Source organism: Lolium perenne, chromosome 4 (assembly GCF_019359855.2).
Source record: "Lolium perenne isolate Kyuss_39 chromosome 4, Kyuss_2.0, whole genome shotgun sequence".
NCBI classification, from domain to species: Eukaryota; Viridiplantae; Streptophyta; class Magnoliopsida; order Poales; family Poaceae; genus Lolium; species Lolium perenne.
The window spans coordinates 177,606,362-177,678,450 of record NC_067247.2 but is presented as its reverse complement, the minus strand read 5'-3'; the positions used below and the strand labels follow the sequence as shown (position 1 = coordinate 177,678,450).

Genomic DNA, 72,089 nt, shown 5'->3' with positions numbered 1-72,089 from the left:
TTGGCTTGACTAAATAGAGCAATGATCAAAGCTTTGGTCAAAGTGGTCAACACGAAAAATGTTCATCTTGATGAGATCTTGGATGAGGTGCAAAGAGTTGGCAAGGTTTGGTTTGAAAATTCCTAAATAGAAGGGCTCAAAGTGGGAAAGATATTAAAAAGGTCAAAAGTGACCATTATCACATGCCACATGCAATTTTCATTTCTTTGATTTTTGATTTGATTTTTCTTGACCCAATTGATGTTGTTGAATGTTGAAATGGTATAGAGGAGTGATCCAACCATTCCCACAAGTTTTAGGGTCAAGATCCTCAAATTCACAAATTTATTATTTATTCTCATATGCCTCTATGGCATTTTTATTTTCTTTTTATTTTCTTTTGTTTCACCTTGGATTTGATGTAATAAGTACTAGGTAAGGTTTATTAAGGTTTTCCAATTCTCTAAACACAGTAGAAAGGCTTAGGGTAAAGTTTCACAAAAATAGCCATAGGCACATAGGCCTTTTTCTTATTTAAATTCTTTTTAATTTGTTTTTAGCTTGGATGGTCAAAAGAGGGGGTGAGGTTTTGGGTTTAAGATCATTTCAAAATACTTTAACAAGCAATCATGGCAAAAGCACAAGAATTAAGAAAGATCACTATGTATCAAACCTAATTTAATAAAAGTTTTTGTTGGTTCCAAAATTTGGAAAAAGGGAAATTCATTGTCTTTGTTTTGAAATTTTTGGGATGTTACAACCCAACTGTTGTCAATTTCCATAAGCTTAGTAATGGTTTTTGGCTTCATTCGACCAAGTTCTTCGATATAGGATTCTCGTCGGATGCCATCACTGAAGGCATCAATTGCTCTGTCCACGGAAACATCTCCGGTGGCGTTAAGGAGCTTAGTAGAGCGCTCAATGTACGTGCGCATTGAGTCCTTCGGCTTCTGCTGATAGTGATGTAGTTCTTCGATTCCGATCGGCTTCTTGTATGTGGAAAAAATGTTTTTGACGAAGGCGTCGACCAAATCTTCCCAGGATCTGATAGATCCTTTCGGCAGGCCTCTCAACCATGCTCATGCCGAATATTTCAGGTAAAGCTGCAGACATTACATCACTACTATTTGATTTCCCTTGTGTAATATCATAGTTTGTAAGTAATCATCTATCCAAGACCTCGGCTCTTGCTGTCCGTCATATTTAGCAGCATCAGTGGGAGTAGGCTTAAATCTCTTTGGTGGCATCGTCTCCCGAATCTTGTAAATTAAGCAATCGGCTCCTCAAAGTTCGCCATCATATTCCTGGGTTTCCTCGGAATCGTCGCTATCATATCCTTCTCTTGCAGCACGCCGACGTCGAGCTTTTTCGATTCTGCTCTGTGTAATATCATCGCGAGCGTCTTTCGAACGATGCTTGGATCCACTGCCCTGATGAGTAGTTTTATCCTTCCTAGGGGAGAGCTTGTCTCCAAGGATCGCGAGACTTTCCAACGCACCTCGATGTGCTTGCGCCATGGGCACATTGGGTGTCGGCTGGTGATGATCAAGTAGACTGTGAGGTTAGCAGTTGCTCCTTCGACAGTTTTCGGCCTGAGCATGCCTGCGGTGGCCATGGTCATAAAGGAGTTGGACAAGTTTGAAGTTATCTCCCTTGCATCATCTTCCGAAAGTCGAGGCATCCTCGGTCGATATCTTCCTGAACCTTGATTGCTACGGGATGCACTTCCATGTGATGCTCTACGTCGCTCACTGGATTGATCGGCTGCGTGTCAGTGTCGATCGAGACCTTCTTGCTCGTTTGACAATCGCACTCGATTCCTTTTAAAGATAGTATGATATACATTAAGGGTCCCTGCCGAAGCTCCAGAAGGGATTCGAGTATTATTGGTTATAGCAGCACGAGCAATTCCCCACTCTTCCTCAGTGATTGTGTAGTCACTATTATCGTTACTCGCGCTATTCTCAATGTTGCGATGCCTATGATTGGCGCACGGGGTGTGTTCTCTTTATTCTCCGTTGACTGGGTTGAGGATAGCGTAGATTTGATGATGCACCACTTTCCAGGTGGCTGCCCTGGCGATACTGTCGATGCTTTCCTCATCCGAAGAATAATTGGCACTGGAGACGAACGGCGTGTCATCCGAACCCAGTCCATGCCTGGTGTCGCAGTTGAGACAATAGTACGATCTCAGATCGGATGACGCATAGTCATCGGATCCAACATACATAGATGACGTCGAACGGCGTGGAGTCGATGACGGCGAAGATGTTGGTGTTGATGCCGATAGTGCCGACCGAGATCGAAGTTGATGCAGTCGATCCTGCTGCCGATGATGATGGAGTCCTTGTTGTGCTAGGGCGAGCGGATCAGGTAGCCGAAGGATGCCCTCGGCGTTGATGCAGTAGAGGACGCTCCCGAACGCCATATCCGGCCCGCCTTGCAGAGGCGAAAAGATCGGACGAGACTAGTCGCTGTGCGGAGTAAACTCGAAGGACCCGAATCGAATCGAGTTCCACGAGCTTTGTGATGAAGGTGCCGACGACAACGTCGGTGATGCTGATGGAGTCGTGGGCAACATAACTGAAGCAGCCGATGACGAGCCTTGTGCCGACAGGGTCCCCACAGAAGGTGCCAATTTGAGAGGGTGCTCCTCGGCAATGCCCACCTTTTGGGGCTTAGGGTTGACGGAATCCTGCAGGCTGACACGAGACATCGGATACCAAACAGACAGAGAGAGAGATTTACCCAGGTTCGGGGCCCTCGATGAGGTAAAACCCTTACTTCCTGCTTGTCTGATCTTGATTATCAAATATATCGTGTTACAATGGGGTAGCCGAAGGCTATGACTAAGATCTCGTCGAGAGGCTAAGATTCTAATGACCTAGCTCTAGACTTGCGATGAATCTATCTGTTGTGATTGTGTGTCCCTCGGCAGACCCTCTCCTGGCCCTTATATTGTAGGCTAGGTCTCGAGAGTTCTGTCCGGGTTCGACTAAGTTACCAAGAGTTCTATTTCTAATATTTCCTTGTTTAACGTCTTCTTGCCTTGTTCATCAAGAATCCTTCTTCGGAACCGGCGTATTGGCCCACCTTAGTCGGTAGATGATCTGCATGGGCCCCTGGTTGGACCATAGGAGGTAGCATAATACTAGTTACCCGAAGGGTAATGCCCACATCATGGTATCTCCGCGATATTAATATATGCTCTTTATAAAAAAAAAGGCTTTAGAGCATCTCCAGCCGCGTCCCCCAAAGCGTTTCCCAAATGGCGCCGAATTTATCATTTGGGGGACACATTTTGTTTGCGCCGCGTTTGGGGGACGTCACTCCCCAGCCACATCCCCCAAACAAAATTTGAGATTTTTTTTAATTTAATCGAAAATAGTTGAATTCATTCAAACTTCCTATATATTACATAGATTTGAACGAAATTCGATGAAATTTAAACCTAATCCCTAATAGTACTTGCGGCGGTCAGATGGGTCGTACTACTGGTGGAAGTTGTACATGTCATCGATGACGGCGTCCTGCTTGCCGCGCTCGTCGGGCTCGTTGACGGGCTCGTCCTTCACCGCGCCGCTTGGTCCAGCCTCGCCGTCGTCGTTGAGGTCGACGAGTGGCTTCCCGGTGTCGCGGATGGACATTGCGATCGCTAAGTCAAGGTCGCCCCTCCAGGAGTCCTTGTCGTTCAGCGACGCCGTGAACGTCGCGTGCAACCTTGGACAGTCGTCGGGGTCGTCGCCGCTGGCGATGAGGCGTTGCTAGCGCTCGTACTCCGCCAGCTGCGCCGCATTCGCGGCTTGCTCATCGTCATGCTCATCCTTCACCTCCGGCTTCGGGATGAGAAGGGCGCCGCCGGCACGCCTGTGCTGCTGCGGGCTGACGCTGTTGCCGCCGCGCCTCAGATTGACGGGCGGCGTCGCGAACTCTGGCTCGTCCTTCACCTCACGCTTAGGCACAGTGTAGGGCGTGGCACGGTGCGACGATGGCGCCGACCGCGCCGGCCCTGACGAAAAAGAGTTCGAGGAGGATGAGTACGTCCTTGGCTGCCAGCGTGCTGCGGGCGTAGGAGATGGTGGCGGCGACGGCGGCATCTCTATCTTGGGGGCGCCGTTCTGGATGTCGTCGATGACGTGCTCCAGGGTGCGCCTGGGAACGCCCCAGAAGTGGAGGCGCTCCTCCCTGTTCCAGGTGTTCCTCCGGCCGATGAGGCTGGCGGTGTTGTTCATCTTGGCATCGTGATGCGCCTAGAAGTAGTCCGCCCACCAGTCATCGTTACCGGTGGGCGCTCAGGTCGGATCGGCTCGTTCCTCGGCGGTGAGGCGAGCCCTCCGGGTCCTGATCGCGTCCCTCCCGCGCTCCGTGCCCTGCGGCGGCGGCGGGACGCTGACCCCGTTGACGGCCTTGACCCGCCGCTGCTTGGCAGACGCATATCCGGCAGGAAAGGATACCCCGTGCGGTACAACGCCCACGCCTCCGCCACGGTGAGGCTGCCGCGGCCAAAGCCATTCGCCGCGATGCTTTTGCGGGAGGACGACATTGCAGCGAGATTCGAGCGGCTGGGAGGTGCGGCGAGAGATTGGGTGTGGCGAGATTGGAGCGACGAGATTGGAATGGGGAAGGAGGGAAAGGCGCTCGTATTGTACAGTGGTGGCAGGCGAAGCGGCAGCGGTGTGTTGGCTGCAATAAACGCCGGCGCGGATGGCCACGCGGCCATGCACGACGAGACGCGTCACTGCGTCGCCTGGAAAAGCTTGGCGCCATTAATGTTGCTTGACTAGAGGTAGGCAACAGGGTTTTACACTTCCATGTCGCTGATGCGTCGGACCCGTGTCTCCTCGCCTCGCATTTTGTTGTGTCCGGCGTGCCCGGAGCGCCCTCTATGGATCGGGAATGGGCTCGGGACGCTGGACACCGTATTGAACCGCGCCGGACGGAAAAATCCTTTGGGGCACGCAGCTAGGAACAAAAATTTGTTCGGCGCTCCCCAAATATCTTTGGAGGCGCTTTGCGCGTCCCACACGTTGCGCCCTCTCCAAGCGCATCCTCAAGTTGGAGCGTCTCTTGGGTACCATGGATCCTATGGAGCAAAACTTTGTAAATTATCCATCTCAACTATGAGCAAAAGAAACACCAAATGTTTTTCTTTAAGTACAATTTGAGTTTTTTTTTTTTTGGAGCAACCGGCAGGAGCTCTGCCTATTCATTAAGAAGAGGGAAATTTAGCCGGTTTATAAGGGAAACCGACCGAAAACCGATACAAACTCGACACCCGTGTCCGGTTTATAAGGAAGACCAGACAAAGAAAAACCTACACGGCACAATTTTAAGGAAAACCGGCGAAAACCACACTTGGCCACACGACCTAGCTCAACTAGGTATGGAACGCCGTCGAATGACACCAGCACGACGGCAACGGCAAGCATCACGACTGCCCGGTCCACATCCCTGGAAAGGAAGTCAGAGCCGAAGGGAACGGCTAGGCCTTTCAAGCTTCGCGGGGAGAGGCAGGCCGCAAGAAGCAAGCCAGCGGCACTCGCACACCGACGGTACCCGAAGACCGTGACCCAAACCAGTGGTGCAAGCATCGACAACAAGAGGCTACCAAGACTCCAAAAATTGACGCCTCCAACGAGGTCACGACATCCAAAGACGCCACCGTCATCCAATCCGGCAAGCCGGATTTGGGTATTCACCCTGGAATGATGGGCGGAGGGGTGTCTGGACTCCACGACAACGCCTTCAAGAAGGAAAGCGACGCCCGAAGGCGACGCCGTTGTCGGCACCGACCAGGTCGGGCAAGATTTTCATCCGGAGACCCAAGACAGCCACCTCCACTGGGCTATCGCGAGGACAACCCAAAATGCCGGACGAGCACAGACCACCATCCACAGGGACGCCGCCAACGCCAACGGAAGCATGCCCTGCCGCCCACGCGGCCAGAGGCATAGCAGCAACACCACCTCGCTCCCGGAGCCGTCGCTCCGGCTTCCACGCGCAACAGGCCGACCCCTCGCGTCAACCTACAATTTGAGTTTTAGGAAGCATTCCATTTCTATTTGAACGACCCCAGCGTATTATCTCCATAATCTTGGTCCATTCCATTCGTAAGATAGATTGGCTATTTCTGTTTGGGGTTTTCAAAGTGGTGATGAAGTTGGAGCGTCTCTTGGGTACCATGGATCCTATGGAGCAAAACTTTGTAAATTATCCATCTCAACTATGAGCAAAAGAAACGCCAAATGTTTTTCTTAAAGTACAATTTGAATTTTAGGAAGCATTCCATTTCTATTTGAACGACCCCAACGTGTTATCGCCATAATCTTGGTCCATTCCGTCGTAAGATAGATTGGCTATTTCTGTTTGGGGTTTTCAAAGTGGTGATGCTGTAGTTTTTTACTAGAAGGACCATGCGCGTTTTGCTGCACCGTTTTTGCACAATGTGTTTTCTCTTATTTAGCCTGTCCTTGGCTCCACTCTTCACATGACTTACTTATTTCCAGATCCATGATAGTGTCTGAATTGTAGTGTGATGGTCGGTAGCTGACCATTAAATCTCTATACCTCAACCAGCTTCTGCTCGTGATGTGGTTTCCTACCGGCTAAACAGAGACAACGATAGGATAGCAAGGTAAGAAACAGTACACAAATTCAAAGAACCACTACTGAAGATTGTAACCCCATACTTCAGATGATCTGTGAATAAGTTTAGTTGACACTGTAATAAAACAGATGGGATTTGTCAATGAAATAAAACAGATGGGATTTAATCATAATAATAACATGATGAAACTGCATTGAAAACCACACCACACCAAAAAGCACCACAATATAATTTCCACTGTCGTCTAAGCAATGAATCAACGTAATAATAAGGGATGGATGGAAATCCATTCCACAAAAAATCTCTGCAAACACAACATTAGTGAAGTTCTTGTTCCAGTTAGCCTGCTGCTCTAGTTTCTGCTACATCAAGAGAAAGAATAGCAAAACAATGAATAAAGCAGGTAAACATGTTTGAAATTGGTTCATTGCAAAATTCATTGCACTTTACATGTACACAAACAGAACCAGGCCAATGGTTATGAGCAAAAGAACATGGCCAATGCTCACGAAGTCACTTTAGAATTCTTTTTCTTTATTTGCGTATTCCAAAACCACACGAAAAGGAACATAGTATGATTAAATGTGGGAGTGCATATAATGAATATTCAATAACCCAAAAGGGATAAAATCATATTGAATCTAACACTGAATACAACACACATCGCATCATTTCTTATGAACATTATGAACGCAGCAAAACTTACAACTGTATATGGAAGACATGTCTTTCAAGATTCTCCTTTGTAGTTAGGTGAATGAAATCGTATAATTAAGAAAAACTTATGGCCGCTAGTGTCTCTATTTCAACTCATCTAACCATCCATACTCATTGGGCTGTGAAACTAAATGCTAGCCACATTGTTGGATAATAAAATCTTAGTACATTTGTATAATACATTAATTAATACATACTCTATATTGTACACAATAGCACAATTTATGCCTAATTTCATTGTATCAACATTCAACGCAAGCTATTCACATAGAATGCTGCTACTTGAACAAAAACTGCTCGAATAGTGACCATCCTGTCTCCCTTCAACATACTTTTATGCCTAAGTTCATTGTGTCAACAGTTCAATTTTCAACACAAGCTTTCTTATCTAGCTGAACCTGCCTGACGTGGATCAGTATGTCGCATATGGCGGAACAGGTGGCAACAAGCTTGGCTTTGGCGTTTACGATGGCCTTCCGTAGCTGGGTTAGGCAGTCCACCTTCTTCTTGTATGTCTCGATGCCCATCTGGTGAAGCTTTAGCAACATCATGTCCCTCGTGGCACCGTGATCTTCCGTCCCATATGATCTGAGTACATGCAACCATGAACAATTAGACCGGCAAACCACATGGAATCAGTCCATCGCAGCACAGAGGCAACCACAGTGCAGATGAGGCGAGCGATGCGTGCGCACCTGAGCAATGGCGGACTAACTGACTAAGGGCATCTCCAGCGGCGCGACGTAAACCGACGCTGAGCGAGCGTCCGTTTGCGTGCGCCGAGCCGAAAAATACGTCTGGAACCACCTCCAGTGGCGCGACGCATCGTGACCGGGGCGTCCGCTGCGACGCAACCGGCGCATATTTGCTCTTGGAATGAGTCGCGGCGGACGATGTGCGGACGCGCAAAGTGTCCGCTCGCGCCTCTACCGGGCCCGCCTGGCAGCGAGCCTGTATCGAGGGCATCGCTTCCGCGGTAAGCGCTTCCGGGTCTGCGACGCAGCCTTCGCCATCAATGGCGCGGCTGCCTCTTCTACGCGCGCACTGGCGGGCGGCGACTGGGCTTCTGCGCTGCCTTCAATGGCATCGTATCCCGCGCGCGGCCGGCCTTAAAAGTCCATCTGCCCCGTTCCTCCATCGCCCACAGATCCACTCGCACCACCACTGCCGCAGCACCATGGGAAAGAAGAAGAACGACTTCGAGGCGTCCGGCAGCGGCACGAAGAAGGAGGAGCGGCCTGGCGGGGTGGCGCTGCCCGTCAGCGTCGGGGGGGTTATGCACGCGCACTGGACGCCGTGTGACACCTGGAGGGACGTGCACATGCCTGGCGGCTGGCGGCGCAGCTACCGCCAGGTGCCCATCCCTCCGGTGCGTGCGCGAGAGCCAGATAGGACCGCTGAGATCCGGCGAAGGAGACGGTACCTGCCGCAGGACCTCCGCGCCGATCCGGTGTACGCCATCGACTCTGATAGCTGGCGTACGTATCTCTCGACCGAGAGGGATCGAAGGAGGAGGGCGGGCTTCATGGGTGACAGGGACTTTCCCTTCGACCGTCCACCACCGCCTCATCCTCGAAGACAGCACGCGCCGACGCGTGCGCACCAGGCGTCGACGCGTGCGCAGTACAACGACGACCACGACCACGACGAATACGACGACGACTACATCGAGGCGCTAGCGTACGTACCACAACTAGGAGGTCAAGGACGACAGCGACGACTACGTCGCGGTCATCTTCCAGGAATGGCAGCTGGCCATGGCGGAGGGCCGCAAGTTCGAGTTCCCGGACAACATGACGGACGACGAGATGGCAAAGCTCGGCGTCCTTGTCTCCGAGAACGACCCGCCTGTGCAGCCGCCGCTGCCCCGCTACGCCACCAGCTTCATGCCACCGGGCCTGTCGGAGGATGAAGCCCTACGACTGGCGCTACAGGACTCGGCCGCGCCACAACCTCGCCGTACAACCCCTGGGCTCCTCCATCACCGCCATAGCCACAGCCCTGGGTGCCTCCACCGCAACCACAGTCCTGGGCGCCTCCACCGCAGCCACAGCCCTGGGCGCCTCCACCTCAAGCACCGCCGGCGTGCCCGGCGTACGTTCCGCCGGTATCCAACTGGCCCTGGACGGTACCGGAGCTCATCGTGCTCGACAGTGACGAGGAGCAGCAGTAGGCGCAGGCGTTTAGGGTTATTTTCATGTGTTAAACCTTGTAAATTATGTTTTCATGTTATAAAAAAATGATTCGAGCAAAAAAATGCTTCGAGCCGCTGGAGCCATCCGACGCAAACGGACGCGCGGTCGATTTCGACCATTTCGACCGACGCAAACGGATACGCGCGGATATTTCTTGAGAGCTCGTAGATATAGTATCTCATAAAATATTTCTTGAGTGCACGCAACCCCAGCCTGCAACTGTTTATTCTATATCAAATATTTGCGTAATTTCCCACGACGCAGATGGTTCCATGCTATGTTACAATCCGTGCTACGAACTTAGCTCATGAGCAACTGTCAACAGATAAGCTATTTGTCCTCTTGCACCATCAGAAACATGATACAACAAGAGAGCATCAGCAGATTCAGAAAATATAACCTTCATAAAAGGATTATTCCAAGGACATTTGTTGGACCTCAATCATCTTCCCTAGTTAGAGCATGTGCAAAAACCATCAAAAAATCTCTGGTAATTGGATGCAGATAGAATCTGTACCGCAAGCGCTTACAGTAAAGGATCGAAACATGATATATGATTATGATTATGGTCACCAACCTTGCACCAATAGTTTTAAGCAGACTGCTTTAGTTGGAGTATTTTGTTCCTAAGACCTTTTACTGTAGATTTAATATGAAGTAATAGAAATATCGCAATGGGGTAAATTTGGAAAGCTTGCAAGAGTTCATACATGAATTTTAGATCACGTTTGGAGGCCAAGTAGTCGCTTTAGAGCGGTCCAGATCAGTCTGAAACCAGCTCCAACATTTACAATGAAAATTGTATGCATTGTCTGCACAATTTATGCACGGTTGGTAATCAGAAATGTGAAACACGCCTATATTTTTTCCTATTCAAAAAATCAAGAAAACAAGCACCTTAGTTACCAATTAGACTGCAACTAACCAAAGGAATACAACTAATCAAACCCTACGTATTTTAGCAGCCAACAAAACCCCACAGTGAACTCTTAGTAGCACAAAGGCCATACTTTTAATCATCGATTTGGGATACAGACGAAATATGGTAAAACTGATGCAGAAACACTCAGATCCAAGATTTCAGTTCACAGAATAGGGAAATCACATCTAACAACATAAAATTATTGGAAAGGATAAAATTTCTAACCGCATAGGTCCCAATTCTTGACAGGGACGACGGCGTCTTCTCCCTTCAGTCGAAGCCCTCCGGATGCTCCTCAACCCATAGGGGCGGTACCTCTGCTCGAGGACGTAGCCCCTCATTAGGCAGTGCCCTTAGCCCGAGAGGTAGGCTTCTCAGATTTTTTCGTCTGTGAGATCAAACCACAAGCAGAGTGGCCGGCGAAGGATCTGGTGGCCGCTCATCCCCGCCAGGATACCCGGACCATTTTTTTGCAAATAGGATACCTGCAAAGGGAATTAAATCGAGAGCAATCAAAACATCAGGGCAGCGTCGACTTGCAGGCCCCGGAGGCGCATCACCGTGAATAAAGGAAGATGAGTGCAACCTTGTGTCGGCGGCGAATCGAGAGCTCAACCTATCCCATCTCCCCTAGCTTAGAGCATCTCTAGCGTGGCAAACCCCAAACCCCAAATCTGTGTATCCAGGACACCCCAACACGGATTTGGGGTTCGATAACCACACACGCAGTTCAGAACTTCAGATACGCGATTAATAAACAGCAAATTCAAACATTTGATTTGCGTCATGGATTGTTCATACAAAACGCAGAGAACAAAAGAAGTAAACGCTCACCCTCCCGGAGCTATGTGCCGTGGCGGCGGAGCCGACAGCTCCGCCGGCCTAGTCGCTGTCGAGCTCGATGTAGCACTCGTCCTGCGCCACCTGCTCGCGGCGCCACTCCTGCACCCTGTCGGCGTCGCGCGCGGACTTCTCCTCGACGAGCTTGGTCACCGTGCCGAGGGCCGCCTCGGGGACGAAGTCGCCCGGCTTGAGCGCGGGAGCCTCCATCTCCAGCCTTGCCGCGATTGCGGCGATGTCCTCATCTGCCGCGTAGTCGGCGGGGTTGAACCGCGGCGTTGGGGGCGGCCCGCTCGAGCTTGAGCCCTCGGAGAAGGCGAGGCGGCGCGAGGCCGGGGCGCTGGAGGTCGCGCAGCGCGGCGGAGCCCGTGACCTCGACGCCTCGCGGTCGCGATGGTACTGCAACTCGCGCCGCGCGAAGGCACGTGGCGGCCTGAGCCGCTGGTGCAGCCACCGGTAGGAGCCGCGGATGTGGGCGGCGTCGGAGGTCCGCCGCTACCGCTCATCTCCACGGCAGTGAGCTTGCACTCGCTGGCGGAGCCAACGCTTCCCACCCTCCCTCCCCCGCGTCCTCCCTGACCTCCGCCAGACACCATGCCGCCTGGATTTGTCACCGACGCGCGCGGATTTTTTCGTTGGAGCGGGGCGGATTGCTCGTCGGCGGGAGGCGGAGAGGCCGAGAGGCGGAGGAGCAGATGGGGTTTGGCCCCCATCCGCCTCACCGACCACTATATATGCGAGCGTTTTGGCGATTTGGGCTGCGGCCTGGATCCATTATCCGGGCCAGACCACCGATGCGGGTGGTCTAGCCCAAAAAAACGCCGAAAACCGCATATCGGCCAGGCCGATATGTCGTATCTGCTAGAGATGCTATTAGCAATGCCGAAACCCATAGTCTCCACGCGAACTGACACAACGACGATATCTGACATGCACAAACGGAGGCAAAAAGTCTTGCACGGAAGCACGGCCTCCCAAGTCCACCAGCGGCAAAACGGTAACACACCGCGAGGGCCCAGCCAGATCGCGACGTTCCGAGCAACCACAGGACACCGGAACCTGGGAGCTTAGAGCTCTTAGGGATTGCCATCTGTGGAAAAAACAAACTGTTGGTTGTAGTCATATCCTCTGGTAAGGAAGACGCCGACTGAACAACCCAAACTAAGTGATAAGATAGCGCATAATTTTAATATAGTGTGTAGTTAAAGCACAGAATTTGGGTTTTGACATAACACTTAGAAGCATTGTTTTTTTTCGGTGTGCCAGATTTTATTTCCATTCTTGTTGCAAATTTCAATTGGTATAAAAGATATGTCCCATCTCCGTCACTCTTGGTTAGTCTTATTGTTGTTCGTAAACATATCCACCCTCTCCATGTAGTTTCTTATAATGTATTTTTTTTTTTTTGTTACTGTGTTGATGCAGAGGTTGGGAGTCTTCATTTCCAACCATTTAATAGAGCATTGTAATTTGACCTAAATTTCAATCATTCTAATCTTGTAAAGTATATCTATTTCTATTGTCTAAATAGGGTTGGGTGTGGCAACACACGCTTTAATGGTCTAGTAATATCTAGAGAGAAAACCAACATATAATTATGAACAAAGTTATAAATCATATTTATTTCATATCAAATATTGCTAGGGTTTCTCCATCTCTCTAAGAACAAGGTAAACTAAAAAATCAACAATATCATCATATGCATATGAAATGAATACGAATGTATGGATGAATACAGGTACAAATCCACAATAGCAATTGGAATAACAAAAAAATGAATGTATATTAGAAGAGAATGGTGATGGTGGTGGAGATGCAACGGTAGATGATGGGGAATGATGCCTTGGCCCCCAATGATCCATGTAGAAGCGAGGATGATGTCCTTCTGTAAGTTCTCCCTCCAGATCCCTTCCGGAGGTGAGGTTTATGCGAGTTGTGGTGTCTCTCAATGTCGGATCTTAAATCAGTCTTTGCATGATGAAAATATTTGATGACGCGGAGGCGATGCCACATGGTACGGGTGCGCGGTACGGGAGGACCCTGCTTGTATGGACAGTTGTTAAATGTTCTGGAGTTTCCTCTCGCGTTTCCTTTTCACCCAAGTGCGTGGAAAATCATTTAGATAACTTTTATCACTTTAAAATATCAAATTTATGTCCAGTATGACAAATCCAAATGATATATTCATCAGTACCTTCATAATTTTGGATCATGTGGAAATAAGCATAAAAGGTGTACGCGAGCACTTTAAAACAAACTTCTTATCACTACATATGCAAAAAAAAACGTAAGATAAGTATGTTTCAAAAATGCACTCATCAACTTTCCCAAGGTTAGACTCTTGCTCATCCTCGAGTAATATAGTAGCTTTAATGGACAGGATCATCATCATATTCATGAAGCTCGAGTCATCATAATACATGAGGAATTTGAAGCAACAATTATAATATCAAATATAGAATCATATCATAAGCTCTATCTCACTTCCACATCTCAAATGAATTTAGAGGCTTCCACACCTTTGTACTAATAGTTCATATGAAGATCAATTTGTAAGAGAATACCATGTCCTGGGCCCTTGAGACTTCAGGGATCTTCTCCACTGCGGTGGTGACAAGACATCTAATACGCCAGAGTTCCACCTAAGATCAAGGTGTTTCTCTAGCAGCTCATTTGGGGCGCCTCCCCTCTGGTGAGCAACTCGTTAAGCGCCATGGCCCGTCAAACGGATTATGCTCCTAATGCGGCGACTGGGAGGATCGCAATCATATCTTCTTCTCGTTCCCCATCGCCGGATTGATTTCGGCGGGAGTTAGGGAACTCCTTACTTGCGACTAGAATCTAGCAGGGGTTGGTGAGTTTATCGCGATCGCTTAGGTCTTGTCAACCCCCCCTTTGTAGGTTAGTTTGGCTTAACGTGCGGTCTAATGTTGGAGCCTCTAGAACATGCGTAATAAGCGAGCTATTGAAGGAAAAATGATTGGAAATCTGGCTGATGTCTTTTATCAAATGTCGAGTCATATGCAATGTTGGAGGGTTCTGGTCTGACGGAAGGACACGGAGCTCCTGAATTTGGCGGTGGGAGACATCAGGAGGTTGTATGCGCGGATAAGGACTGAGCGCGCTTGACTACTGTCCACATGTTTTAGATCATCTCCAGCCGCGTCCCCCAAAGATTTGGGGCGCGCCGGACGAAAAATCATTCCCAGCCGCGTGCCCCAAAGCCCCTTTCCGTCCGGCGTGGCCCAATACGGTGTCCGGCGCCCCGAGCCCGTCCCCGCTACATAGGGGACGCTCCGGGCATGCCGGACACAACGAAAAGCGAAGCGAGGAGACACGGGCCCGACGCGTCAGCGGCTCGAAAGCCTAAAACTCCGTCGCCTACCTTTAGTCAAGCGACGTTAATGATGTCCCAGGTTTCCCATGCGACGTAGGGACACGCCTCGTCGTGCATAGGCGCGTGGCCATCCGAGCCGGTGTTTATTGCGTCCAACGCCCCGCTGCCGCTCCGCCTGCCGCCGATGTACATTAAGAGCGTCCCTGCTTCCTTCCCCATACCAATCTCTCGCCGCTCCAACCTGTCGCCGCTCCCAAATCTCCTCCTCCCTCGCCAATGTCGTCCTCGTCATCCCGCAAGATCGCCGCGGCGAACGGCTTCAGCCGCAGCAGCCTCACCCTGGCGGAGGCATGGGCGCTGTACCGCGCGGGATATCCTGTCTCGCCGGACATGCGCCTGCCAAGCAGCCGCGGGTGGAGGATGGAAGTCAACGGCGTAGGCGCCCGCCGTCGCCGGGCATGGAATGCTGGAGGGACGCGATCAGGGCCCGGCGGTCTTGCCTCACCGCCGAGGAGCGGGCCGATCCAACCTGGGCGGCCACTGATATGTCTCAAACATATCTATAATTTTTGATGCTCCATGCTTGTTTTACACCAATTCATATGTGTTTTGTTTACACTTCGTTGCACTTTTACATGATTTTCGGCACTAACCTATTAATAAGATGCCATAGTGTCAGTTCTCTGTTTTCTGCTATTTTTGTATTTCAGAAAAGTTATACAACAAATATACTCAGAATTGGACGAAACAAAAGCTGAAGTCAATATTTTACCGAAACGAAGACGAAGTCCAGAGGGGGGACGAAGAGGCGCACCAGGGCGCCCAGACCACCCCTAGGCGCGGCCTGGACCTGGCCCACGCCTAGGGTAGGTCTGGCCCACCAGGCGCCCAAACGACCTTAATCCTCTGCCTATTTATACATCTTCTCGGTAAAACCCTGGATACCCGAGCCTCCATCCACGAAAAGTTCCGTCGCGGCCGCCATTGCAGAACCCATCTCGGGGGGTTCTGAAGCTCTTCCCAGCACCCTGCCGGAGGGGGAAATCATCGCCGGAGGCATCTACATCGCCATGACCGCCTCCGAAGTGATGCGTGAGTAGTTCATCCCTGAACTCTGGGTCCATAGCAGTAGCTAGAAGGTTTCCTTCTTCACTTTGTGATTCATGTATCGATCTTGTGAGATGCCCTACATGATCAAGATCATCTTTATGTAATCCTCTATGTTTGTTTTGCTGGGATCGGATTAATATTGAATACTATGTTAAGATTGATTATATATTCATGTCATATGTTATTTGTGATCTTGCATGCTCTCCGTTGCTAGTAGAGACTCTGGCCAAGTGGACACTTGCGACTCCAAGAGGGGGTATTTATGCTCGATAGTAGGTTCATGCCTCTAGTTTCTTAGTAGAGTGACTTTATAACTTCTAAGTTTGTAGATGTGCTGTTGCTACTAGGGAGAAAACAACAATGTTTTATCCAAGGGTAATTCTATTGTTTACTTTACACACATTGCTTAATGTGATATTTTGTTGCTTGCAACTTTATACTGGAAGGGGTGCTGTAACACCCCAAATTTCAAAACAAAGCAAAAAGGAATTTACTTTTTCCAAAAATGAGAACCAACAAAAACTTTTCTTATATAAGGTATTAGGCTTATTGCTCCTATCTATTACTTGTGTTCTTGCCTTGATGAGTGTTAGTATGCTTATGTGACCCACCCTAAAACCCTAGAGTGATCAAGTAAAGATCACAAACCAAATAAAAACAAAAAGAGAAAGAAATCAAATAAGAAGAACCCTAAGCCCTAACCTTTTCAAAACTCCTTTGATCTATTTTGAGAAACTCTGAATAAAGGAAAAACTATATGTGGGCCTATAGCCCTAATATGTGAATCTGAAACCCTACCCCTTTTCTTCTGCTAAATAGTGGTGAACCTTTGCAAAAGTTACTAAACCCTCAACCTCACCCCTCATGTCCTCAATCTTGGAAGAATAAAATAAAAAGGAAAAATCTTATTTAAGAAAAGAGGCAGATATGCCTATGGCCCTTTTTGTAAAACTTTCCCTAGGCCTTTCTACTTGATGTAGAGAATTGGAAAACCTTCTTGAACCCTAGTTAGTGCTTTTTCAACGCAATCCAAATGTGGAACCCAAGGTTTTCAAAAAGAGAGTAATAATGCCATAGAGGCATATGAGAGCAAAATATCAAATTAGTGAAATTGAGGATCTTGACCCTAGACTTGAAGTTGAATGGTTGGATCACTCCTATATGCCATTTCAACACCCAAAAACATCTTTGGGTCAAGCCAAGTTCTATTAAAAATCAAATGCCACATATGCATAGAGGCATATGTGACCCCTAGCCATTCTCACAAATTCTTGTCCTATGCACTTCTACCTTTACCAAAATGGTGTGAAACCATCTCTGAACCCAATCTAACCCTAACTTGACCCTCCTCCTTGCTCAAGTAAAGCAAGGGGAGCATCTTACAAAAATAAGAAAATTTGACATGTTCCCTCTCCTGTGTTTTGGCCAATTTTACAAATCTTTGAGCTAGACCTTTTGGAATGGTTTCAATGGTTTGAAAACATTTCTAAACTAATAGGAATCACATTAGAGTCAACAAAGTCAACCCCAAATGGAGAGAAACCCAATAGTGGGATAATTCCATTTTCCTCACACACACATAGGGCCAATTTATCAACTCTTGACCTAGGCACCAACCTTGCCTCAAAATGGTTGGAACCTTGCATCCAACTTCTTCTAGCATCAAACAAACCCCCCTCTGGTCAAATTGAAGCAAAGAAAAATAAAAGAATAAAGGTGGAAAAATCACAAAACCCTCACATATGGCTTATGCCATTTTTCTAAATTTTGACCCTAACCCATTTTGGCCTTCACCATTAGTTGAATAATGTTACTAAACATTTATTACAACTTTTGGAATCAAAGAAACCCAATTCAAATCAAATTCAAACTCAATCTTGGCTCACATGCAATAATGGTCAAATCTGCCATTTATATTCTGGTCACTACTTTGAGCCTCTCTATTTCAAGTTTTTCAAACTAAACTTTTCCAATTCTTTGCACCTCATCCGAGACCACATAAAGGTGAACACTTTTTGTGAAGATCACCATCCCAAAATCTTTCTTGATCATTAGCTATGCTCATCCAAAGTTTCAACTTTTTAACATAATCAACAATCTCCCACTTAGCCATTTTTGCAAATTGTTGAATTCCACCATGCCACCACCACCAAGGTGTGATGTGGATCATCTGAAGCAAGTTCAATCCACCCCTCTCACCATTTTCAAATTTTGATGCACCCTTCAAATTGGATAAAAATTGTGAAATACAATTAGAGAACTATTTGACACTATTCTAAATAGTGACTCTACCCAACCCTAACCTGTCCCTAACTACTCTACCTTGCTCCCTGGTTCCCTCTCTCTCTAACTCCACCACAGAAACCCTAGGTGGAGGCCAAGCCTAGCATGACCATGCCATGCCGGCCATGCATGCACCCACCATGACACCCTAGCCTCCTCACCTTGCTAGCCATGCCAACCTTGTCCCCCAGCACGCCCTGGCCCTACTGGACACGCCTGCACTAGCCATGGTCGCGGAGGAACCCTGCACCGCCGGGAACGCGCCGTGCCCGACGCGCCCAGAACGTGCCAGGACGCGCATCGGCACGCCCTGGACACGACAGAGCGTCGACGCGCCCCGACGACCCAGGCCCCCTCTCGCCCGCTCCCTTCTCCCACGCACTCCCCTGGACGACAGCAGCCCGCCAGACACGCGCCCGTGCCCGCGCGAGCGCCGTAGCCGTCGACCTCATCGCCGTCCGGCCGCCACAGAACTGCGGGGACCCCCACACCTCCTGCACGCCACAGACCCCCATTTACTGCGCCGCCAAGCTCCCTAGCCTCGCCTCGACCTCACCTACCTAGCGCCGCCCACATCTACCCCCATTGCTTACCGGAAACGCCGCGTCGGTGTCGACCTTGCCGCCGCACCTCAGCACCCTCCCTCGCCTATAAAAGGAGGCATCGCCTCGACAAATTCTTCACACCGCCGCACTCCCCTCTCCTTCCTCGACCTCCTAGCCCCCTCGCCGCTCCACATTGCCCACCAGAACTCCCCAATCGCTACCTCACTGCCGCGCCCCACCGCAGAAGATCGCCGGAGTTGGAGGCCATCCCCGGAGTCGCCGTCGGTACCAGCCGCCTCGCCATCGTCCGCAACGTCGACCAGCACCTGCGCCGCCCCTCGTCGGAGTCCAGGGACGCCGCCGACCCCCTACCTCCGCCGCAGCAGCCTGCCCCTCCCCTCGACGGAGACGACGCACCTCCACCGTCGATCGCCCATCTAATCGCACGGCCCGCACCCTCCCGTACCGATTCGGGTGAGTGAAGTCGCTGACAGCTGGACCCCACTGGTCAGGCGGCCCGCTGAGCACTGGAGCGAAGCTGGGCCGGCCCGTTTATTTTTCCCGCGCGGCCTGTTTAGTTCAAATCTAGATTTTCTGTTAGAATTCAAATTACTCACAGATGCTTTGTTCAAATTTAAATAGCTGCAAATCTACTGCACCAATTTCAGCAAACTTTATATTGTTAGAAAGCTATGAAAAAGATCTATCCAATGCCACTGGTCCCATCTCAAATTTATTTGTAGAATTAATGTAGCAAAATAAACAAGACAGGGACTTTTCTGCCTTAGAATAATTCTTAAAAATCAACCCAAAATAGCTATTGAGTAAATTCCAACTCCTTTAGCTCACATTTGACTTACACTAATTGTTTCTGCAATAAAATGGTGTGGTCACTTTGCATGATCATGCCCTAGTTTAAGAAAGGTGCAATATGGCTAGTTTAACTAGTTGATATTGTCCAAAATTATTAAGTAATGCATATGAAGTCTTATGCTTCATTTAAATCTTATCTCAAAGGAATTCATGTGATGTTTGGACCCTGGCCAAACCCACTTATATGAATTACTTAGAGATTTAAATCATTGTAGTGTTATTAAATAGTATGAGGTATTTTACCTCATTTAAATCTATTTCTCAAATAATAATGATGAATGGTTGACTTGGGTAAACATGATTTCATGCATGATTGTTTGAGAAATTAAATCCTAAGAAGATTTCAATAAGAGAGAAGTGTTTTTCCAACCCTAGATGGAAATTATCATTTCCATGTAAGGAGAGGAAATTACCCTTCCAAACCACACAACCAATGCACCCTAATTGTAGTATTTGTGTGAATAGAATAATTGGTATAAGTACAAGCAATGTTAGAATAGCCAATGAATTGTTGAGGATGTGAAATCACCTCAATGGTAGTTGTTAACCTAGTTACAACTATGTGTTAAATCTTATGAGAGGCTTTCCCTCTCATTTAAATCTTGTTCTCAAGTATTTCAACATGAGGTATGGACCATGGTCTATATAATCTTATGTTGAGTATTTGGTGACATTAAATCACTACCAGTTTAGTATTAAATTGTATGAGGTATGAAACCTCATTTAAATCATTTTCTCACATGATGAGTATGAAGAGGTTGACTTTAGTCAACCTAGGTCATATTGTGTTCATAAGAGAAATTAAATCTTAATAAGATAATGAGAGGAAATTATTTCTCGTGAATAAGAGGAACACCTCCACCCACTTAATAGAAAGTGTGATGCTAGTTAAGTTGTAAAGCTTGTGTGTGCTTAGTTAGTATGTAAGTTTGGTGTGATGATTGTGTACCCCGTATTCGTATTTTAGACGCTAGTACCGGAGACCATCAGGAAGAGGAGGACTTCTACGACAAAGACGGGGAAGCGAACTTAGACCCTCACTTCATACCAAGGCAAGCTAAAATACTATGCAAGCTGATATGTCTGCAAGCCAATACCGATGCAAGTTAATCTGTAGCAAGCTGATAGTATTGCAAGCTATTACCAACGCAAGTTAGCACTGATAGAAATTACCTTTGCAAGGTGATATTGTTTGCAAGCTAAGATATGTAGTTTGCAAACTAATATTCTTGCAAGGTGCAACGCCCCTTGGGGCAAGACACCATGAATCTTACCCTTTTCCTACATAGCCTATCCCAAGTTTATACATTACCAGTTTTTACTTGTTTTCTCAACAAGTTGCTTTTATAGTTAACTTTGGTCAAGGTAAAGAAGTTTACTAAAGTAGTACAGTTAGCAAGCTACCACCAATGCAAGCTAGCTTGAGGCAAACCATTTTGGGTTGCACAATAATACTCTTGCAACTTGCTAAGCTCTCTATGAGCAGAGCATTCCCCTATTTTACTTTAGGCTTTTGATCCAATTTTCCAGTTTTTACTTTACAAGCCTTTTTACTTTGGTTTTATCAAAGTACTTTTTGATTCATGATTCACTTGGCTAGTATTGGACTAGTACAAGAGTATCAAACTTAGCCTAGAAGCAAAGCAAAATACTTAGCACCCCTCATATATAGATGCTAGTGCTGATTTGAAAGTGACTCCTCCATTTGGGGAAACTGGGAACTGAAATGAATTCGAAAACCTTGGAATGACGAGTCATTCTATTGAAAGATTTTGAAGGAGTCTTGAAACCTTGGAATGGAGATGCATTCCATTGAATGATTTTTGAAGGTGAATATGACCGGTGAATGACTCGGTGAATTTTACAAAAAACACTGATGGTTGGGTTCGGATGCGATACCATTCCAATTTTACCGTACCCCCACAATACCTGAATCTGGGTAGGGCTTAACTGGAAGTTTGTGTGTCTTAGTATGGGTTCCCTCTAAACAAGCATCATCGGGGTTATGCCGAAAGCTGCCTCTACCACAAAAGAAACGATACGATATGATGCGAAATGAGGTGAATGTCCGGCCCAAGCCCCGTGCGCTTCCCAAAGGTTGACAGTTGGTCTTCACTGGGAGGCCAAGCTCATGGGGAGAGGTGCCTATACTAGGGTATGTAAATGAAAGGTTTTGATTGGTAGTTCGCGTACTGCGTACGATAAATCAGGGCCAGTTACCCCTGACGAGCTATTGCAATTGTTGTGGCACAAGTGTACAACCTCTGCAGAGTTAAACCTATTCGAATAGCCGCGTCCTCGGTTATGGACAGTTGGAAAGGCCATACTGTTCCGTCATCAGAATTTTTCGAAAACTATGAATGCTGAAGGATGACTTATGATTTTGAACTTGAATGGAGACTTTGACTTGGAATCACAACCCGGTTGTGGGAATGACACTAATGTTCCCACTTGAGTTAGTTAGCACATGAAGAGTGGTTTACAAAAATGTTTGTGAAATAAAATTAGCTTTACGCCAAATAAACTAGAGCTTAGCACCCCCACTAGAATTGTTAGCCCTTACATTAGTATTAGTTTGCGAGTACTTTAAAGTACTCACGGCTGTGTCCCTGGCTATTCAAATGGCCAGATTCTCGAAACCAACAACAGTTTGAAGAAGACGACCCACAGGACGCCCACGACAACTAGGGAGCCTTCTGACGTCAGACGTTGGCCTGTGGACTAGAGAGTCCCTTCTACTTTACGCTTCCGCTATGAAACTATGAACTTGGTGAATGTTGATCCCTAGATCAACTCTGTGTGTAATATGGGATCGTGTGATCTCTATTTGTAAGACGACTATGGTATGTAATGAATGATGACTTATGATATTCAACTGTTATGTCTCGCAACAACAATATTCCTGGGATTGCGATGTATGGCATGACAGGCATCTGGACTTAAAAATCCGGGTGTTGACAAGTTGGTATCAGAGCCATTGTTTGACCTTAGGAGACCCTAGTTAGAATGGACGTCTGAAAAACTTAGTTTCAAAAACCAATGAAGTGAATATTTGTGAAAACTTGTTCTTACCCTTATCCTTGAAATCCTTTTTCAAAAAGATGAGAAATCTATACTCTACCTACTTTGCAAGCTTATCTAAAATTTTGCGCACTTGACTACCTCTCTAATTTACTCCTCTTTGCTCCCAGATGACGTACCAATGGGAGTCCTATCAGCTTGGTTCCGAAGGCGACCTCAAGTTCGAAAAAGAGTTGAAGCAACTAGTGGATTATCTAGGACACCCGTACCCCAAGTTCTTCGGACTGCCACTCAAAGCTAAGTCAGGAGAACCACCTCAGTGGGACGTTTCTACTGATCTACGAAGGAAGCTTGATGCCCCGGTATGGGAAACCATTTGGATTGCTGTAACGGGAAACACTTGGAAGGAAGGACTAGCAGAAGCGATGCAAGAAGCAATTTTTCGTCTGTGTGGACAAAATAAGGACAAGATCAAGAACACTCGCTTCATCTACTACCCAAGACATGACCCCTGGGGAGAACCAATGACCATGCCCCCACCGCAACCAAGGATGAACCCCTACGAAGCACCTCAGGACTTCAGGCAGTACAAAACCCGTAGGGACTTGGACAACGCCCTCGCCTCACGCCAAGCACCTCAACCGTGAAGAAGAAGAGTCCACCCGGGAGAATAGTATCACTCCAGCACTTAAGTAGGTGTGATTTGTATCAGGATCCCCTTGTATCGTAGAACGAATGAATGGTTCTTCAAACCAACGGTGTGTTAGGTTTGTAATGTGTGATGTTTGGTATGAATGAAAAAGTGTTGCTGGTTTTTACCCCCTCAACACTCCTCAAGTTTTCAAGTTTTCGATTCTTGAATTTTAACTCAAACAAACCATAGAAGTTTCCCTCTTACCTTATTATCTACTTCGATGATCAGATGGCCCCTCCTACCCGCAACAACTCCCGTGCCCAAGCCAAGCAGATACACCCTGAGCACGCCAGGATGACTGAAGCCATCAGCATCCTTGCAATGGAGCGCAAGGCACTTCGCCACCAACACGCCAAGAAGGACTACCTCATTGCCCGCCTCCGCGTGAAGATAGCATCACTAGAACGGCTCATCCCAATACTCCACCATGCCCCCAGAGCCAAGTCCAATGTGACCTGCTACGCATGTGGTGTTACTGGTCATTACTCTAACAAGTGCCCGATGAAAGCCACCAATAATGCCCCCAGGACGGGAAGCAATGCTGTACCCATCGCACAAACAAGCAAGTCAACGGTAACCTGCTATGAATGTGGAACTGTGGGTCATTTCTCCAATGAATGCCGCAAGAAGCTTGCCAAGCTCGCCGCCAACCCCTCTGCACTGGCACAGCAGCAGCACCATATCGCAACTAGAAGAAAGTTTGCTCCAAACTACCCGAACAACCGCACCGGTCGCTACTACCACCTGAAGACCGCCGAAGCACAAGAAGCATCTCGGAACATGACAAGTATGCTTCCTACTAAATCAAACCGCCCAATCTCTCCTAGGAACCTAACTCCTCTTAAAATCTCGGGACGAGATTTGTTTAAGGGGGAAGGGTTTGTAACACCCCAAATTTCAAAACAAAGCAAAAAGGAATTTACTTTTTCCAAAAATGAGAACCAACAAAAACTTTTCTTATATAAGGTATTAGGCTTATTGCTCCTATCTATTACTTGTGTTCTTGCCTTGATGAGTGTTAGTATGCTTATGTGACCCACCCTAAAACCCTAGAGTGATCAAGTAAAGATCACAAACCAAATAAAAACAAAAAGAGAAAGAAATCAAATAAGAAGAACCCTAAGCCCTAACCTTTTCAAAACTCCTTTGATCTATTTTGAGAAACTCTGAATAAAGGAAAAACTATATGTGGGCCTATAGCCCTAATATGTGAATCTGAAACCCTACCCCTTTTCTTCTGCTAAATAGTGGTGAACCTTTGCAAAAGTTACTAAACCCTCAACCTCACCCCTCATGTCCTCAATCTTGGAAGAATAAAATAAAAAGGAAAAATCTTATTTAAGAAAAGAGGCAGATATGCCTATGGCCCTTTTTGTAAAACTTTCCCTAGGCCTTTCTACTTGATGTAGAGAATTGGAAAACCTTCTTGAACCCTAGTTAGTGCTTTTTCAACGCAATCCAAATGTGGAACCCAAGGTTTTCAAAAAGAGAGTAATAATGCCATAGAGGCATATGAGAGCAAAATATCAAATTAGTGAAATTGAGGATCTTGACCCTAGACTTGAAGTTGAATGGTTGGATCACTCCTATATGCCATTTCAACACCCAAAAACATCTTTGGGTCAAGCCAAGTTCTATTAAAAATCAAATGCCACATATGCATAGAGGCATATGTGACCCCTAGCCATTCTCACAAATTCTTGTCCTATGCACTTCTACCTTTACCAAAATGGTGTGAAACCATCTCTGAACCCAATCTAACCCTAACTTGACCCTCCTCCTTGCTCAAGTAAAGCAAGGGGAGCATCTTACAAAAATAAGAAAATTTGACATGTTCCCTCTCCTGTGTTTTGGCCAATTTTACAAATCTTTGAGCTAGACCTTTTGGAATGGTTTCAATGGTTTGAAAACATTTCTAAACTAATAGGAATCACATTAGAGTCAACAAAGTCAACCCCAAATGGAGAGAAACCCAATAGTGGGATAATTCCATTTTCCTCACACACACATAGGGCCAATTTATCAACTCTTGACCTAGGCACCAACCTTGCCTCAAAATGGTTGGAACCTTGCATCCAACTTCTTCTAGCATCAAACAAACCCCCCTCTGGTCAAATTGAAGCAAAGAAAAATAAAAGAATAAAGGTGGAAAAATCACAAAACCCTCACATATGGCTTATGCCATTTTTCTAAATTTTGACCCTAACCCATTTTGGCCTTCACCATTAGTTGAATAATGTTACTAAACATTTATTACAACTTTTGGAATCAAAGAAACCCAATTCAAATCAAATTCAAACTCAATCTTGGCTCACATGCAATAATGGTCAAATCTGCCATTTATATTCTGGTCACTACTTTGAGCCTCTCTATTTCAAGTTTTTCAAACTAAACTTTTCCAATTCTTTGCACCTCATCCGAGACCACATAAAGGTGAACACTTTTTGTGAAGATCACCATCCCAAAATCTTTCTTGATCATTAGCTATGCTCATCCAAAGTTTCAACTTTTTAACATAATCAACAATCTCCCACTTAGCCATTTTTGCAAATTGTTGAATTCCACCATGCCACCACCACCAAGGTGTGATGTGGATCATCTGAAGCAAGTTCAATCCACCCCTCTCACCATTTTCAAATTTTGATGCACCCTTCAAATTGGATAAAAATTGTGAAATACAATTAGAGAACTATTTGACACTATTCTAAATAGTGACTCTACCCAACCCTAACCTGTCCCTAACTACTCTACCTTGCTCCCTGGTTCCCTCTCTCTCTAACTCCACCACAGAAACCCTAGGTGGAGGCCAAGCCTAGCATGACCATGCCATGCCGGCCATGCATGCACCCACCATGACACCCTAGCCTCCTCACCTTGCTAGCCATGCCAACCTTGTCCCCCAAAGACGCCCTCGGCCCTACCGGACACGCCTGCACTAGCCATGGTCGCGGAGGAACCCTGCACCGCCGGGAACGCGCCGTGCCCGACGCGCCCAGAACGTGCCAGGACGCGCATCGGCACGCCCTGGACACGACAGAGCGTCGACGCGCCCCGACGACCCAGGCCCCCTCTCGCCCGCTCCCTTCTCCCACGCACTCCCCTGGACGACAGCAGCCCGCCAGACACGCGCCCGTGCCCGCGCGAGCGCCGTAGCCGTCGACCTCATCGCCGTCCGGCCGCCACAGAACTGCGGGGACCCCCACACCTCCTGCACGCCACAGACCCCCATTTACTGCGCCGCCAAGCTCCCTAGCCTCGCCTCGACCTCACCTACCTAGCGCCGCCCACATCTACCCCCATTGCTTACCGGAAACGCCGCGTCGGTGTCGACCTTGCCGCCGCACCTCAGCACCCTCCCTCGCCTATAAAAGGAGGCATCGCCTCGACAAATTCTTCACACCGCCGCACTCCCCTCTCCTTCCTCGACCTCCTAGCCCCCTCGCCGCTCCACATTGCCCACCAGAACTCCCCAATCGCTACCTCACTGCCGCGCCCCACCGCAGAAGATCGCCGGAGTTGGAGGCCATCCCCGGAGTCGCCGTCGGTACCAGCCGCCTCGCCATCGTCCGCAACGTCGACCAGCACCTGCGCCGCCCCTCGTCGGAGTCCAGGGACGCCGCCGACCCCCTACCTCCGCCGCAGCAGCCTGCCCCTCCCCTCGACGGAGACGACGCACCTCCACCGTCGATCGCCCATCTAATCGCACGGCCCGCACCCTCCCGTACCGATTCGGGTGAGTGAAGTCGCTGACAGCTGGACCCCACTGGTCAGGCGGCCCGCTGAGCACTGGAGCGAAGCTGGGCCGGCCCGTTTATTTTTCCCGCGCGGCCTGTTTAGTTCAAATCTAGATTTTCTGTTAGAATTCAAATTACTCACAGATGCTTTGTTCAAATTTAAATAGCTGCAAATCTACTGCACCAATTTCAGCAAACTTTATATTGTTAGAAAGCTATGAAAAAGATCTATCCAATGCCACTGGTCCCATCTCAAATTTATTTGTAGAATTAATGTAGCAAAATAAACAAGACAGGGACTTTTCTGCCTTAGAATAATTCTTAAAAATCAACCCAAAATAGCTATTGAGTAAATTCCAACTCCTTTAGCTCACATTTGACTTACACTAATTGTTTCTGCAATAAAATGGTGTGGTCACTTTGCATGATCATGCCCTAGTTTAAGAAAGGTGCAATATGGCTAGTTTAACTAGTTGATATTGTCCAAAATTATTAAGTAATGCATATGAAGTCTTATGCTTCATTTAAATCTTATCTCAAAGGAATTCATGTGATGTTTGGACCCTGGCCAAACCCACTTATATGAATTACTTAGAGATTTAAATCATTGTAGTGTTATTAAATAGTATGAGGTATTTTACCTCATTTAAATCTATTTCTCAAATAATAATGATGAATGGTTGACTTGGGTAAACATGATTTCATGCATGATTGTTTGAGAAATTAAATCCTAAGAAGATTTCAATAAGAGAGAAGTGTTTTTCCAACCCTAGATGGAAATTATCATTTCCATGTAAGGAGAGGAAATTACCCTTCCAAACCACACAACCAATGCACCCTAATTGTAGTATTTGTGTGAATAGAATAATTGGTATAAGTACAAGCAATGTTAGAATAGCCAATGAATTGTTGAGGATGTGAAATCACCTCAATGGTAGTTGTTAACCTAGTTACAACTATGTGTTAAATCTTATGAGAGGCTTTCCCTCTCATTTAAATCTTGTTCTCAAGTATTTCAACATGAGGTATGGACCATGGTCTATATAATCTTATGTTGAGTATTTGGTGACATTAAATCACTACCAGTTTAGTATTAAATTGTATGAGGTATGAAACCTCATTTAAATCATTTTCTCACATGATGAGTATGAAGAGGTTGACTTTAGTCAACCTAGGTCATATTGTGTTCATAAGAGAAATTAAATCTTAATAAGATAATGAGAGGAAATTATTTCTCGTGAATAAGAGGAACACCTCCACCCACTTAATAGAAAGTGTGATGCTAGTTAAGTTGTAAAGCTTGTGTGTGCTTAGTTAGTATGTAAGTTTGGTGTGATGATTGTGTACCCCGTATTCGTATTTTAGACGCTAGTACCGGAGACCATCAGGAAGAGGAGGACTTCTACGACAAAGACGGGGAAGCGAACTTAGACCCTCACTTCATACCAAGGCAAGCTAAAATACTATGCAAGCTGATATGTCTGCAAGCCAATACCGATGCAAGTTAATCTGTAGCAAGCTGATAGTATTGCAAGCTATTACCAACGCAAGTTAGCACTGATAGAAATTACCTTTGCAAGGTGATATTGTTTGCAAGCTAAGATATGTAGTTTGCAAACTAATATTCTTGCAAGGTGCAACGCCCCTTGGGGCAAGACACCATGAATCTTACCCTTTTCCTACATAGCCTATCCCAAGTTTATACATTACCAGTTTTTACTTGTTTTCTCAACAAGTTGCTTTTATAGTTAACTTTGGTCAAGGTAAAGAAGTTTACTAAAGTAGTACAGTTAGCAAGCTACCACCAATGCAAGCTAGCTTGAGGCAAACCATTTTGGGTTGCACAATAATACTCTTGCAACTTGCTAAGCTCTCTATGAGCAGTAGCATTCCCCTATTTTACTTTAGGCTTTTGATCCAATTTTCCAGTTTTTACTTTACAAGCCTTTTTACTTTGGTTTTATCAAAGTACTTTTTGATTCATGATTCACTTGGCTAGTATTGGACTAGTACAAGAGTATCAAACTTAGCCTAGAAGCAAAGCAAAATACTTAGCACCCCTCATATATAGATGCTAGTGCTGATTTGAAAGTGACTCCTCCATTTGGGGAAACTGGGAACTGAAATGAATTCGAAAACCTTGGAATGACGAGTCATTCTATTGAAAGATTTTGAAGGAGTCTTGAAACCTTGGAATGGAGATGCATTCCATTGAATGATTTTTGAAGGTGAATATGACCGGTGAATGACTCGGTGAATTTTACAAAAACACTGATGGTTGGGTTCGGATGCGATACCATTCCAATTTTACCGTACCCCCACAATACCTGAATCTGGGTAGGGCTTAACTGGAAGTTTGTGTGTCTTAGTATGGGTTCCCTCTAAACAAGCATCATCGGGGTTATGCCGAAAGCTGCCTCTACCACAAAAGAAACGATACGATATGATGCGAAATGAGGTGAATGTCCGGCCCAAGCCCTGTGCAGTTCCCAGGTTGACAGTTGGTCTTCACTGGGAGGCCAAGCTCATGGGGAGAGGTGCCTATACTAGGGTATGTAAATGAAAGGTTTTGATTGGTAGTTCGCGTACTGCGTACGATAAATCAGGGCCAGTTACCCCTGACGAGCTATTGCAATTGTTGTGGCACAAGTGTACAACCTCTGCAGAGTTAAACCTATTCGAATAGCCGCGTCCTCGGTTATGGACAGTTGGAAAGGCCATACTGTTCCGTCATCAGAATTTTTCGAAAACTATGAATGCTGAAGGATGACTTATGATTTTGAACTTGAATGGAGACTTTGACTTGGAATCACAACCCGGTTGTGGGAATGACACTAATGTTCCCACTTGAGTTAGTTAGCACATGAAGAGTGGTTTACAAAAATGTTTGTGAAATAAAATTAGCTTTACGCCAAATAAACTAGAGCTTAGCACCCCCACTAGAATTGTTAGCCCTTACATTAGTATTAGTTTGCGAGTACTTTAAAGTACTCACGGCTGTGTCCCTGGCTATTCAAATGGCCAGATTCTGAAGCAGAACAACAGTTTGAAGAAGACGACCCACAGGACGCCCACGACAACTAGGGAGCCTTCTGACGTCAGACGTTGGCCTGTGGACTAGAGAGTCCCTTCTACTTTACGCTTCCGCTATGAAACTATGAACTTGGTGAATGTTGATCCCTAGATCAACTCTGTGTGTAATATGGGATCGTGTGATCTCTATTTGTAAGACGACTATGGTATGTAATGAATGATGACTTATGATATTCAACTGTTATGTCTCGCAACAACAATATTCCTGGGATTGCGATGTATGGCATGACAGGCATCTGGACTTAAAAATCCGGGTGTTGACAGGTGCGGACGTTAACCTGAAGGTGGATTATTAGTCATAGACGCAGTTGGATTACGGTCTATGTATTATGTTGTAATGCCCAATACCAATTATCATAGTAATCATCTGGCCATGTATCGATCGATATTCTGTCAATTGCCCAGCTGTAATTTGTTCACCCAAAATGCTATTTCTTTATGAAGAGACACCTCTAGTGAACTGTGGACCCGGTCCTATTTCCTTTACTGATAAATTCAACTGCAATCATGTTCTGTTTACTTTCTACAAACATCCCCTTTCATTCGTTATGTCTAATCATTTGTGTTCAGCAAACTGGTGAGATTGACAACCTCACTATAAGTTGGGGCAAAGTACCTTGGTTGTGTTGTGTTGTGTGCAGGTTCCACGTTGTTGCTGACGCCGGTAGTGCGCCCTGCCACTAGTCAGCCAGCAACATCTTCAGAAGTCACATCTTTCTCCTACTGGTCGATTAAACCTTCGTTTCGTACTGGGGAAAACTTGCTGCTGTGCTCATCACACCTTCCTCTTGGGGTTCCCCAACAGCGTGTCTGCATACGACGAGCACACGCCATCAAGCACTTTTTCTGGCGCCGTTGCCGGAGAGAAAGAGGATTTCTGCAAGGAGAGTCTCTCATCTCCAATCTTTTTACTTTGTTATAGTTTTCTTAGTTTACTTTACTTTACTTTGTTTTGTTTTATTTGTTATATCAAAAACACAAAAAATAGTTACTATTATAGTTGTTATTTCTGTTGCTTAGTTTTAATTTTGCTAAAATAGGTTCCGCAGAAAATACTAAATTGTGTGACTTTACTAGCACCAACAACAATGATTTTATTTGTACACCTATTGCTCCACCTGCACCTGAAGCTGCCTTCTATGAAATTAAACCTGTTTTATTAAATCTTGTCATGAAAGATCAATTTTCTGGTGTTAGTATTAAAGATGCCGCTTCTCATCTTAATAATTTTGTTGAACTTTGTGAGATGCAAAAATATAAGGATATAGATGGTGATATTATTAAACTGAAGTTGTTTCCTTTCTCTTTAAGAGGTAGAGCTAAAGATGATTGCTATCTTTGCCTAGAAATAGTATTGATTTTTGGGTTAAATGCAAAGATGTTTTTATTGGAAAATATTATCCTCCTGTTAAGATTATATCTTTGAGAAGCGACATAATAAATTTAGACAATTTGATAATGAACATGTTTCTTAAGATTGGGAAAGAATGAAATCTTTGGTAAAGAATTGTCCCACTCATGGACTGACTGCTTGGCGTCGCTGAACGATAATGACGTCTGGAGGGGCGACCTCGAGGCGGTGATCGCCATGTCCAGCCGCGACACCGGGAACCCGCTCGTGGACATCACCGACGACGGTGAGGCTGGGCCGAGTGGCGTGGTGAAAGACGAGCCCGTCGATGAGCCCGACGAGCGCGTCAAGCAGGAGGTCATCACCGACGACATGTACAACTTCCACCAGTAATACGACGCCTCTGACCGCCGCAAGTACGACTAGATTAGGGTTTAGTTTAAATTTTATCAAATTTCATTTTAATCTATGTAATATATAGCATGTTTGAATGAATTCGTTCAAGTTTTAAATATCTGAAATTTTGTTTACGGGACGCTGCTGGGGCAAACGCGGCACGAACGAAACACGTCCTCCAAACGCTTGATCCAGCTCCGTTTGGGAACACTTTGGAAAGGCGGCTGGAAATTTTCTTAGTTTTCTCTGGTTTTGGCGTGTGCAAGTCCTTTATGGATCCGGGTGGAATCGTACCTTAGCGACTGGTTACGTGGTTCACTGTGTGTAACTATGAATCTTGCATGCCACTGTGTAAGTCTTCATTTATAAAGCTGGGCCAATTGGCCTTTTTCTTTAAAAAAAAGTGGGTTAGCTTGCTTGGTATGCTCGTTTGGTTGAAAAATTATAGTGTGTTTTGCATTATGTCGTCGTTTTGTACTTTTTCCATTTGTATGGCTTCTCCTCTATTTTTCTTAACACACACATGCATGTCTCGAAAAAACAAAGATGAAACCTCACTAGGTGCAGTCTTAGTTGAATTAGTAGAATATGGGCTGACGCCATCTTCTCTCTCATCCACATCCTCATGGCTTAGTTGGATTTTGATTTTTGGAGGAGGGGAAACCTAGACTCCCTGGAGTCACTACGGGAGACCGGGAGTCTGCCGACGGTCGCCAGCCGTCGGCACAGTAGGGAAGACCGTCGGCATCTTCTTGTCGTCAAGATCTGGTCGGGGACAGCCCAATCACCGTCGGCACAGACTTATGTGCCGATGGTTTTACCCTCGGCATAGTATTTCAAAAATTTCAAATTTACTTTAAAAAAAATTATGTTTTTTGAAAAAATTGAAACATTTCTCTATGCCGATGGCTTCAATTTTTTTATTTTTTTCACTTTTCTTCTATATCTTTTTTACTTGTTAATCTTTCACAATCACACTTTTAACTCTAAGTACACATAATATTAGGTCAAATTGCACATGTGGTCAAACTTTCCAATTGGTCACCCATCCTCACACTACTCCCGCCCCGGCACGCTTAACCATATCAATCATATTAACCCTTGGACCGTGATGCCACACCTCTATATTCTTGAATTCTAAACAATTACTTAAGTAAACAACAATAAATATAAATAAATAATAATAATGTAGAATTTGAAAAACAATTAAATGTTTTTATTTTTTGTCTTTTTATTTAATATGGAATAATTAATATCAGTAAATACGAATTTGGCAAATAATATGTCTAAATTGATCAGAAAAATGAGAGGAATACAATTATGACATCCATATAATATTTTGAACCTACAAAGTTAATTTATCCAAAAATTATGAGCATTAGATCAAGTACCTCTAGTTTAAATCTGACCGACTTTATCGGAAATGAGGTGGGAAACGGCCTCGGCATGGCATAGTTTGTCGAAACAAGGTCATATTTGGCACGTGTGTGGGCCTAGGATGGGAAGCAAGACCCCGGACGAGGATTTCTAACCCGATCCACGGGCGACTATTTTTCATCTTTAGCGTGCCCAAACTGGTTTTTTTTTTTTGTGAAGCAACTACATGAGACGTATTTTAGTATGACATGAAACATCCGTGCGGTGATAGTAGATCACCTACGCACCACCTATCACATGCCATGTGCAAGCGTTAGCTTTTCGGAAACCTGAAAACTGAGCGGATTTGAACTAGGGGTCAACTATCTGTCGCTCCAAAAATTCGGGAAAAAATGTTTTTTTTTACGACGCATCATTATATGTGCTAATTTTTGTTCGTTTAGTTTTTTCGCGAATGGGTGCACCCGCACGCCCGGTACGGCGATACCGCATGTCCTAGTGGCCAGGTTTTGGCAAGATGGCAATTTGAACAAAGTCAAAAATCCCACGGAGTCGTGTGGCGTTATTTTATATGTCATAGTAACTATTCCATTTGTAAAAATTAGGATACGGCAATTATTTTGAAAAATCCTTCACGAAAAGGGCTATCACGTCCAAATTACTATGCATTTCAGGGGAAATGAGGTGGGAAACGGCCCCGGCATGGCATAGTTTGCCGAAACGAGGTCATATTTGGCACGTGTGTGGACCCTAGGATGGGAACCAAAACCCCGGACGCGGATTTCTAATCCGACCCACATGCGACCATTTTTTTTCATTTTTAGCGCGCCCAAACGGTTTTTTTGTGAAGCAGCTACATGGGGCGCATTTTAGTATGACCCGAAATCTCTGTGCGGTGATAGTACAACACCTACGCACCACCTATCACATGCCATGTGCACGCGTTAGCTTTTTGGGAACCCGTGCAGCTTCCGACGGTGTTCCGCCGAATCCGCTGGAAACTGACCGGATTTGAACTATGGGTCAACTATCCGTCACTCCAGAAATTCTGGATAAAATGTTTTTAGTCCTACGACGCATCATTATATGTGCTAATTTTGTCCGTTTAGTTTGTTCGTGAATGGGTGCACCCGTATGTCCGGTATGGCGATACCGCATGTCCCGGGGCCTTGTTTTGGCCAGATGGCAATTTGAACGAACTCAAAAAAATCTCACGGAGGCGCGTGGAATCATGTTATATATCATAGTAACTACTCCGTTTGTTAAAATTGGGATACGGCAATTATTTTGAAAAACCCTTCATGAAAAGGGCTATCACGTCCGGAATTCTATGAATTTAAGGGGAAATTAGGTGGGAAACGGCATCGGCATGTCATAGTTTGCTGAAATAAGGTCATATTTGGCACGTGTGTGGACCCTAGGATAGGAAGGAAGACCCCGGACGCGGATTTCTAATCCGACCTACGGGCGACCATTTTTTCATTTTTAGCATGCCCAAACGGTTTTTTTTGTGAAGGAGCTACATGAGGTGCATTTTAGTATAACGCGAAACCTCCGTGCGGTGATAGTAGACCACCTATGAACCACCTATCACATGCCATGCGCACGCGTTAGCTTTTTGTGAACCCGTGCAGCTTCTGACGTTGTCCCGCTGAATCCACTAGGAAACTGACCGGATTTGAACTAGTGGTCAACTATCCGTCGCTCCAAAAACTTCAGAAAAATGTTTTTAGTTCTACGACGCATCATTTTATCTGCTAATGTTTGTGATTTCAGGGCAAATAAGGTGAAAAACGGTCTCGGCATAGCATAGTTTGCCGAAACAAGGTCATATTTGCCACTTGAGTGGGCCCTAGGATGGGAAGTAAGACACTGAACGCGGATTTCTAATCCAACCCACGGACGGCCATTTTTTCATTTTTGGCGTGTGTGAAAAGCCACGAAACCTCAAATATTATAGCTCATTTCTAAGAAGGTTTGTTTAGGTATTTGAAATATTCTATTTTTAATATTTTTCTATGATAGATCTTATACTTATTTTTCTCAATTAGAATGATTTAGTTATGCTTTTTCGAAGGTTGACGTTGAGAAATAGAAAATAGCTATACCGACGATATAACCGTCGGCACAGGTCTGAAGTGCAAAAAAAAAAGAAAAAAAAATGTTGTGCCGACGGCCAGACTGGTCTTGTGCCGATGGCCAGAACTATGCCGACGGTGGCCGTCGGCACCTCCGGCCTATACCTCCGGCCAGTTTAACACCGACGGCCATCCCTATCGCCGCTCTCTGGAGGCTCCTGTGCCGACGGTCCCGATATTTGACCATCAACACATACGGCGGCCGTCGGCACATCTGTACTCTCCCGTAGTGAGTCGTCTATCGGAAACGACGTGGGGCAAACTCTAGGCTCGACATTCTCCTTAGACGCCTGCACTTGAGATACTCCGACCTTATTTGATTTGTGATGAAGAGTAGTATTATTATATTTGAGCATTCCTGTTTTATTTTTTCAGAAACACAGGCCTCCGCCCCATTCCATTTCCAATAGAAAGCGCAATGTAGTTTTGTTCAGCGCATTACAGCTCATCAGACTTGCTCAACTTCTGACAGGCAACAGGTGAAAGTAAATCGTTTTACATCCGAAACTGGGAAAGGCAAGCAGCTCCCGGTGTTGTGTGTTCCTTCTTCTTCAGATCACCATGCGGCGGGGTACTTTGCTATTTCAAGCAACATGATAATATGAACAAGGACCCAATTAAATTGCAACTGAACTGGAATAAGAATGTGTTCATGTCTCAAATGGCAGATAAGCCAGGCGATTGATGAGGGAGATCGGAACGAAACAGGCTGAAGCAGAGGAGGCTGGCGCTCCACTACCATGTAGCAGGTACACGAGGAGCTTAACTTAGCACGTCGTGAATGATGCACAATTAGCTCTCCGTGTCCAAGCTTAACCTCCGCATCTCCTCTTCATTGCAGTGGCTGCATAGGCGAAGATTAATAGTAAGTGCAATCTCCTCCTTGACGTCATCGTCCGCCGACGTCACCGGCGACGCCGGATCGCTTTCGAACATCTTGGCCTGCTTCAGGTACTTGTCCATGCGCGGCGTCGCGAAGAGCCGAATAGTCCCGGCGTCCCCGCCCCTCGCCGCGAAACGCTGCCGGTCGTGCGAAGTCTCTGACGCCAAGGCGTAGGCGCGTCCATGCCCATGGTAGAGTTCTTGGCTATCCATTAGGTGGAGGAGCTCCTGCAGCTCGGCCGGGAGAAGCGGGTTGGACTGGTCCGCCACCAGGTCGAGGGCATCCATTAGCTTGTACCTGGCATCCACCAGCTTCATGGCGTCCGCCAACATTCTCGCCTCCTTGATCAGTTCCGCTGCCTGCAGACGGAACTCTTCGGCCCGCACCTCGACCGGCCCCGCCACCTCCGGAATCGCCACGCCAGTTCGCAACACCGTCAGCGTCGCAGGAGGCGCAACAAACTCCCTCCCGGAAGATCTGCGTGGATGCATTCGATCGGAAGTTTTTCGCGCCAAATTAACGGAGCCGATCGATTAAAAGTTACGGTCGATGATGCAAGAATCAAGATGCATGCATGCAAAGGTGCGTACGGCGTACCTGTTGTATGAGTATGTGACCTTGAGGATGTCCGCGCTGCGCTCGCTCTCGACTGCGGGGAGAGAGAGGTAGACGATGACCTTGCGCACTTCCTTGTTGTAGAGGTGGCCGAAGGCGATGGTCATCGAGCCAGGGTCATCGGAGTGCTGCGTCTGCAGGTAGCTCCCGGTGGTAATTTTCTTTATCGTCGTCGACTCGTCTCCGACGCGTGATGCCGTGACCGTAAGATAGAGGTCCTGAGCCGCGACGGTAAGCAGGCCGGCGAGGCACTGGGAGAAGGCTATGGTCACGCCATCCCCGTCGCGAGCAAAAGAGAACATCCCTCCCATGCTGTTGGCCGCCACCGTGTTGAGCACATAAGAGTCCGCGTCCTTGCCGAAACTAAACGTGTAAACGGGCACATTGCCAACAGGGACCCTAGCAGCGTCGGTTCTTGAGTTCTGCTGGCCGTCGGACAGGAGCATGATGCCGACGACGCGGCCGTCGCTCACCTTGCGGTCGGTGAGCACCTTCATTCCAGTCTTAAGACCGGCTTCCATGTTTGTGCCACCACGGGCCATAAGGCTGTCCACCATCTCCTGCAGCTCTCCATGTGAGGCCTTCGTGACCCGCCGCAGGGGGCACATCCTCGTCGCATCACTGTTGAAGATGACGATGGACAGGCGGTCGATAGGGCATAGCTTCCTTACCACAAACTGCATGGCGGTCTTCATCTCTTGGATTTTATGGCCCGTCATGCTGCCACTCACGTCCAGGACGGCTACAAGGTCCAGGCCCGGACGGTCAACGCTGGAGTCGTCGCCAGTGAGCTCCAGCATCACCTTCTGATCGTTCTCCTCCAGTGGCGCCTCCTTATTGTTCTTCATCACCAACTGCACTGGAAGATTGACAAAAAATAGTGCATGTCAGCTTTTTTTTTTGTTAGGATACACTAATGCCATTCCTAATTAAAATACACACACATATCGTTTCTATGAAGAGAGTATCCATGGTACCAGAGAGTATCTATCATATACTAGCGTAAAATCCGTGCGACGCTACGGTGCCACGTTAAATTAGAACTTGATTACATAGTACATCACCACTAGCTCATACTTTTACAAATTTTGCATTGTTTATTTTTCTTCACAGGATGCTTACTCAGTAAGCGTGGCTCATGTAGCTTCCCTTCCTAATATGCATCGGCGTGCATAACATTGATGAACTCAACGGCAACGGGCTAGAGGAGGAGGGCAGCGATCTCGTCGGAAGTCTGGAGCTTGAAGAGTAAAGTTCCTGGGAGGGCCGGAGACGGTCATGGGTGGCAGAAGTGCCGGAGACGAAGGCGACTGGGCGGGGCATTGGTGGAGATGGACACGATTAGAGATTCATGACGTCGGTCCAGCCCACCCCTTCCTTGTTTCTCTGAATGGCTCTGTCCATATTTCAGCTTGCAATCGTTGTGCTCCCAATACTCTCGCACAGGGAGCACACTTAGGTTGATAATGATATGGAGTCCCCTTTCAGCACCAAATCTCTAGCCATGTATCCTCTCTCTCCCTCTCGCCATACCCTATAGAATTAACATCCTCTTTCACTTTATTGCGACAGGCTCCATCGACGACCAGATGTGGAACGGCGTTGAAGAGACCATGACCAATTTTTTAAGGGCTAATTAGATATATGCGACTGCAATTACTATGTATTTGTGAAATGCCGTTACAATTTTCATCTTGTAAAATATGCAAATGAGTTTCCGAAGACTCTTCGAAAAACGCCACTCTCAGCCTTCCAAGAACATGGCATATTTCGGAAGATGAAATTTATTGTGGCATTTCTTGAATACGCAATAATCACAGCGACATATATCTACTTAACTTTTTTAATGTAACAAAAAAATTATAATTGTTACAGATGAAATGGACATTGACGCATACAAAGTCGTGATTGTTCTAGTCAATTTGGTTGGTTATAAGAACATATATATACTTTGGTACAGAGAAGAAGATCAAGGCAGATTCTCAGTTAAATTTGCTGTCATACACCAGAAGTGCACCCCAACCCTCCCGCCGCCGCCGCCGGCAGCGCCACCGGGGCAAAGATCTCGGGGCGTGGCGGCGGCGGGGGCCGTCCCTCGTGACGCGTCGGGAACGGCGGCCAAGGAGTCTCTCACGCGGTGGCGGCCCTTCCGCCTCCCGGGGCGGCGGCGGTTGGACGAGGATGGAGGGGCGGCGGCGGTCCTCCCGGGGACGATCCAGCTGCGGGCTGCAGCCTCCCCGCCTCCCATCGGCGGCATGCCGACGGTGGTGGCTGGTGGAGGCGGACAACGCCTTTCCCTCCGCCTCTCGCCGGTGAGGGGCGATGATCTTGGGCTTCTCCCGCGGTACGAGGACGCCAGGGGCAGCAGCCTTGGGTTCGACGGTGGAGGTGACCCTCTTCTTCGCCGGAGAGGATCGGCCTGCGGTTGGTGGTTGTGGATCTTTTGATCTATCACCGCGTTCCGGCGGTGAGAGGGAGGATCTTCGAAGCCGGCGATGGTGTCGCCGGTGGAGGGTTGGAGTGGCCAGCCCAGGATGGTCGCCGACGTGGGGTCCGACCTGAATAAAGGCGGCGGTCCTAGAGCCTCTCTTGCGTGAAGAGGAGGACCTACCGGAGGCCTGGACTCGTGATCTGACCGGAGTGTTGAGTTCCGGAAGGCTCCGCCGGCGAATGTAATAGTGCTTTTGCCTGGAGTTTGCTGGATCAGAGGTATTCGGTCGTGCGCACCCATGTTTTTATTCCGACCGATTGGTTCTAGAGGAAGCGGCGCGAAGCTCTTTTTCTGTGTTGACATCAAGTGATTATGGATCCATGATGAAAGTCGGAAGAAGAGAATTTCATGAAGGCCGGAGGGGAGGACTAGCTAAGGGAGGTTCAAGTCTCTGCGCTGTTGAGGGACTTGCTTGGTGTTCCGGGCTTCACAACAGCGGTATGAAAGTGGGGGCGACAACACAGGTGAAGTGCAGAGTCCTACCTTTCAGGATGAAAACCCAAGGTCTGGCCTTAATTGGTTGTGCCTGGCAATGACCTTGGTGGAGGCATTGTTTTGAGAGCGGGGACTATCTTCAGGGTGAAAACTTAAGATCTTTGATCGGGCGACGACGGTGTTTGAGCACTGTTCCCTTCTTGGAGGCGTCGTTTTTGGAGAGTCTGTAATTCAGGTGTTATATTGGCGGTGGATGTATTGCTGTTGTTAGGCCCGAGTCTTTTCTTGTTTTTTGGCTGTGTGCATCCGTAATGCCATTAGGGTGGTGCGTTGTTGCAGAGGCTGGGTGTAATTGATATCTTCTTGATATTAATATATTCCCTTTATCGAAAAATATATATACTTTGGTCCAACTACTATCAGTTTTCACGTTGTTTGCACATAGCCGACAGAAGTTATGGTCCGAAACGCCGTATCATGCTAGCCCAACCAGCCGAAAGTATCCAAATAGCCCAGTCCAAGCGACACTCTAAATCGCATCTGTTCAAAAAGTTAAAAACACATCTTCATATCGTCGAGCAACGCATTGAGCAGGGGAAAGTAAGGGTCTGTTTGGATTTCCTCCGAAGCTAGCCTTACCAATATATTGGTCATGCCCACAATATTTGCTGCCGTTTGGATTGCTACTACCAACTTTGGCTCGCCCGACCAGATCTGGGCGTACGTGTGTGTTATTTCCGTCAGCAACGTGGGCAAACTGCCGGCGCAGAAAACCTGCGCCAAAAAGTTGGCAGCCAATATTTTGGTTCGGCTAGGTGGGGACCCAAATCGCACCATCTCTTCGTCCTCCCTCCATGTCAGCCGCTGCGGTTTCCTCGTCGGCAATCGCATCCTCTTCCATCTCCAGCCGCTGCGTGTGCTTCCACTGCAGCCGGAAGATGTTCCATCGTCAGCGGCCGCGCATCCTTCCACTGGAGCCGGAAGAGGCTCACTCGGTCCCGGTGCTGCCGCGCCTCCTTCCGTCGAAGCAGGAAGTGGCCGGGCATAAGGGGCCACCTCGCCGGCTACGTCGACTCCTTCCGCCGGAGCCGAATGATGCCCCCTCGTCGGTAGGGTTCAGGCTTCGCAGAGGCTCTCTCCCGACCTCTTCCGTCTCTTCCGCAAGTTCCCGTCGGCCTCCCAAAGCCGGTTATGGCTGCCCGCAAGCGCCTGCTACAACACGATCCATCCGCCGCTGCTCCTTGCTGAGCCATCGGCGACCACGTCGCTCTACAGCCTGCTCCACCTCAACCATGTCCCGTTCCCACGCTCGCTGCTCTGATCTACTCATGTTGGAACATTGGCCCACAGGTTATCACCCGTGAACCACTTTTCCAGAGAAGGCGGGTCTAGAATAATATGGAGACATCTACCATTTACTGTTCATGGTGAATCCGGTTGTTCTCAGCCATTGGATGTAGGAGACCGACGGTTGAAATTGATGCTGTAGGGTCAACTCAAAACTGGTACTACCTCTATCTATAAACAAACCTACGAGATTTATCTAAATATATCTAGAAACTATTTAGTGTCTAGATAGCATCTAGATACATCCAAATTTAGTCAAACCTCATGCATCTATTTATGAACGGAGGAAGTACATTATATAGGGAAAAAATATATAGACCGAGAGTGGACATATGGAGTAGCACCTACACGCTAGCTCTTTATTTTCAAAAATTCGGAAATCATATTTTAAATTTTAAAAAATTCTGAAAAAAAATCTTAAATGTTGTTAATGATGTAATCTACAAACATGCAAAATCTCAATATGAAATTCTTAGTACTTTAGGTTACACAAAAATGAAAAATGTGTGTATCTAAGAATAGTGAATAGTGCACATTTCAAAATTATAAAACCTGTCAGATTTTGTTATTTTTGTGTAGTCTACAATACAAAGTATTTCGTAGTGAGATTTTGCACGTTTGTAGATTTTATCATTGTCTAAATCCAGAATTTATTTCAGTTTTTTTTTAATAAAACTATGAATTATAATTTTTTTTAAAATAAAAAAGCTAATGTAGCTCGACCTCCGTTTGCAGTTTTTCGATATAGAAGTATAGATATAGAGAGTATGTTTCTCATAATACAGAGAATATCTATCATACCAGAGAGTATGTATATATGTGTATATATATATTAAGCTGACACGGGCACAAATAGCTCATAGGCTAGTGGCCCACCACTCAATCTCCGGATTCCACGCGGTCCAACAAATAGCAATCCACCGCCAAGTCGAGCTGCCGCATCCCACACAAAGAAATTCACCGCCAAATGTCTCACTCTCCTCCACTCAGTTCACCCCCAATAATGTTGAGGCTACGGAAAAGTTCTACCGCCGGACTTGGCGTGCAGGTGTTTGCCATGTGTTGAATTTTCGGAACAACCGCATGAGCCTGCACCAGTTGTTTGATGCTACGACCATGTCCGTATGCTCATTCCGTAAATCCTTCCGTAAGTGTACCATTACTGGTGCACCCCACGCACGCCGCCGCTTCTCTGCCGCACGGATCTACCCAGCTTCTCCGTCGACCGCACACCGCTGCATTCGCGCTAACCCTTCGTATCACACCCTCTCCACCACCGCGTGAGTGCCAACCGCCTCTTTTCTTTTTGTTAGAAATGCATGCATATCTGTAGTGTTAGCTGTGTAGGATTTTGTTTGTTGCTAGTTGTTGGATTAGAAAATTATAGATTAAAATTGTGTTAGTTGTTAGTTGCTAGAGGTGTATCGTATAGTGCATAGATGACATCGGATTAAAGTTGTAGGTGATCTAGTAGTGCAAAATAGTTAGTTTATTGTACATGATCTAGTGTTGCGCAATTGTCCGTGTTGTAGTTAGAATCATGTCAGAGCCAAAGTTTCGTGTTGTCCACAAAAACAACACAAGCGAGGAGGCGGTGGAAAGAAGCGCTATAATCCAATTCCGGAAACGAGCCGGGAAACCCCTTTTCTCAAGAAGGTCAACAAGGTATCCCCAACGGACGGAGTCAAAAGCTTTACGGATGTCAAGCTTGAAGAGGAGTGCCGGGGTCTTGCTTCTATGGTATCTTGTGGCAAGATTCTTGACATATAGGAAGTTATCATGAATGCTTCGTTTCTTTATGAAGGCACTTTGAGCATTTGAGACAAGCTCATCCATGAGAGGCCCCAACCGATTTGCGAGTGTCTTCGATAAAATCTTGGCGATGGCATGGATTAGGCTAATGGGCCGATAGTCGGAGATTTCCTCGGCCCCCTCCTTCTTGGGCAACAACGCAATATTTGCGGAGTTGAGCCAATGGAAGTTCTCGGCATGAAGATTCCCAAATAAATGGACCACGGCCATGACGTCCCCTTTTATAGTCTCCCAACACCGCTTGAAGAAGGATCCGGTGAATCCATCCGGGCCCGGCGCCTTATCCCCGGGCATCTGTGCAATAGGAACCTTGACCTCATCTTCTGTGAGTGGTTCCCCAAGCCCTTGCAAGTTTGGCGAGGTGAGGTTTAGCTCGGCCCAATTGAAATCATGAGAGCTAGGGTCACCTCTTCCCATAACCGATTTGAAATGATCAAAAATAACTTTCTCTTTTTCATCATGACCGGTGACCCAACCATTGTTGTGCTTTAACCGGTGTATGTGGTTCTTTCTCCTTCTAGCGTTAACCCGCAAGTGGAAAAACTTAGTATTTGCATCACCTTCTTTCAAATTGGCAATCCTCGAAGATTGCTTCTTCCTAGCCCTCTCCACAATGGCAAGGGCGATGACCTTCCTTTTTAGCCGTGCCCGAAGCTCCAACTCTTCGGGGAAAAGTTGTCTTTCATCTTGCGCCATGTCAAAAGGAGGATGACCAAAAGGGCCGCATGCAACAACACCTTTGTGTTGGAATAGATACTCCTCCCCCATTTTTGAAGGCTTTTACCCGTTTCGCTCAACTTATAGATACTCCTCCCATGTCATTTAGTGTCTAGTTCCTCCTGGCATGGGAAATTTTGAACAAGAGGAATACTAGGGTTTTTCGCCACATCTCAACCTTGCCTTCCATAGTTCTAGCTAAAATTAGGACGGAAGCGCGCAATTGGGTTACCGCGGGGGCAAAACATTTGAGATGTACAATGCCGCGAGAGTATGTTTGTGTTGTCTTGTATGGTGGTCTCGGTCACTCAAACTTCTCCTTAATTAATGAGATGGGGCAAAGCTTTTGCCTCCATTTCAAAAAAAAAAATTTGTTTAAATTACAAACCATTTTTTTCACTTTCGAGCTCCTTGCGCTGAGATCCTCAAAATTACATCCCATATTGGTAGGTTTGAAAAAATTGTACTTTCAAAGCTACTACGATTGTACTTTGGTTTTATTGTAAGTATACTCGAATTTTAGTGTAGTTGTACTCCTTTTTCGAAACGGTGCAAAAGTTTTGCCCCATTCCATTAATTAAGACGAGTGTTTTAAAAGAGCGTAAAAAATACATGAATTACTCTTCCGACATCACTTCGTCCAAATGCTCAGCACCCGCTAACACCCAGAGACAAGCCATTTTTTAAATCTTATCGAAGACTATGTGCAAGGAAACTTGCTTATTGTGGAAGACTCAGCATTGCGTTTGCTCCATATCTCCCAACAGATGAGAATAGTTAGGGATGCCATGGCCTTGCGGTTTGAGGTGGAGCCTCCCAATATGATGTTCCACCATTCCGAGATGCCAATCTCGTCCATTGCCCATGATTTGGCCATCTCCGCTTCTTAGGGAACCCAACCAATTCTTACGGAGGATTCAAAATGTGGGCAGTGAAGCGGCAATGCACGGAAAGATGAGCCACGGTTTCTGTGCATGGTTTACAAAGAAAGCAAAGCCCATAATTTGGCCATCTCCGCTTCTCCAACCGGTGCATGGTCCAAATACTATTTTATTTTGCAGGCCACAAGAAGAACTTGACTTTGGGAGGTGCCCAATCCTTTCAAACCGTTCTGTTCATGGTCGAGGAGATTGAACCCAATAATTGCATCTCATAGATCGACTTGGCGGAGTATTATCCATTTACGGTGAGTCACCAGACAATGTCATCATCCATATCTTCATTTACGTTTACATTGGAAACAAGGGACCGGAGCTCAATAAATTGAGATAAATTCTCTAAGGTGAAATCACATTCCAAGTCGATTTTGCCTACCCATGTTCCATCATGAAGCGCTTGTAGTACATTCCAATTATTTCTCTTGGGACTTAGTATAACTTAACAAACACCCCCGTATCGCTCTCCCCTCGCTACAGTACTCCTGAGAAGCCTCCACCGCTGACCGGGCCGCCGACGGCCGCTCCGCCAGAATAGCTGGCCGGAGTAGGCTTAGGTTAGGCGCCGGAGTAGTGTAGATTTAGATCTGTAGTTTTCTGTTGGTGTTCCGGCCTCTGCCGGCGTTTGGGCGGTCTGCCCGTAGGAAGACGGGGGCGTTGGATCTCTGCCCCAGATCCATGGCGTTCTTAGGGATGCTGCTGCTCGTGCCGATGCTCCTCTGGTCGGAGCTTGGTGGGAGAAGCAACATCACCGTCTTCAACAATAAAGTGGTGGCAGCTGGTTCTTTTCTTCCTAGATCTCGCTGCAAGATTGGTAAACTCTTGGCCGGCCACGGTGGCGGGGGAGAACGGAGTCAATCTGCAGCAAGGTTCCTGTTTTCTTCCCCCCTGGCCGGCCGTGGTGGCGAGGAGGTGCCGGAGGAGAAGGAGCCGATTTTGGATCTCGGAGTGGAGGCCAGCCTCTCCTGCTGTTGCTGCTCCAATTCGAATGGCCCCTGCTTGCCGTCTGTCTCGAGCTGCCATGGTGGTGGTGAGGACGTCGATGGTTCAGCGGTTGCTCAGTTGGATCTGCCGCAGCTCTTGCCTACAGGGTGCTATGGATCGTGGATCCCTCGAGCGGAACACATAGCGTCCAGGTTTGACGCTGTGATCTTTGGCCGATGCGGCGGCCCAATCTCAACCTCCATCATGGAGGCCTCTCTCTCTTCTGCGGCGGAGGCTCGACGGAGTCTGGCGACCAAGTGGTTTCGTCCCCGGTGGCTTGACGACGGCCGTTGGCAGAAGATCTGCGCCGGAAGGGAGCCTTCGAGCTTCTTGCTCCAGTTCCTCGGCGGTGACGCTCGGAGAACGCCGGCGGTTGGTGGCGGAGACACCCTGGGCCTTGATTGCTTTCTTGTTCATCTTTGCAGGGTGTTTTTTGTAAAGTGCGAGCCCCTTTTTTCAAATTCTAGGTTCTTTGGGCGAGTGATGTATAAGGGGCTTTCTGTAAAATCCTGTACCTGCCACATTTAATGGATGTTTCTCTGGGGTCTTCTAGACCCCTCTCTGTGTTAAAAAAAAAAAAAAAAATTATTTCTCTTGGACGACGAAATAAGTGGAGCTATCTCAGTGGGCTTCCTCCCGTCAAGAAAAGGAGCGTGCCAAAACGATGCCTTTTTTCCGGTGTACGTCTTTTCTAAGTGTACTTTGTACTTTGAGTTGTAGACTTGTAGTGTACTTGTACTTGTGTACTTCAATGAACTTGTATGTACGACCACAATGCCTTTAAAAGTACGCCCGGGCCGATGTTTGGAAGTGCACCAACACACGGGGAACTTCGAAATACTGCTCCGCAAAAAAAAACTTCAAAATACTATCGGCGCTGCTCCTAAAATTGTGTGATGTGTATTTTGGAATAAGCTCCCGTTGCACCTGGAAGTAGCCCGCGCGCTGCACATTAAAGTACGACCGTGCGCTCATGTGGGAGAACCCTAGCTCCGTGTGTGAAATGTGTCAGCACAGAGCGCTTCCGTAGATCAGATGATGTGCCTTGATTGTAGTGGGGTATGAGGTGCGCGGTCTTCGTCGGTTTTCCCTTAATTAACCGTGCATGTATGGTCTTTGGGTCCGGTTTCCCTTATTAACTGGACCACTTTCCCTCTTCCTATAATGCAATGCGGGAGCTCCCTGCCCTCTGACAAGGTTCCGTCAAAAAAAAAGAGCGCTTCCGTAGCGCCAACATGTCTTCGCCAAGATCGGCTTTTTACTAGCGGTACCCAATAATTGTAGTTTAAATTTTCTAGTTTTTTCTTTGATTACTAGCTAATTACTGAAAAGGAAAGTAACCCCTCACAATGTGCAAACTTGCATATAGTAAAATCATCAGCAACATGAGCATAAAGGTTTTGGTTTATCGGACCTGAATTTGGAGGAGCAATAGTAATTGGCTCGTCATCGTTGAAGCCCATAGTAGAATCTGCAAATTTTAAACCAGACAATTGAATCAATGAACCCTGATGAACCGACACAAATATTGTAGTTTTAGAAAACAAAGAAATGAAGGAACACATTCGTAGTGACTAGTTGCATACATGACGCAAAATATTTCCTTTCATAAGAAGATATGTACATGTGTATATTACTCGTCCCTCTCAAATTGTTTGGTTTATGTTCGGTGCAACTATAATTAGCTAGCATATGCTTACCTGAACTTTTGTATAGTTTGTTGAAATCCCGTTTTTTTCGCGAGCCGGTGACCTACACGACACAAAATCTTAGGGGTAAGTATAGTTCTTGTTTCCAAATTATACCCCCAATTAGCTGAAGGAGCATTCAAAAAACATTAGTACTACTAAATAGTGCAACCGTATTTTTTGAGGTGTACATTTAATCAATGAAAAACATCAATGTTAGAATATAATTACTAGACCTCTCTTCCTTAGTTTAAACTTTTGGGTGAACTGAGTCGAGAGGTCTTGAGTTCAATACCTAGCCATCGAATTTAATGTTAAAATATTATGGCCCAATTTTGGTTCAGTTTTATATCTAGGGAGACAAACATGAGGGAGGGGGTGTAGATGCAAAAAATGCAAAGCCCACTTTTACGCATAAGTTTGACTTTTAGGTTCTACTGGTTGGTTCATGAAACTTAATATGGTATACATCCAGAGGTATCGGGTTCAAGTTTGGGAATTTACAACTTATTAACAATTGCTTGCCTTTTTTTATATCATGTGACGAGTCACATGATGAGAGGGAGTGCTAAAGTCTACTCGGATTGTCCTCCTTCACCACCAGTTTAGACTGATGTGTGAAATGGTTAGGGCACACAAGTTTCTACATAGGTTAAGGTTAAACACAATAAATAATTGAAATATATCCCTGTTTCACTGCCCACCTCATGGATCTAAAGGAGCATATACATGAGGGGAAATGTGGGAGTATAATGAATGGCCCTCTTGCTCAATTATTATTTTGGGTCAATTGGTTGGTGCATAAATTTACTAGTTGGTGAGGGGGGTTGTTGTCTATAATGATTGCCCCCTTCTCTCTATTTCCGAGTTCAACTTTGAGTGAACGAGTCATCTCGAGTGATTTCTTGATTTATTCGTGCATAAGTGTCTATGATGTAAGATTAATATCACATGGAATTCCTCATTATATGATAGATAGTTCTCACGGGTAATTCATGTGGATAACTATCTATCACGACTATTTAGGTTTAATAAAATGGTGGTCGAGACCCTAACTATTGTTGGCACGGCTCCAGCTAAAGTGTTGTCCCACACACATCCAACTGAGAGACAGGGGGAAAGGGCTATGGTGTTTCCCTTCTAGAGATGCAAGTGATGCCCGTGCGACTAGGTCTTACTCCCTTCAATCCCTTTTAATTGACTCTGATTTCTTAGTACAAAGTGGTGCTAAATTAGAGTTAATTAAAAGGGATCGGATGGTGTAGATGCTAAGAGAGTACTGGAACCAACAACACTCCGACAAACGCTACCACACAAGGAGGCTCGTGTAGCGGCCTTGGACATTCATCTTTACTATTATATTGCAATTCATACGTCATAAAAAATATTTGATGTCAAACATCTGAAAAATCAAGGTCGTACAATCAATGTTTAACCATGTAGAACCGCCGGATGGCTTTGTTAGTACTTCGTCCCCTCCTGCTTGTTAGCGTTTAGTCCGATCTAATACTCCAATCTGGAGTCAAATCATTTTTTTCTTTTCTAATAATTGCGCATGCAATCCAATTAGTGTCCCCTCATTGCTTTGTTAATAAAGAAGAATTAATGCGCACAGGTCACGACACCTAGGAAGATTGATTGTTTTCCTGATGCCCCGCCACCTGTTATAGGAAGGGGATCCCGCCCCACGCCTCGCGGTGCCACACCTAGGCTCCTCCCTTCCCACTCACGCCGAGTGGGATGCCAATCGTTGCTGATGCCACGCAAGTGCCGCTCCTACCCAGCACCCGCATATCCTCAGACCTCACCCGCGGGCCGTGGCAGCCGCCTAGGTCGTCTCCTCCCTGCAGGTTGACGAGCTGCAACCACACGCTCGATGAGTTTCACTGTCGTGGTCGGACGCGAAGACAGACCCGGCATGTGAAGCGGCGGCGGCAGTGGTCGCATCACGGTAGGGATGAATACGCCGCTGACGGTGGTCATGAAGATAGAGCTGGCGCATTGGGTGGAGGACGAGCAAGACCACGCGCCTTTCCCACCTCCCTGCTGCTCTAGTATACTACTGTCAGCGGCTGTTTAAACCTTTTATAGCATGTATTGTAGTACATGATTTTGAGATTTGTAATTTCGTACAGTAGTAGCCTTTTTTCTTCTAATATTTATTAACTAGTCCATTAAACAATCTAGATTGTCTCATTAAACGATCTAGATTGTCTAACATTTTCCCAGTTGTCCATTAAACTGACAGAACCAGCTGGACGCCTCCGCGGGATGCGCATCGAAGCGCTAGCGGACACAACGACGTCAAATAAGAATTGTCATCTGGATGGATCGCTCGCTCGTTCGGCCGCCCTCCACACGTTCCTCAATCCCAGGTGGCCAGGATCGCTGCTCCGGTCGGCTGGGTGAGCTCCGTGTCGAGTCAGCCTCTGTCAGCTGATGTCCCCTGCTGACAGCACGACCACGTGCCTGGCCGGCTCCACCAAGAATCACCAAGGTAAGAAGCTCCTTGCCCATGTATGGGTGAGTGCATCTCCAGCGACACGACGCAAACGGACGCTGAGCGACCGTTTTCGTCCGCCGTGATCGGAAATGCGTCTGAGGCCTGTTCCAGCAGGGCGACGCAAAGTGATCGGGCCGTCCGCGGAGACGCAAAATATGCGCCTCGGATGCGTCTCTGCGGACGTCCGCTCGTGTCTGGCGGACGTTTCGGCTGGCCCGCTGGCAGTGACCATGCGTCGATGCGTCTTCTCAAACGCGCTAGCGACTGCAAAGCTGTGTCGCTTCGGCACTCTGCGCCACGTTAATGGCGACGATGCCTCGGCTGCCGAGCGGCCGCCCACCTCCGCCAACCAGGTTAATAGCGACGCCACGCGTCCCGCGGCCACCGCATGCCGCCGGCCTATATAAAGGGGGCGCGCGTTCTTCTTCCTCATCCACTCCTCCAAAGAAATCCTAACCGCCACAAAGCTCGACCGTAGCGCCGCCTAGGTGTTCCTGCGACGCAGCCAAGCCCGCGAGGAAGTCCATGGCCGGGCCTGGTGGCCGGCGAGGCGGTCGAGGCCGCGGCCCTGGGCGCCCCCGTGGCAGGGGCAGGGGCCGCCGTGGTGGAGCAGCTACGGCCCCACGCTCGTCGTCGCCGCGCCCTCCTCGTCCTCGCAGGAGGAGCGGCGCCGAGTTACTCCTCCGCATCGACGACGACTAACTCACCAACAAGCGGCTCACGGACAAGTTCGCCGAGTTCGTCGACGGCGTCGAGCCGAGCGCGCACTTGCGGCTACGGGAGGCCACCGCAACTTCGCCGCCGGACCGTGGAGGTCCTGTTCGACGGGCAGGCAACATGTACCCGCACACGGGGTGGGACAAGTTCGCCCGCGACCTCGCGCTCGAGCCGGCGCCGCTCACCTTCCTCTACGAGGGGACGGCGAGATGATCGTCAAGGTGTTCGACGACACACTGCCGCCGCAGCACTACCACACCGACGACTCCGCTCCGACACCGATAGTTGGAACGTCGAGTGTTCTTTCTTTGCGGCGAATGCGGCTACGGGCCGGACGGCCGATAGTCGAGGTTTCTGTCTGTTCGCCTCATCGGTAGAACCAACAAGGGCACCATCTCCTCCCGCTGGATTTTCTAGTTTGGGTGATTGGGTGTGCCCTCAAATGTTCTTTCTTGGCAGCGAACATACAGAAATCAACACAACTGGCTTCTATTTTTAAATTTTTTATATTTGTGTCGACCATGGTTCAAACTATGTGTTAGTTTGTGTAAACCATGTTCCTAACTATGTGTTAGTTTGTGTAAAATCATGTTTCAAAATGTAATGTAATATTTTGAAACTATGTTTAATTGAGAAAAGGGAAAAAAAGAAAAGAAATGTGTCGCCCCGCTGGAGCAGACCCCAGACGCAAACGGACGCGCGGACAAAAACGGTCATTTTAGCGTCCGCAGCGCGACGCAAACGGGCGTTCGCGGACATTAAAATGCGTCGCGCCGCTGGAGATGCCCTGATGGTCGGCTCCCACTACTCCATGCAAAGATAAGAGCATGTCTAGTTGCGTCCCTCAAAGTGGTCCCTAAACCTTTTTGGGGCGCGCCGGATATTTAACTAGCCCGAGTCCCGTGTTCTAAAGGGCCTTTTCGCCCAGCGCGGCCCAATACGGTGTCCGGTGCCCCGAGGCCATCCCCACTCCATAGGGGACGCTTTGGGTGCGCCGGATAGAGCGAAAAACGAGGTGGGGTGGCGGGCCCAACGCGTCATTGAGACACGAACGATGCGCTGCAGCTTTGGCTTAATGGCGACGGAGGGGCCGACGAGACGTCCTGTCGGTGATGCGCCTCCCTGACGCGTCGTTGCGCCTCCTCCACGCTTTGCCGCCGTTCGCACGCCACCGCTTGTTCCTGCGGCTTGTCACCTCTTCCCGCGCTTTCTTCCCACGTCTTCTCACGTCGCCGCCGCCTATAAAAGGCCACCTCCATTCAATGGACGTCACCACAATCGTCGGCATCCCTTTCTCCACCGCAAAACATGCTTCATCGTCTGCATACCACCTTCGCAATGATGAGCCGCGCTGGCGGCGGCCAGTTGCCTCCACCTCCACATCCATCTCCACCACCACCACCAGTGGAGTTCGACGTTGACCTAGAGCTGGTGGACAACGAGGAGTGGGAGGCGGCGGCGCAAGTGGCCACCATGAGGCGTTTGACGCCGCTGCGGTAGAAGAGACGCGCCTCCACCTCCAAGCATAGAAGGAGGAGCTGGGCGAGCCACGCCGTGCGGAGGAGCTGCAGCGGCGGTCTCGGGATAAGCTGCACGAGCAGCGGCGTGTGGAGGAGCTGAAGGAGCGGCTGCGGCTGCAGGAACTCCAGCATCGGCAGGAGCGGGAGGAGCTGGAGTAGCAACAGCGGGAGGAGGCAGTGGCTGTGGAATTGGCGGCCTGGGAGACGGAAGTGGAAGACAAGGACGAGGAGGACGGCGACATCGACTGGTCCGACGATGGGCCAAACCCGGAGGAGCAGGTGGCACAGCAGCGGGCGATCGTCGAGTCCTTTGAGTCGCAGAAGAAGCTACAGGATGACTCCCGTGCCCGCGAGGAGGACAACGTTGTTTGGTTGCGCCGCGCCGTCGACCCCACCCTCCATCAGGTAACGTAGCAGCGGCGGAGGGGAGGCGGCGATGCGGCGAAACGACGTGTTCTCGTCACGCTCCGGAGGGAAAGGCAGGGCGCGACGAACGAACAGCGGCGGAGGAGAGGCGACGATGCAGCGAAACGACGTGTTCTCGTCACGCTCCGGAGGGAAAGGCAGCGCGTGACGAACAAGCAGCGGCGGAGGAGAGGCGACGACGGGGCGAGGCCGTCAAATGCACCATCGGGCAGCCAGTATGGTAGGGCTTAGATGATCCTAAACGGTTTCATTCAAACATTTAAAATATAATCAAATTTAAATGAAAACCTTTATTTTCGTGCATCTTTATTATTTTGGGCCTCTAAATGAGGGTGCGACTGGGAAGACACGCGCCCAAATCACGACACCATGCTAACATATGCACTAAACTTTCAATCCAATACCGTTTAGAAGCCATTTTAAAAAACGCGACTAGAGATGCTCTAGGATCAAGTACAAGAGCGAAGGCCCCGCAACACGCTAACGGGCATCGTGCACCCTGCCATCCTGCCATCGATAGGACCGAGAGTAGGTAATTATAACCATGTTGTACGTACCTCTTGCTACAGTGGCACTGTAGCGTATAGTTTGATGACATCTGAGTGGTCATTCCCGTATGGCTTTGGGTGGCCAACCCATATAAGGCACGCCAGGAGAGCTCTTAGGGCACCTCTAGCGGCGCGACGCATTGTTTGCATTCACTTTGACCGAAAATGCATCTGGCACCCTCTTCAGCGGCGCGACGTAAAGTGATCGGACCATCCGTGGAGACACAAACCTGGCCCAAATATGCGCTAGGTTTGCGTCTATGCGGACGCTGCGCGGACGCGCAAAGTGTTCACTCGGTCCTCGCACGTGCCCGCCTGGCAGCGAGTCTGCATCGAGGGCACCGCTTCGGCGGTCAGCGCTTCCGCGAAGCGTCCGCCGGCGTCCACGAAGACAGGAGGCGCCGACGCGTCGTCAGTAGACGCAGTACAACGACGACAACGCCCGCGACGACGACGACGACGCCTACGTCGCCTACGACGATGAGGACGACTACATCGAGGCGCTCGCGTACCATAGCGAGGAGGTGAAGGACGGCAGCGACGACTACGTCGCGGCCGTCTTCCACGAATGGCAGTAGGCCATGGCGGAGGGCCGCAATTTCGAGTTCCCGGAGAACATGACGGACGACGAGATGGCGAAGCTCGGCGTCCTCGTCTCCGAGAACGACGCGGCTGTGCAGCCGCCGCTGCCCCGCTACGCCACCGGCGTCATGCTGCCGGACCTGTCGGCGGATGAAGCCCTTCGACAGGCGCTACTGGACTCGGCGGCGCCTCCTCCACCGCCGCCGCAGCCTTATCCCTGGGCGCCTCCTCCACCGTCGCCACAGCCGCCACAGCCTTATCCGTGGGCGCCTCAACCACCGCCACAGCCGCCACAGCCTTATCCGTGGGTGCCTCAACCGCCGCCACAGCCGCAGCCCTGGGCGCCTCCACCGCCGCCACAGCCGCAGCCTCCTCCACCTCCAGCACCGGCGGTGCGCCCGGCATACCCTCCCCCGCTGGCTACTGGCCGTGGGTGATACCGAAGTTCATCGTGCTCGACAGCGACGCGACGAGGAGCAGCAGTAGGTGTTATGGTTTTTTTTCTTCATGTTTTAACTATGTAAATTATGTTTCATGTTTAAAAAAAATGATTCGGCCAAAAAATGTGTCGTGCCGCTGGAGCCACCCCCAATGCAAATGGACGCGAGGTCGATTTCGACCAAAAAGGCCGACGCAAACGGACGCGCGCGGACGCTAAAATGTGTCGCGCCGCTGAAGATGCCCTTAGGCCATCTGGGGCGACACATTTTAGATGTCTAAATTGGCCGCGCGTGTTTGTTTGCATTGGCTTTCGGATACGAAAATCGGCAGAGGTCCGTTTGCGCCGAGTGGTATCTCCAGCGGGACGACGTATTTTGTGCACATGGTACGGCACAAAATATAGTCCAAAAGGAGCATAACATGGCCATGATCAACAAATACAGTCCACAATGAGGCCATGGTGCTTGACATGGGCACGACAACGTCTCGCGCGCGGATTTCAGCGCGCTTCTTCTGGAACCAGGCCTTGGTGTCGTCGTCCATGGTGGTCAAGTTGGCCAACATGATCCTTGTGTCCTCTACCTGGATCTTGGCCTTGGTGTCCATCCTTCTGGCCTAAGCGTCAAGCCTTTTGGCCTCGGCGTCTTCCCTTTTCGTCTCGACGTCCATCCTTTGGACCTCACTGGCCTCTTTGGTGCGGTGGCTATGGAGGTGTCTGGGGCGGTGGCTGTGAGGGTTTTATCAGAATCCATGGCGGTGCGGCGAGAAGGGCGTCCATCGCAAGGGGCTGGAGTGTTGGCGCCGCTCAACTTTGATTTTTTTGGGTTGCGAGTGTCCTCTAGCAGGAATGTGAGCGGCGTCTGAGCCACTGGCGTGCGGGCCCTACGTGAGGAACGGCGGTCACTTGCGTGATCTCTTAGCGTCTGACGAGACGCAAACTCGACGCATATTTGGACCGCGTTTGCGTCTCCACGGACAACCCGGTCGCTATGCGTCGGGCCGTTGGGTGGGGTATAGACGCATTTTTCGATCGCTTGGTCGCAAACGGTCGCTCCGCATCTGTTTACGTCGCCTCGTTAGAGATGCCCTTAGGATCATTCTCACACGCTCACACACGAGCCCCTCTCATATCTCTCACGAGTTCCCCCTCTCAGCTCATAGTAGCTTCTTCCTTCTCAGAACATACAGCTTCAGGAGCACCTTTGTAACACTGATATATGCTCATGCACATCAGACATGCAGAATTAGTGTTTTACCTCCATCGCGAGGGCCCTGAATCTGGGTACATCACCGAGTGTGTGTACCAATCCTGCCTCCGGATATTATCGTCGTCCGGAGAGACCTCATTTTCCCCTTTACTCAAGCTACCCATGGCATTTGTCGCGATCAAAACCACGACAACTAGTTCTCGGTTGAGCGAAAGCTAGAGAGTGATGTTTGGGTGATCGTGTATCATCTTAAATCATAGGAAAGTTGTACTTCCAAGAAGTTAGCTTGACCTAATTGAGGAAGGAAAATTGATGCTAAGTGCTTATTAGGCAGCCCTAAAACTCATTAATAAACCTTTCACCATCTACAATTTATACACCATTCGGTAACACAAGAATATCTAGTGAGCGGTTATACACGGTATCAAGGAACACCTTGGACTCATTCCTTTCTAAAATATTTTGCATATAATACATAACTAAAGTCAAAAAATTAAAGTTTGACCAATTAAATAACAAAATATATGAACTTTTATAATTTGTAATTAGTATTATTAGAATCATGGCGAAATATATTCATGTTCTATATATTTCACAATAGATATTGATACTTTTTTTTCCATTTAGTCGATCAAACTTAAAAAGTTGACTTTGACTAAAAATTATTTGTAACATATTTTTGGGATGGAGGGAGTACCCACAACCACAATTTTTCCATGGCTAAATGCAATAACTTTGTAATAAAATGTTAATTATGCATCTTCAAAAGCATAATTTGGGGTAGTTTTCCTATCTAGTAACTCTTCGAAAAAAATGTCAATCTACATGTGAAAAGGGAGCCACACAGGAAGAAGTAATGTGAGAAATATAGAGATACCTGCCCGGTAGATGAACTTTTGGCATTATCTATCTTATCCAGTTCATCGACAATCTGGTTTATAGTGGGCCTCTTCAATCGATCGGACTCCACACATTTTAATGCTATTTCGATGCATATCTTAACTTCTTGTGATATATCTGCCGACATCGTTGCTTGCAGCCTTTTTCTCCAGTTTTCATGTACCTGCAGAGTCGAAACACAATGCGGATAGAGGGCATGCATCCATGTAACAGAGGTTAGACATAAATCCTAACAGTATTTGTGGCAGAAGAAGCTCCTAAAATGTACTATATAGCAAGTAATTTATTTTCCTTACAAACTCAATAAATTCTCCAGAAGGAATATGTGCAGACTCAGAGTGGCCACTCCGCCCTGCCATTATTTGTAGGATTATAACACCTAAACTGAATACATCAAACTTTGGTGTTATTTCTTGCTTATCAATGTACTCCGGTGGCATGTATCCACTGCATGATAGCATAAAGACAATTAAATTTAAAGTCGATAAAATATATTTATTACTCTCATGAGGTATCAACTTACCGTGTTCCTATAAATGTTTGCGTGACACAGGTTTGTGTTGAAACAAGAAGTCTCGACAAACCAAAATCTCCAATCTTGGGTATCATATCCTCATCCAGTAATATGTTTGCTGGTTTTAAATCAAGATGGTAAATAGGATTTGTGGAGCCCGTATGGAGGTGCTTTAAACCTTCACAGATACCTTTAACTATTCCGTAAGTTATGGACCATTCAAGACTGCAAGGTTCATCTGTGTGCAACAAACAGAAATTGTACATTAACAACCGCAAACTTTAGCATCTGTTTCTCTTAACATGTAAAAGTAGTTTAGGTTTAGCGTCACCATACCAGAAAGATGATCATCCAGGCTTCCACCCTGTAAGTATTCTAAGCACAGAGCTCTTTCGACACATTCAGCAAAAACAAAATTTCCATTGTATGGAAAAAGTTTCTTACGTGTTTCGTAGCAGTAACCAATTAACTGTACTATATTTTGATGTTGTACTCCGATAAGGTTCACAAGCTCATTCTTAAATTGATCGTCGCCAAGTCCGGGTTGGTAGATAAGTTTCTTAACAGCAACATGTTCCCCATTGTCGAGCACTCCCTGTAAAAGATTCCTACTTATAGGAATATCATATGGCGCGCGCATGGATTCTAGCTTCTTGCTAGTGCATGGTAGCATGTGTGTTATTTGAAAAATATATAAATTAAACATATACAAACTGACAAATATTACCTTATAAACTATTCCAAACCCACCACGACCAACTATGCGCTCCTTTGAGAAATCATCTGTGATGCGTTCCAAAAATTGATATGTAAACTCCTTTGTCGTCTCAGTTGTATTCTCTAACTTGTTCTCCATGGTATCCTATATTTTCTTCTAAGATTGACTAGCTTCGACGTCCCAACTATAAAGTATAAGACGAAAATCGTTTCACTTAGTTAAGACAGCACATATGAGTGCAATAAAAAATGTGTATATATCTTGAAAACACTTTAATCTCACAATATTTTGAAAATAGTCGTCCATCCATTCCAACATTTACTTAAACACTTAACCGAGTGGTGTCTTTGGTTGGTTTTGATAATTTTTAGTCGACTAGGAATTAAGTTAGAGCTCAGTCAGGTTCTCAGCCGTTGGATTCGTATTGTAATTTGTGCTAGTGGGGTGAGTTGCAAGGGGGTTGCAATCAAGATTTTTCTAATTACAAATATATTACAACTACGTATATTAAAAAATGTGGGTTGAAATTAAAGTTTTTCCAGTTACAAGTGTACTGTAACTGAGATTTTCACAATTGCTAACGGGTTGTAACTGAGATATAAGTGAGTTGCAGCTCAGAAAAAATATTCGCCCCATACAAAATATATTCACCTAATACAAATCGATGGATGATATTGTTTGACTGACAACTAAATTAAACAAATTCACAGACAAGTGGGAATTAGACAAGCCATTTTTTCTTTGCTAAAGGTCTAATTCCCACTCGCCAATGAATTAGTTTAATTTAGTTCTCAGTTAAACTAATTCCTTTGTTGAAGGCCTTAAATTTCATACTTCCTCCATACCGGTTTATAAGCTCACTATGTGTTTCGAGAAAAAAATTTAACTATTAATTTGGTCAATAAAATATGAGATACATGCCACACATAAAAATGCCGCCACCATCTGAAGAGACGACGTCATGTCTGGTAGAGGCTGAGGTCGCGGCCGTGGTCGTGGTCGTGGTCACGGTGGAGCTGCACGCTCGCCGTCGCCTGCGATGCCGTCGTCTTCGTCGTCGGACCCGCATGAGGAGGAGCGTGTCGTGCTGTTCGAGTTCTTCGTCGTCCTCAAGGGCGACCCACTCGACATCCAGAGGCTGCCGGACAAGTTCGCCGACTTCGTCGCCGGCAACGAGGCGGCCTCGCTGCATCTGCGGGAGGCTGCCTGCGGCTGCTGCCGGTGGATTGTGGACGTGATCTTCGACGCGTGCGGCAAGATGTACCTCCACACCGGCTGGGAGAAGTTCGCGCACTACCACCACCTCGAAGCCGGCTTCGTGCTCACATTCTCCTATGTTCTCCTACCTTGGCGAGGCCAACATGAGCGTCAAGGTGTTCGACGAGACGCGCTGCCGTCGGCACTACCACGGCGACAACGCCGAGGAGGACGACGACTGAGTGTTGTTTCTTCGCAGTGAAAATAGACACACATGTTTTTGTATGTTCTTCCTCGAAAGGACCAACAGGGCTATCATCACCAGCTGGATTTTCCATTTTGGGTGCCTGGGAGTGTTTTTTTCTTGGCAGCCAACACACGAACCCTACGATGCCAACACTAGCTAGGTTTTCTCATTTTTCAATGTTTTAATTTATGTCAACCATGGTTCAAACTATGTATTAGTTTGTGAAAGCCTCGTTCCAAATTATGTCTTACTATAAACCATGTTCCTAATTATGTATTAGTTTGTGGAATGTTTCTTCTCTTTATTCGAATTTCTATGCTTTTATTTGAGATTTTAATTCAAACCATCTATCGGGGCCGCCGGGTTGGAGGCGCCGATGTGATAACAACATCCCAAATAGAGAATGCAGTGCCGACGCTCCCATATGAAAGTGCCGACGCCTCTGCCGGCGACTATTTAGAGGGCGCCGGTGGAGACGCTCTAACATGTGCTGGTTATTTCATTAGCGGTGGGTGATGTCAAGAGTTGTATGCGAGGACTACGATGTGAGCGGTGAGTCTTTGAGGCGCCGAGCGGATGCCCACACTTGCTATATATCAGACTTGTGCTATTTGTGTGCTTCTTTGTAGTCCTTTACTATGTAAGTTCGACTTTAATCTAGGTGTTCGACTTTAATCTAGGTGTCGAATAAAGCCCGGTGATCAGGGGGTACGTGAGCACCCCTAACTGCTCAACACGTGTCTAACGTCATCCATTCATCCGTTAGACACGTTTCTATCCGACGCGGAGTAGAGAAAAGTGATTATTCATGTCCCTTCCACCGTCCCACGCGATAGCTCTCCACCACTCATTCTCTCTCTGGCTGGAGTAGTAGCGCCGCGCGGAGAGGCCGACGAGCACGCAGCTCCGGGCACAACATCTCCACAACATCTCCCGCGCGCATGGCGGCCGCTGCCCGCGACTCTCGGAGCCCTAATCCCGCATCTCTCCTCCTACTATTTTCTCTCTACTGAGCCCGAGATGGAGCAAGGCGGGGTATCTCCGGCGCCGACCAGGTGAGATAGGAGGAGAGCGGCCTCGCGTCTAGGCAGGAGGAGCAGGGGCGGCGCGCAGGCTGCACGACAAGCTCCGGGCCAACCTTCCGCTATCCCCCTGGATACCAGCGTCGCGGGGTGGGAAACGAGGGCCGGGCCAACCTTCCGCTATCCCCCAAATAAAGGACGCCTGTCACCCATCTCCGATCCCCGGCGGCGATGAAAAGCGCTCGTGGTCGACGCCCATCTCCGTTCCTCGGGGGCGGACTTGATCCCTTGCCGTCGCCCTTCCTTCCACATCGCCGCCCTTCGCCCATCTCCGTTCCTCGTGGTAAAGTAGGATGAAATTTACGAAAGAAAGAAAACAAAGGAAAATATGGAAGAAGCTGCGGCCAGCTTCTCATGTAACGGGCTGAACACAAATTGCGGCAAAACAAGATGCTTAATTAGCTAGGTAGAAGCCAAAGTTTGCATATACCTTGTGGGTAACCTTGAGATCGCTCGAAGACCCTGCTGAAGTGGGGAAGGTGGAAGAAACAGCTAGGTAGGAACTCACACAACGGGATTAGGAGGAGAGAGCGAGCTAGATGCAGCGGCCGGCTTGCTCGTTGACGGGAAGGATCGTATATATCCTGCCAGATCCCGTCCAGCCGCTCGCAGCTCGAAGCAAGCAGTTAATTTAGTACAATACTCGTTGGAGTACTAGTATAGTTATTTGAGATTACTGACCGGGCTGCCGCGCGCCCGGTGCAGTTAATTTAATACGGCGACAATCAATCAAACAGCTGGTTAAGCTGTCGACGTTGCTTCTACGAAGTAGGTGGGCATAAAAACCGTGAAACCGAAAATCGAATCGAAGCCGAAACCGAATTAACCGAAATCTCAGTTTTTTCTATTAACCGCTATTTTTTCGGTTTCCATTTATACTAACCGAATTAAATTTGGTAGAATTCGGTTTTTAGCCCCACCAACCGAACAAGACCGAATAGACCGAATTGAGTAACCTACCATCAATTTGTGCATAAACCGATCATTCCATAGAAGCCCAATTGCGTTTGATGTTCCAAAAATTGTTCATTCAATGTATGACTTTATTTTTGATGTACTAGCTTTTTCTGAATATAGCGTGAAGCCTGCATAATAGAACACGTCGCTCGAAGTCTTAGCTACCCCTTTTAATCGCTCACGAGTGATGCACCTGTACCACGAGTGCCGCAGCCTACCAAATAGCATCCCTCCACGATTGGTGCTCATTTGTCGATTTTTTGCGCAGTTGATGCTTTTTGTGTTGATACGTCAATCACTATTTGCTTTCTTCGGTGATGCCTACTATTTGTTCAAGTGAGTAGGTTCATTCGGTTTTAACCGAAAACCGAATCGAATTTGTTGGTTAACCGAATCTTCGGTTTCCTAAATTTTCATGCCAATTTCGGTTACCATTTTTGAAAACCGAATTTGTTCAAAAACCGCAAAAACCGAACCGAAATTTCGCTTAAAACCGAATACCCACCTAGTACTAGTAATACTCTACTTGACCTAGGGGCAGTCAGGTTTTATTATAAAAAAAAAACGATGCGCTGACAGCACAAACTTGACTCCAAGGTAGAAAATAAAGGAAATCTGAACCTGTGTCCATAGAAAACCACCGAATGAGACAAGACAATCGCAAGCGGCCCAGTTTAAAACGGAAATAATGAAAATTAGTGATGTGAAGGATGAAAACATTTGAAACATTACTAAGGTATGATTAGTTTGAGTCATCATAAGCAGCGCACATTATGTCATCCTAGACGCTATATATTGAGATAGTTTCTCAACTTGTGTGATGTGACATGATGACATACATATATAGATAGTTCCATGACAAGTACGTCACCTTGCCGAGGAAGAAGTCCATATCTATATAGAAAACTTAAAACGGGAGCCAAGCTACATGTAGTCTTCTCATGGAGTGCTTCAGAACAAAGCACTATTGAAGGAGAAAGGGAGGGCGATGGAAGTTTTATCGCCTACCTATTTTAAAACCGTGTGCATACATATCTTTTCCCCCATTGCATGTTTATCTGCTTTGGTAAAATATGAATTCCATTAATTATTTCAGTTGGGCATAAAATATAGGAGTTCACGTCGCGGGCAGATGACCATTTTACTTCGTGTCCTCAGTATGGGATAAAAACAGTTTCATTTAGATTCAAAAGGTATATATGTTTCTGTGGCTTGCAGAAGATATTTTAAAGACTGGAAGAAATATGTTATTTTAACTTCTTCCATATATATCACTACAAACAAGTTAACACAAAGTTAGTGATATAGGTTTAACATGCTAAATAAGGTATCCTTGTTTTTTTCCTTTCTTTGCGACTAGCTTCACGATCCCCCTTGAATAGGGGTCAAGAGCTGTAGGAAGAGAGTATCATGCAGTCCAAATTTTGGTATGACATCTTCCAGGCTGAATTACCATGGGTTCTGTTTTGACATACCTTAAAATATAAAATCTTATACGAGTATTAGATAACCAAAGTAGTCGTGTTAAGTGCATCATGTTTATGTCTAAGATTCCTCATTTAGGTGGCCCAGTAATAGGTTTTGAGGTTGAGTTTCCAGGTTCAATGTTTATAGTGACGTTGCTTGCCATGATAATGTTAAAAAAGTGCAGTACATAATTCACAAAAAAAAACACTGCATTACATATATGTTTATCAATGAAGTCTCATCTAAAAGGTATCATGTGGAGGGCAAACATTTATACTATTTTTAGTATTTATTTTGATATACATACTTTTTATCTCATGGTAATTGTGAGATAAGTTTTTAAAATAAAATATTATTTAATGCACATTTTTTTAGAAAGCGATGAGTAGAAAATGAATCAAAGCATCTTCGTTCGAAATGTGCAACTAGTGTGCACAAAATTCACCTTTGTAATGAACTAATTACTTAAATTTCGATCTCCATAATGATTCATATATGTCCTTCAATTAGCACTCGATTTATCCATCAAAAGTTTGCGCTTATATGTTATTTTAACATAAATAACTAGGCAATAGTTCATTTGCACTAAATTAGCTAGAAACACGTTCAATTACATAAATTATAAAAAAATCAAGTGAAACATATATTCCATTATATATACCAGTGTAAAGCTTCTGGGGCTGCTTGTGTGATTTTTTTTAGCAGGGAAAGACCCATAAGTTGCATTATATTTCATCGGTGGCTACACATTTTACAAAGAGGACCTGTAGGAAATATAAAGTTACATACAAGCCCTCAACTTTTACAACCAAGACCCTTAGAAAAAAGGCAGAAAAGCAATCGGGTCCCTTGCCACCTTCCTCGCGTCGATTCCTCCAGTTGCGGCCAACAGCTGCATCGCCGGGGACGAAACCACTTGGGATGCAACCACCAAAGAGCGCCACACTTCTGGAGTTGAAGGGCCTCCACTTTGGCTCGCTAGCCAGGAGGTTGTTGATGAGTTGACGCCAGCAAATGATCTGAAGATCAGCTGGAAACGCTAGAGCTCGAAGCAGCCGTCATTCGGCCATAGGAGGTTGTCGATGAAGCGCCGCCGAGGATGAGCTCCAAAGGATAGAAGCAGCCGATCTTCCCCATCGCGCAAACCTTCCAGCAGCTGCCGTCCATCCCCTTCCTCCTTCATCACCTTGATGGCGAGAAGAAGAGGCTAGATGTGGTGACCCTGCATACCACTGCATGTTGTAGTATGCCAGTCGTTGATATAACATTCGCGAAGTACCATTCCGCAAATATTACATCCCTCAGAGTAGTACAACAGAACATAGCAAGGTCCATAACTCATTCACATATTATTACAATCATCATACACAACTCGTCTCGGAGCTCCTCTTGGGTCCTAAGAGGATAACTCCTGGGTTCGAGGCGAACCCAACTTAACTTACAATACCATTGTCTCATTAAACTAAACATTTATTTAAACGAGCAGCTAAATAGTAAGAGCTCGCGCTGCTCGGCTACTACTACTCCTCCTGATATCTTTAGGCTTGTTCTCCTCCGGAAGCCTCCCCGGATCCGTAGACTATGATGTAGTCTACGCCTTCAACACCTCCTGAGAGGTCTGGTTCCTCGTAGCCGATGATCTCGGCTCCATCATTGCTGTCGTAGTCCTCCTCCTCCAGACGGTTCAGACAATCTAAGCATGGGGTTTAAGAGTGGTATGAGTACGAGCGTACTCAACAAGTTCATTATAGATAAGAGTTGTTTAATGCACTAGCTACGATATTAGACCAGAAAGTCTAATACCAATGCAAGTTTTGATAAACATTTCTTCAATAGATTGCTTTTATTTCAAAGAGCTATGTCCGTCAGCCTTCACCGGTTTACTAGAACTTCATGGAGCTCCTTTCCTCTGTTCGCAGTTCCTCAATCCCGGAACAGGAGTGACAGTCACGATTCTTTACACTCTGCAGAGGTGTGTTGCTTTACCCATAAGAGATCTTAACCTTGGTGCCAACCGGGCAGCTTTCCCGTCCACACTTCCTTAGGTGTGAGGCCCGGTATAAGGTCTAGCCAATCATGTTCCTCCGCTACCTCGAACACCCACCCTTTGTTGCATACCCCGACCCTGGGTACTCGTCGGTCCTCTTATACCACTTAAGGATGGACCCCGACCACGACAACAGTTTGGGACTCGTTAACCAAACTCCTTCGCCGGTAGCTGCAACCCATCATAGACCGCAATACCGTGGGGACTTTAGGCTTCCCCAGCCCACCGCTTGCACTTCGAGCGACAAGTGTCTACGGACTATGCCGTGGGGACTTAAGGCTTCCCCAGCCCACCGCTTGCCCTGACAGATACAAGTGTCTACGGTAAAGCGCATCCGTTGATGAACGAGAGGTGGAAACACTTTTGACTACTCCGTCCCACTCCGGATCTTATGGTTAACACGGATATTACGGCACAAGAATCACTGGCGACATTTGTTGTTTAATCCTAGATGGATATAAGCCCGTGCAATGGAACCTCCACCATATCAACACAATCCATGGTTCCATTTCCCACCACATAGTCATATTCATAGGTATGAAAGTAGTGGTTTTGATTTTTATGCAATAGTGATAACCATAATACTTTGCAAGTAATTTGATAGAAATACTCAAATGACATGAGCAAACGATGAACTTGCCTGAACACTGCAAAGTTCTGCAGTTGGAAGGTATGGACTGACCCTTGTCCTCTTGTTCTGAAAAATAGCATCATTGTCCGATAAGGGCAATGGTTAAAGAAGCAATTATGCATGGTTCCATTTTTAGGGTTTATTCCCCCCCTTCCGATGTCGTTGTTATTTTATGAGAGGTTAATACTAAGAATGATTTGAGGATCCATGATTTAGAGTAAAATCCAACCTTGAAATGTTGTCAAGGTGTTTTTAGAGTCCAAATGAATTTATGGACTTATTTTCATTATTGAAAATAACATATGTGATTTAAATGATGATTAATTCATCCAATTTGAACTTATTCTAGTTTATCTCCAAAAAAATCCATTTCATATTTTATTATGATAGAGATTTTTATACTGAGTGGTTTTCATATTTTTAATTATTTTTTTGGAGCTTTTAAACATTTAGTATGAATTTTCAAAGTTTCAGTATTTATAGAATTTGTGAAATACCAAATTTGCCCCTGGGCCCACCTGTCAGTGGAGCCCAGTGGGTTGGGTTAGACCAGCTCGGGTCCAACTGACCCGAGCGGTCGCTCACTCCCTCGCCACGCGCCGCTCGACTAACCCTAATCCTCTCCCGTGCTCTGGCGACCCGTGGTCGCCGCCGCCGTCGCCGAATTAATCCGGCCTACTCCGGCCACCGCCGGCGGTGAGATGGGTATCAATCGAACCGCCGTTCGACGGCGCTTCGATTGATCCGCGTCGATCTGCTTTTCCCCGCCGCCGCCGTTCTTCCTCAACGCCCCGGTGACATGGCCGCGGGCGAATCGCCGCGCTCTCGTCGTTGCCGACGAGCTTGACGCCTTGGCGTGGCCGCGTGCCCCGCCGTGGTGCTGCTGGGGTCCCTGCGCCCCGACGACAGCCTGGCTTGGCCATGGCACAGCGCGCCGTCGTTCGCCCGACGCGTGCCGCCGTGGCCGCCATGGCTGCGCTGTTCTCTTCGACTCCGGTAAGTGCGCCTCCTTTCCTGCTCCCCTCCCGTGCTCGACCTTCTTCCACCTCTAGACTCGCTGCCGTGGTGTGCTTGCCTACGCAAGCACCGCTGTGTTCTTCTGCAGCGCCATGTTTGCTGCTCTGTTATGCTATGCCGCTGCGCTATGCGTGTGGTACCGCGCAAGATTGCTAAGCTATATGTCCGTGAAAGCTTGCTTTACTAGCTAGAGTTCTTCCCTGTGCCTCTGCTCTTGGTTCTATGCTTGCCTGACATCAAATGTGTTCATATATACTACTCTGGCTTGATTGCAGTGTGCAACTCTTGCAAATTTGCAAGAACCAGTGCACCTGGGTGCTCTTCAGTGTGCTATAATTCATGGACATGCTCCCTTGAGCATGCTTTTGGTCTAGACAATACCCTCTCTTGATGATAAGTTACTGCATACAATTATTTGTCATATTTTTGATTGTCTGCTATGCCATTGTTCCCTGCTTCGTGGCCATTTAATTTATATGGTTAAAGTGTTGATGCTAGGCTTGGTTCTAGCATGCTTGATCAAGTCCCGATGATCTTATGATCCTCGGTTGCTTGGTGAATGGTCTTTGTTTCATTCTTGTGTCTAGCCGATGCTCTCCCGATGTCGTTGTAACACAGTGGCTTGTGTTTGTACTTCTTGGTGTTTGCTCAAGCCCCTGCTACTATCTGCAATGATCCATTGGATCATCTGCATGGCCTGGTGCATAGCTTACTTCTCTGTTTCATTTATCTGTGTAGCTTTGATTCATTAAGTAGATAAATGATGTGAACTGCTCTGCAGTGATGATCATATGAATGAATTTAATTAAGCTAGAGGGATGCCAATCATATATTGGGGACCCTAGCTTCATTTGAACCCTTCTGGGTAATGATATATGTGCTGGTTTGATGGTTTGATTGCTTAAGTGGTAGAGGTTGCCTCAACAGCCATTCTTGACTGTTCAGGAAGCTCCCACATCTTGTTGGCTTGCTGTGATTACTAGATGCTTACTGGTTGATCCAGATTTGGACTTCCAGTGGCTCTTTGCTGTTGACAAACTTAAATAGACACGTATTGTCTATCAGTCTGATGGAATCACTAGCTATAGGTGTTGAGTATGTGGCCAGGCTAGCTGTATCTTCATCTCGTCTTGGATTTCTTCAGTTATGCATTAATTTACATGGCTGTTGTTCCCTTTAGATGCTTAACCAGTGGCCTCTCTACTCTTGCTTGCACCATATGGCTTAGTAGCCAGATGATGACACAAACAGGGTACTCACACCCTTTTGCTTCTGTGTGTTTGATGCATATGCTTATTTATGAACAAAACCATCTGGTTTGTTCATGTTGAGTTGTATACCTCACTCCAGCTCCTAGAAATAGAGTGTTGGTGTAGAGGATTTTCTTCAGTGTTGATCTGATGGTTGAGTTGCTTGCCCTGCTCCTCCTGGCTAGCTGATGCTTGATCTATTCCATGATTTGTTGCTCAGCAGCAAGCAGTTCTTGGTGGAATTGTCTCTGGTGGGTTTTGGCTAGCTATGTGTTCTTCCTGTTCTTGAGTTCTTACCCTGGAGATTCTGCCGATGATCAGCTAGGGTTTGCTGGTGGAAAAGCTTTTATACCATCCAGTGCCCTGCTTCATTGGTCGACAGCACAACCATGTCACTTAGGTGACTCTCCCCTGGTCTGTGTGTGTTGTGAGACATGCAGCTATCCCTGTGAGCTGCCTGTGTGCTTCATAGGTTGGGACTTGGTCCTTTGGCTTGACACCCCGGCAGTGTTTGAGTTATCCTCTCAATTTGATCATATTTGCTAACCTGCCAAGTGGTTTTACCACTTGGCATAATCCCTATTTTCTTGTCTTTGTTGTCTTCCTATGCAGGTTTAAGAAAATGATCAAGAAGTTCAATCAAGTGATGTCCAAGAAAATCATGAAGATTTTCTTATTTAGTTTAGCCATTTACAATATCTTTGTAATTTTTATTTTCTATTTTCTATTTATTCAATTCTTGTAATGTGTTGTAATATTTTGATATTTCAATTCTGGATATTGTAAAGACAATGTATCTTGTATGATTATTAATAAAGCTCAAAGTTTCCTTAATGAGCTTTACTAAATAAATGTAATGTTTATATTCTTGATTATTAATATTTGTTTAATGAATTACCTCAATTTTGAATTATGAGATATTCATATGATGTTTAAATTTGAAATTCAAATTCAACCTTGATTTGAATTCAACCATGTCATATCATTTGGAATTCAATCAAGCAACTCTCCTCTCTCTTCCCAAAACCCTAAACTAGTGAAGTGAGAAGCAAGTTTATCGCACTCTCGAAACCCTAACCCTGTAAGGTGTCGAGAGAGAAACTTGTCCCCCTTCGATGCAGTTTTTGTTTAAAAGCGCGAAATTTCCCCAGAATTTACTATGCAATGCACATCCCTTTCTAAAATCTACCCCTCGATCATCTCTAAACCTGGGACATTACAGCCTTTCCCCCTTAAAGAAAACTTCGTCCCGAAGTTGTGGTTGTAATACCTGAACAGCTCGGGGTATGTTTTCCGCAGGTCTTCCTCTTTTTCCCAGGTGGCTTCCCTCTCGGGATGATGCTTCCACTGTATCTTGCAGTACTTGATAGCCTTGTTTCTGAGTTGTTTCCAGCTCTCCTCGAGAATCTTGGCTGGCTTCTCGATGTACGTCAGGTCTGGTTGTAACTCAAGCTCCTCATGTGATATTGGTTCATCTGGGGTCTTCAAACATTTCTGAAGTTGTGACACATGGAATACGTTATGAACTTGAGCTAACCTTCCCGGTAGATCCAACTCAAAAGCTAAACCTCGATTCTGACTCAGTATCTTGAAAGGTCCTATATATCTAGGACTGAGTTTCCCTTTTACTCCAAACCTCTGGAGTCCTTTCATCGGGCTTACCTTAAGATAAACCATGTCTCCAACTTGTGGCTCCCACGTCCTTCTCTTCTGATCGGCGTAACTCTTTTGCCGACTCTGGGCTATCTTGAGCCTGTCTCTGATAATGCCAATGATTTGTTGTTTTTCCTTGACATAATCAGGGTTGAACTCTTTGCTTGCTCCGGCTTCATACCAACATATGGGTGATCTACACTTCCTTCCATACAGAGCTTCAAATGGTGCCATCTTAATGCTGCTTTGATAACTATTGTTGTATGAAAACTCTGCTAAAGGTAGATGCTCCTCCCATGATCCTCCGAAGTCTAGGGCACAAGCCCTAAGCATATCTTCTAAGATCTGATTGGTTCTCTCAGTTTGTCCGCCTGTTTGTGGGTGATACGCTGTACTATAATCTAACTTGGATCCTAAAGCTTCGTGAAGCTGCTTCCAGAATGCTGATGTGAACACGGATCCTCGATCCGACACTATCTTCTTAGGCACTCCATGCTTACTCACGATCTCTTTGATGTAAAGATCGATAAGTTTCTCTCCTTTATCCTGTTGGTTTACCGCTAAGAAGTGTGCACTTTTCGTCAACCGGTCCACGATTACCCATATCATGTCCTTCTTTTTATTAGTCATGGGTAGTCCGGTGATGAAATCCATCCCTATCTCCTCCCATTTCCACTCTGGAATAGGTAGAGGTTGTAACTTCCCTGCGGGACTCTGATGTTCAGCCTTCACTCGGGCGTGTGTATGGCATTCTGCCACATATTGTGCTATCTCCCGCTTCATGTTATTCCACCAGAATAATTCCTTTAGATCCATGTACATCTTTGTACTTCCCGGATGTATTGAATATGGTGTTTGATGAGCTTCCCAGAGTATTACTTCCTTGATTTCAGCAATATCCGGAACGCAAATCCTCTTCTGGAACCACAAAGATCCAGATTCTCCACGGTGAAATTCTGATGGTCTTCCCTCATCTATTCTCCTCATCTCTTCTACAATGAATGGATCGTCCAACTGACCCATCATTATCTCATTCTTCAGGTTGACATTCAACTCATCGGCTACTTGCAATGCCGATAATCCTTCATGGGCTTCCTTCTCCCAAAGTTGTATTTGGGCTTGGCTTATTTCCTTCCTCAATTCCGGTGATATTTCTTGTTCCACTCCCCCAGTACTCTTCCTACTCAGGGCATCTGCTACTACATTAGCCTTCCCTGGTGTGTAATTGATTGTCAGATCATAATCCTTGATCAATTCTAGCCATCTTTTCTGCCTCATGTTGAGTTCCTTCTGAGTGAAGAAATATTTGAGGCTTTTATGGTCTGTATAGAGCTCACACTTAGCTCCATAGAGAAAATGTCTCCATGTTTTAAGTGCGAATACGACCGCTGCTAATTCCAAGTCATGCGTTGGATAGTTCACTTCATGAGGTCTGAGTTGCCTCGATCCATAAGATATCACTTTCCGATCTTGCATGAGTACGCAACCCAATCCATGTTTGGATGCGTCACAGTACACGGTGTAATCCTTGCCAACTTCAGGAACTGCTAACACCGGTGCCGTGGTGAGTTTCTCCTTCAGAGTTTGAAAACTCTTCTCACACTCCTCTGACCACACGAATGGTGTGTTCTTTCTTAACAGCTTTGTCATTGGTCCTGCTATCTTGGAGAATCCTTCAATGAATCTCCGATAATATCCTGCCATTCCAAGGAATCCTCGGATTTCCTTGACAGTCTTGGGTGCTTCCCATTCTAACACTGCTGCTACCTTGCTCGGGTTGACAGCGATTCCATCTTTACTAATGACATGACCAAGAAATTCCACTTGATCTAGCCAAAATTCACACTTACTGAGTTTGGCATAAAGTTGGTGTTCCCTTAGTGTTTGTAATACTAACCTCAAATGATCGGCATGTTCTGCCTTGTTCTTGGAATATATCAAGATATCATCGATGAATACGATGACAAACTTGTCTAGATATGGCATGAAAATCTTATTCATGAGGTTCATGAATATTGCTGGGGCATTGGTCAATCCAAAAGGTACTACAAGGTATTCATGGTGTCCATACCTTGAGACAAAGGCAGTTTTCGGAACGTCCTCCTTCTTGATCTTTATCTGGTGATAACCCGATCTTAGATCAATCTTGGAAAAGACTCCCGCTCCTCTAACCTGATCAAATAGATCTTGTATTCTTGGAAGTGGATACTTGTTCTTGATTGTGACGTTGTTCAGATTTCTGTAGTCTCCGCACATCCTTCTTCCTCCATCCCTTTTATCCACGAAGATCACAGGTGATCCCCATGGTGAAACACTCTCTTGAATGAATCCCTTTTGTTCCAAGTCATCCAGTTGTTACTTGAGTTCCTTCAACTCCTTAGGCCCCATTTTATATGGTGCTTTGGCAATCGGAGCTGTTCTTGGGATTAGGTCGATAGTGAATTCTATCTCCCTATCTGGTGGCATACCAGGTAATTCCGCAGGAAACACATCCTGGAATTCATTTACTACAGGTATATCTTCTAACTTCACTTCCTTCATGCTATTCAGCTGTAGCTCCACTTCAATCTGAGTATGTTTGTCGCCTTGGTAGATCATTCTACTTCCATCGGGACTTTTTAGTGACACCGTCTTGTTTACACAGTCGATCAATGCTCCATTAGCTTCTAACCAGTTCATACCAAGAATGACATCAATGTCCTTCATCGGTAAAATGAACAGGTCCGCGTCAAACGCGCACTTATTGATCATAATGACTTGTTTTTGTTTGGCATGGGTTACTAATATCGTTCCCCCCGCAGAAAGTATGGTTATGAGTGTATCTAACTTAGTGCAACTAATCCCATGTTTGATGATGAATTGTTGAGAAATGAATGATGTAGTTGCACCAGTATCAAAAAGTACTTTGCCAGGATGAGTGAGTATCTGGAGCGTACCTATCACCGCCTGGTCAGAATTGACCACCTCCTCCAGACTGGTACAGTTCAGCTTGCCGAAGGGCTTCTTATTCTTCCAATTCCCTCCGGTGTTTCCTCGATTTCCTCCTCCTCCACTATTCTTCTTGGGGCAGTCCTTCAGCATGTGCCCCTCCTGACGACACCCAAAGCATATGATCTTGGGTTTCTTACAATCCTTCATGACATGTCCTTTTAAACCACAGGAATGGCATATAATCTGATTTGCAGACTGATATCCTTGGTTCCTCCTCTGATTGCTGTTGTTGTTGTTGTTGTTGTTGTTGTTATACCGTGGCTTGAAACTCAAGCTGGTATTGGGCTTGTTACTAACAAACCTCTTAGGCTCATACTTGGCCTTCTTCCTCTTCTCTTCTTGCAGTTGTTTAAA

At 46.8% G+C, this 72,089-nt stretch overlaps 1 protein-coding gene across 1 annotated transcript; it reads right to left on the bottom strand.

Moving 5' to 3' along the window:
• Positions 1 to 35,814: 35,814 nt before the first annotated feature.
• On the bottom strand, positions 35,815 to 60,388 carry LOC127294589 (uncharacterized). Its single transcript, XM_051324442.1, has 10 exons — positions 60,153 to 60,388; positions 57,206 to 57,380; positions 56,815 to 57,073; positions 56,488 to 56,716; positions 56,261 to 56,411; positions 55,942 to 56,127; positions 47,132 to 47,183; positions 46,846 to 46,902; positions 36,693 to 37,569; positions 35,815 to 36,572 (listed from the first exon to the last, which is right to left on the bottom strand). The coding sequence occupies exons 2-10, from the start codon at positions 57,332 to 57,334 to the stop codon at positions 36,005 to 36,007; spliced, it is 2,508 nt and encodes an 835-aa protein (XP_051180402.1). The 5' UTR covers positions 57,335 to 57,380; positions 60,153 to 60,388; the 3' UTR covers positions 35,815 to 36,004.
• Positions 60,389 to 72,089: the final 11,701 nt, after the last annotated feature.

Bases quoted from the DNA above. Each gene is read 5' to 3' on its own strand.
- LOC127294589 (XM_051324442.1), bottom strand. From the start codon at position 57,334: ATGGAGAACAAGTTAGAGAATACAACTGAGACGACAAAGGAGTTTACA. The intron at 56,412-56,487 runs GTAAGTTGATAC...GCTATCATGCAG, and splicing joins CAAACATTTATAGGAACACG to TGGATACATGCCACCGGAGT. The intron at 36,573-36,692 runs GTACGCCGTACG...GCATCCACGCAG, and splicing joins GTCACATACTCATACAACAG to ATCTTCCGGGAGGGAGTTTG.